The sequence below is a fragment of the Medicago sativa genome, chromosome 2 (assembly GCF_051527215.1).
Source record: "Medicago sativa cultivar Bolivia chromosome 2, Bolivia_mono, whole genome shotgun sequence".
Lineage (NCBI taxonomy): Eukaryota > Viridiplantae > Streptophyta > Magnoliopsida > Fabales > Fabaceae > Medicago > Medicago sativa.
The window spans coordinates 48273271-48345359 of record NC_140750.1 but is presented as its reverse complement, the minus strand read 5'-3'; the positions used below and the strand labels follow the sequence as shown (position 1 = coordinate 48345359).

At 34.0% G+C, this 72089-nt stretch overlaps 2 protein-coding genes and 3 long non-coding RNA genes across 5 annotated transcripts in view; 1 reads left to right on the top strand and 4 right to left on the bottom strand.

Annotated features, from left to right (window-relative positions):
• Window positions 1-3037, bottom strand: part of LOC146947064 (uncharacterized) — a 4775-nt gene extending 1738 nt beyond the window's left edge. The window contains exons 1-4 of the long non-coding RNA XR_015026895.1: window positions 2672-3037; window positions 2370-2577; window positions 1185-1286; window positions 1-623 (exon numbers count right to left, since the gene is read on the bottom strand). The exon at window positions 1-623 is cut by the window's left edge and continues 1738 nt beyond it. This is a non-coding gene — a long non-coding RNA (uncharacterized LOC146947064). The remainder of the gene's footprint in view (window positions 624-1184; window positions 1287-2369; window positions 2578-2671) is intronic.
• An 18571-nt stretch (window positions 3038-21608) lies between these two features.
• LOC146947063 (uncharacterized) lies at window positions 21609-22815 on the bottom strand. Its single transcript, XR_015028306.1, has 2 exons — window positions 22454-22815; window positions 21609-22174 (listed from the first exon to the last, which is right to left on the bottom strand). It is a non-coding gene; the product is annotated as an uncharacterized LOC146947063 (long non-coding RNA).
• A 14058-nt stretch (window positions 22816-36873) lies between these two features.
• Window positions 36874-40706, top strand: LOC146947062 (Adenine nucleotide alpha hydrolases-like superfamily protein). The gene is made up of 4 exons (XM_085744771.1): window positions 36874-37184; window positions 37294-37415; window positions 38860-39033; window positions 40407-40706. The coding sequence occupies exons 1-4, from the start codon at window positions 36951-36953 to the stop codon at window positions 40498-40500; spliced, it is 624 nt and encodes a 207-aa protein (XP_085600897.1). The 5' UTR covers window positions 36874-36950; the 3' UTR covers window positions 40501-40706.
• A 1205-nt stretch (window positions 40707-41911) lies between these two features.
• LOC146947061 (uncharacterized) lies at window positions 41912-49969 on the bottom strand. The gene is made up of 7 exons (XM_085744770.1): window positions 49393-49969; window positions 45901-46035; window positions 44683-45038; window positions 43233-43977; window positions 43020-43116; window positions 42881-42935; window positions 41912-42450 (listed from the first exon to the last, which is right to left on the bottom strand). The coding sequence occupies exons 1-7, from the start codon at window positions 49850-49852 to the stop codon at window positions 42388-42390; spliced, it is 1911 nt and encodes a 636-aa protein (XP_085600896.1). The 5' UTR covers window positions 49853-49969; the 3' UTR covers window positions 41912-42387.
• A 13891-nt stretch (window positions 49970-63860) lies between these two features.
• Window positions 63861-64685, bottom strand: LOC146947060 (uncharacterized). The gene is made up of 2 exons (XR_015026894.1): window positions 64274-64685; window positions 63861-64177 (listed from the first exon to the last, which is right to left on the bottom strand). It is a non-coding gene; the product is annotated as an uncharacterized LOC146947060 (long non-coding RNA).
• Between the last annotated feature and the right edge of the window lie 7404 nt (window positions 64686-72089).

Below are 72089 nucleotides of genomic sequence, written 5' to 3'. Positions count from 1 at the left end.
TGCAGATGCAATCTTTGGGTCCCATGATGTATATGTCTTAACCAATGTTCCAGATGAATTCTTCTTCCAAAATGGAAAATCAACCGTGGATATTGTAACTTGTCTTTTTTACGAGTGGAGTTGAAACCCGAAAAACAGTATGAAGAAGAGATGATGTTGATGTTGGGAAAGAGAATGTGGTGGTTTGGGTGGGGGGAATTGAGCTTAATTTCTAATATCCTTCTGTGTACAGGGCTCTCTGTGTATGGTGGCCTTACAACCTTTTTATCAGTGTCTTTGTACATCTCAAAACCATAAGATTAACAAAACGCCTCTCTTTCCATCTTAAACTTCAGCATCCTTCTCTCCATTTCACCACGTTCAAAAACCAAAACCTCCGCCGCAGACACCGGCCGGGAACCACCGTCACGGCATTGAAGCATTTTTTCTCCAACAAGTTCTTATTCTTCTTCACCAAAGCCTTCTTATAACTCCCACACCGCTTCACATAACAAGCATACGCGCCATCGTCACACGCCACTGCGGGGATATGTTGGCCTTGGCGGTGAAAGGAATTTTCCAGTCACTGTTTTCGTCGGCGATGAAAATGGAAAACTGATGCGGCGAGATTCCAATCTTGTGATCTGAAAATAGAAAGAAACATAAAATAAAAAATTTCGGTTGTCGCAAATAACTTATAACTCAAAACCATAACAGTAGAAACTTTCAGGAGGGTAGCATGTGTAGGAACAAATCTTCATAAAGCGGACTTATAAACCTATATGGCAATCAACTACGCATGTTGAAAAACGATAAATTAGTATCTAATCTAATAAACTGATATAAAGTAAGGTATTACGAACTCGAACTGAAAAAATTAAACTTGAGGTAGAAAACATAGTTGTCATATACGACATATTAATCATAGTCACTAGTGAGAGAGAGAGAGACATAGAGACACGCAGCAATAAGAGGATTAACATATCTAAATTATGCAATGAGAGAGACGATCCAAAGTCCCAAGAATTTGTCGCACTCTTCATCTCTAACAGTACAATGTCAGTAACCACATTGAAAGTTAATAACGCAGTCAACAAAACCGTTTGATACTTACATGAAACACATTTAAAATATTACATGTCCAAAATGCAAGAAAGTTTCACAAAATTGATGTGATGATTTAGGAAAAATAAAATTCAACTCACCGGTTCATAGGGTCCAACTCGGTTTTTCCTGGCATAGTTTAGATACCGTATGAGCCTGCGATATGTGTTGAAGTACTGCTCGGTATCTGCACAATAGTAAGACTGCAACAGAAAATACAACACAGTCAAGTGATAGACATTCATGGAAAAAGGATACTGCAATGAATACAACACAGTCAACAAAAAATGCATTTCCTTTCTTTCTGCATGAATACTAATAGTAATTTGCTCAAAACGTTGGAGATATAAAGTAGAATCGATACTGCAATGTTTCCACTACGATAATTCAACAAGAGGATAATTTATTTATTTTGATAAATAATTAAAAATACTATTTGAAAGAATGATAAGAGATTAAACTCAATGTAGAAAACATAGTTGTTAAATACAACACATTAGCCATTAGTAAGAGAGACAAAAAAAAGAGGATTTAACTAAATTATGAGAGGTGGAGATCCAAAGTCCCAAGAATTTGTCACATTCTTGACTCCAATAATACAATATCCATATTGAAACTTCATGAAGCATTCAACAAAAACATTTGATACTTCCATGAAATATATTTAAAATATCACACATCCTGAATGCAAGAAACTTAATAAAGCATTCAACAAAACCATTTAATACTTCCATGAAACATATTTATAATTCTCAAATTTGATTCTATTGTCTATATCATTCTCAGAATTGTAAATAAATCTGTAATTATTCCTATATTAATTTACTCACTTCAAAACCCACATCGCATATCTATAAATTAAATGCAATCTCTTGGAAAATCTTTAAAACAGTGGAAATTCGCACAAGCTTTTATCTTGTGGCATGATTGACAAATGCATCAATTTCTAGACATCTCATTCTTTAAAAGACAATTTAACATAGAAAAAGATTGCAATATCTTAGGAATAAATCAAGTTGTTTATATTACAATATATTGAATCATCCAATTGGAAACAAAATTAAATTGTACAAAGATCGCGTACTTATTCGCCTACTCGAAATGAGTAGGCTTCAAGACAATGTGTATCTAGGTTTTCTCTTACATTGCAATAAAAAGACTTGTATAGCAGATGCATTGAGTGTCTACACACACACGATCAATATCAATAAATATAAAAATGAACGTAGAATTCGATTATTTAACCCTAAACATAAACAGAAAATCGAAAGTATATTTTCAAATACCATGTTTATGCCGCCAACCTTTTGAAAGGCCCATTATGTTGGAATTTCTCACTTTTTTAATCAAAGAAATCACACTCGAGTTGAAGTTGACATAAAAAAATAAAATGATGTCGTCATCATTAAACAACCAATGAAAGGAGATTGTAGATGACAACAAGAAATTAAAATCATCATGATCAAGGAATAGCATCAGATCTCTCCAATGAAGCTGCAAATAGGAAATTATAGTTTAGTATAAATTAGAACCAGAGAGAAGAGGAAAATGAAATCAGATCTAATGAAGAAGTAAAAATATTGCATACCTATATGTAGTTAAACTCCAAGCTCACAAATTGCAGTATTTGGTTCGTTTGATTTGAGATGATAGTGAATGTAACAAGTAATCTTCTTTCTACTCACAAGCCTTAAGTTGTGAAAATGATTAGATGCAGCTGGTGGAAGGAGGGGAACAAAGTGTTGGTGGGTAGCTGCGGCTGCAGCTGGCAAAAAGGGTTCCTTTTCAAAACCTATACATCAATCTTTTATGTATAGTTGTGAAGATGGGTTACCCTACCCAACCTGTTTAGCGCCGGCCCTAACAGACATTAGACTTTATCGGGCTGGGCTAAAAAGCTCCATTTAAATATGGACTTTAAAAAAACTATATGACCCTCATCAAAAAAAAAAAAACTAAATGACCCTATACATGCCACAGGCTAAATAGACCTACCTTAATTATTTTCATATCTTTTAAAACATTGTAGAATGTTCAAAAAAATTCTTATGCACATCATTTTCTACTAGCGTTCAGACAAGCACTTCGTGCCAGTCCTCACTTTTTTTTTTCTATTGCGGTAATGCATGTAAAAAAAATTATGAAGTTTTTGTTTTGATTAAAGTTATATCTATTATTTTTTGTGCCTTTCAAATTGTAAAAACTATGTTTATCTTTTTCAATTACCAAACAATATAGCAAATATAAGATTAATACTTATGTTGTTTACAGTTCCTATTATTCCACTCTTTTTACCCTCCTTGCCAAATGGTGTTTGAGCTCCTCCTTTTTTACTTATAAGTACTAACCAATTCAAAAAGCAAAACAAGATCAACAACATAATCTGAATTCATAAAATGAAATAAATTGAACCAAAAACTGTTTAAATTTATTTTTTTTAAGATGTTAAATCATCCCAAATAGGTTTGTTAGTTTGGGAGGGAGGGTGATTCTTTTAAAAAAGTTAATTTGAGACATGATCAAAATCAATAAATATCAAATCTAGAATGTCATTACTAGAATTCAATAATTTCATACTAAACATGAAATCTAAATTAAACTCTTGAACTTCTGACTTAACATCCCAAATATCAAAGTCTAAAATGACATTCTTAGAATTCAATATTTTCACACTACATATAAACATAAAATCTAAAATAACTTTTTGAGCAATTCTTTTGAACTTCTGAATTAAGATCTCATCACATGGACTTTCTTCTTCTCCCTTAGGTGGACTTTCCTCTCCCTCAGAAAATGAAATTCTAAGCCCTATCAACATTTGATTGGTTCGATTTGAGTTGATATATGAATGACGGTGGAATCAGTGTAGTAATTGTGTAGTGAAGAGCAGCGGCTAGGGTTCCATTCCAAGCCTATCTATCTATCTATCTAATGAATATATAGCATTGTGCAAATTTTCAATTTGGACCAAAAGCCCCATATTTTCTTTTAAAGTGATGGGCAATTATGTAATTTAAAAATTTAATTTCTTTTTATTAGATTTTTTTTGACAAATGATATTTTATTTTATTGTATTCACGTGTGTGTGTGTGTGTTTTTTTTAGCCTTTTATAAATTTGGTTTTTCTTTTCCAATCTCTTTTCAAATCTTATGCAACTCTCAGTAAACTCGTTTTTCTTTCCAATTCCCCAACTGTAGATACATTTATAAGGGTTCAAGTTTTCTTTGATATGATAAATATTTAGATTCTCGTTCGAATAGTTATTTTTTTAAAGTGTGTGAAATCGTGAAATTAATTAAACTAAAATGGTAAGATGTATCAAACTCGAGGATCGTATTATACTATCGAATAAAATCTTTAACTTAACTAAACAAAAAGTTAGTAGATTGTTGGATATCAATTATGAAAACTAAGCAAAATAATATTGGTTTGAACTAATTGTTGGAGGATGAGTTTCACTAGATGACTATCTTAAGTTATCAAATTTATTATGACTATTAAATCCCTTTATATAATTACTACCGAATACTCTAAAATACTATTGCCATAATTCCTTTGTGATAGTGTAGTTAATTCTAAAATAACCTATCCTTCGATAATGAATTTAAGATTAAAATTTTCAATTGATTTCAAGGTTTTAATTTTCATCTATTTTATATATACCATTTTTTATTCTTCAAAAAAAAAAGTTTTTAATCTATTCCTACTCTGCAGAGGCATGTGAAGGTGAGAAAAACACAAGAAGGGGGGGTTGAATTGTGTTTTGAAAAATTCTTCGATTCCCTAAAAACTGAACACACTGATCAGAAGCTAAGTGAGACAGCTTCTGAAGTGATAATCAGAATCTAGGTGCAGCGGAATAAAACAGAGAGAGAGAAGAAGAACAACACAAAGCAATTATACTGGTTCCTTCCACAATCCGGAAGTAGTCCAGTCCCCCTTGCACTTCCAAGGAGATTTCACTATGAGTAATATCTGATTACAAATGCTCAAGCACACAAGCAAGAGACTTCCTTTGCTCAAGCACACAAGCTAGAGACTTCCTTTGCTCAAGAACACAATCAAGAGACTTCCTGCTCAAGCACAACTGCAAGAGACTTCCTAACTAAACAAAATTACACAGAAAATTGTTTAAGGTTGAACACTTGATATACAATCAGAGGTGCTCACAATACAAATCAGATACAGACTCAATGGACTTAAAAATTTCTAAGATATGACTTTGAGACACAGAAATTCTAAGTGAATGCAGAACAATTTCAGCAGAGATTTGGCACTTGTAAAAATGTTATGAGTCTTTCGTTCAGCGTTCATGCATTACCAAATCTCTAGGTCTTCACTCCTTTATATAGAGGTGTGAAAGAGACGTTGTGAAATTGCCAGCACACCAAAGAGTCGTTGTTGAAGCTTGATCTTTCACCAATGATCTTTTGCCTGATTTGGTTGTTGTCCTACGAAGAACCAATTTGAAATCCATTCCTTATCCAAAGGAACATATATGCAGGCGAGACCGTATTCTGGAGCTGTTTTCTTGTCTTGTAGCGTGGACACAAAACAGAGTGGTGGAGAACGTGGTTGTACAATTCGTACAAAGTACAATGTCAACGCTTTCGTCCAAATTGCAAGCACAGGCCTTCAAACACCTTTGAAATGACCGTTGCAATGTTCCACTAATTTTCTGCTATGTTTTCGAATCCAATAGACAGCTTTTGCAATGTAGATCCTTCAATCTTTGAATGTTTTGCAAATCCAGTTGATCTTCAGCTTCTGGTGAAATGACTTCTGATGAGGCAGCTTCTGATGATGCAGCTTCTGATGATGCAGCTTCTGATGAAGTGGCTTCTGGACCTCTTGTCTTCAGAAGCACTATTCTTCAGGAGCAGCTTTACTTCAGGAGCGGTATTTCTTCAGGAGCAGCTTGACTTCAGGAGCGCTTTGCCTTCAGAATCATCTAAGCTTCATTTCCTTTGCTCTTTATATGCTCATTCAGAACCAATGATGATGTAACTTTATAATTATGGTCCTGTACACTTGAACAAATATTAGCTAGTCCAATTTACAATTTTTAATACCTTGTTATCATCAAAACTCTTTAAGGTTCATTGTTAAGCACATTTTGTTCCAACAATCTCCCCCTTTTTGATGATGACAAACAAAAGTATTTAAAATTGATCAATTGTTGTTAATCTAATTAACAAGTTGACTTTGGGGTTCAGAGGTTTGTAAGCTCAAAGTCTGAGGTTTGTAAGCTCAAACTCCCCCTGAGTCTGATAGTCTTTAAGGTGAGGTTTGTAAGCTCCCCCTAAGTTCTATCCAGGTTAATTAAATTCATTTTTCGCACAATAAAAATATCAGAGCTTTAAAAAATTGAATCATTGAAAGAATTAACTTATAGATAAGAAGAATGGTTCAATTAATTTTACTTGAATTTTGATACTCCTTCGTTCTTTCATAGCTTATACCAATAGGGTAAAAAAAATGATAGAAGTTTTTCAAAAATTTCAAATGCCATTAATGGGGCTCAGAGCCTTTAAATACTTGTCACATATACTCCCCCTTTTGTCATTATCAAAAAAATAAAAAAAAAACATAAAAGACAAAAAGATTTGAGAAAAACTCAAACAGGAGAGAGTATACAAGAAATTAATTAATTCAATCAGATCAAAATATATGAGCATGAATATCCAATTATCAGAAGCAGCTAAGCAGTCAGAAGCAGTAAGCATTCAGAAGCATAAAAATAAAACAAGATGGTTTCAGAAGCAAGGACTAAGAATTTTAAAACAAACAACAAACAAAAATAACACAAAGGTGTGCAACTAAGGGTTGGTTTGTTGTTGTTTCTTCATCTCCTCCATTTCTTCAATTTTCTTTTGCAACAGTTCTTCAAGCTGTTGTTGCCTCTGGAGAAGAGCCTGTTCCCTTTCTCTAGCCTCTTGCTGCTGCTGTGCCATCTGTTTCTTTAGAAGCTTACACAACCTTGCTTCTCTGGTCAAGTAGTCCGTTTCTAAGAAGAAAGGCTGGTTTGCCAGGAGCAGTGTAGAACTTCTTACTCTGAGACTCTGATTCAAATGCTCCATTAGCCTTCTGACTGAAGCTTGCTTGACTCTGATGCATTTAGCCTTGATATCTTCAATAAGCTCAGCTGCCCGGTTCTGAAGAGATGCCCAGGAGTCTTCATATGCACTTGCGAGATCAATTGTCCTTCTTTGATCCACCAGATTATGCAATTGACTAAGGATTGTCAGAAGCTCAGAATTAATATATCCAGATTCCAGGATGTTTGTGGGTGGTTGTTCAAGGGTTTCAAGATCAGAATCACTGATTTCCAGGTCTTGAACAGGGTTAGGAACTGGAATGGTAAGGTGTGTTTGTGTGTTTGAAGATGAAGGCTGGTCAGAAGCAATGTGTGTGGTAGAGGTTGAGGCTTGAACATTGACTTGAGAGATGTCAACATCCATAGGAGTTGGTTCTGGGGAGTGTTCAATTTCAGTTGGTGGTTGTTGTGGTGAAGTTGATGTTTGAGTGTTAAGTTGGGGGTCAATGGTAGCTATTGGTGATTGTGGGGGTGATGTGGGTTTATGTGGTTCATGTGTGTGTTGATGGGGGTTTTCTGAAACAACATTTTCAGAAGCAGCTGCTTCTGCAGTTGTTTCAGAGGCCTTTTCTGAGGTAAATTTGTCTATAGGTAACTCACCTGAGTAGTGGAGAGCAAGATTGTCTAAGACAGAAGTGTCTTCTATTGGTTCAGGTACTGATGGTGAAGAAGGTGAAATGGGGATAGAGGTGACTGGAATCTGGATTACCTCAGCTGCAGGGCCAGCTTCAGAAGTGATCTTCTGTGGACCAGCAGCTTGAAGAACTACTTCTGAAGTTCCCTCTTCTGGAGCATCTTCCATAGTAATCATCATTTCATCTCCCTCGCTGTCTTCAGTAGTCTTACCAGCAATGGCTCTTACTTCAGCCAATTTCTCTTTGAAGAACCTATCACAGTCATCCAAACCCAAAGCCTTGAGCTTTTCATCTCTTTGATGAGTGTATTGTGCTTTTAGATTCTTTTTGTCTGAAATAAGATCAGAAGCACGTTCATCTGCCATCCTTTTCCTTATTGGAGTCATCTCAATCATAGGACTCACAAGTTGAAGGGGAGCCTTCTTCTTCTTTAGCTTGGGATCAGCCTCTTCTTTCTCTATTTCTTCAAGAGCTTCCTGCAGCTGCTCTTCAGTGATTACTAAATCTGCCTTACCTTTTCTTCTTTTCTGAGGAATAGAAGCAGCACCAACTTTCTGCATCTTTCCTTTATCCTTGATAGAGACAGGTTTAGCTACAGACTTGGCAACTTTTTGCTTTTCAGATTTAGCAATAGCAGCTTCTGACTCAGCACTAGTTCTGGCCTTCTTTCCTTTAGTAGGAGCAGCATCAGATTCTGAACTAGTTCTGGCCCTCTTCCCTTTAGGTGCATCAGAAACAGCAGCTTCTGACACAGCAACTGCCTTGGCCTTCTTGCCTTTCCCTTTAGCAAGAACAGCTTCCTCCTGAGAACTTGCATCATCCTCCAAGACGTACTCAGCTACTAATCTAGCTAAGTGTTCAGGATTACTTTCCTTAACTAAGGAAGGAAAGTCCCTGATAATCTCAGATTCTTCTGTGGTCATCTCCAACCACTTCTCATCTTTAGGAGCTGTCTTGAAAAAGTGCATTGAATGCAAAGTCTTGCTACTGATAGTCTTCTCTGCAGTAGAAACTTCGAAGCATTTATCAGAAGCATCCCTTGTTCTTCTCAATAAATCCAGCACTCTCCCTTGATAAAAGATCTCAGAGAGCAATCTTCCATAGGGCACTTGTTTCCATCCTTTGACTGTGCCTTCATTAATTGCCCAGCAGAGATGATCCAATACATATCTTGGGAAGTTTATCTTTTCCAGATTGGTCATGAAATAGATTGCTAGCTTCTGTTGGTTGTTGGGTTGATCAGACCCACCTGCTCTTTGAAAGAAGCAATCGTTACTGAATTTCACCAACATTCTGTTGTGAATCTCCATTTCAAAAGGCTTAGCATCTTTGTTACCACCCAGAAGAGTGTTGTAGTAGTTTTGCAGCAGGACATCATCCTTTTTAACTATTTCTTGAAATCTTCCTTCTGCATCCATTCTACAAGCTTTAGCAATAATCTCCTCTGTGATGATTACGGGAATACCCATCACTTCAGACCTTATCTCAAGGCTACTGAAGGAAGTGGGATTCAACTCAATCTCCTTCTTTCCTTTCTTCGACCCAGCTGGTTTATCTGCTGTCTTCACAGGCTTTCCATTGACGATTTCAGCCCTTAACCAGAAATCTTTGACCAAGTTCATATAAGTTGGCCCGTTTAGCATGTTGAAGTATCCAGAGAGTTTCTGAGTTTCTACATAGCCTTCCATGTCCACTTCGTACTTCTTGAGTGAAGTGAAGTCCACTGGTGATTCTACTTGGACGATTAAGGATTTCCATGGAATATCCATAGTCTTCTCTTTGTAGATGGACCCAGATTCTGATACGCTTTGCTTGTTTGATGTAGATTCTGAAACTTTTGAGCTTGATGATGCCATTTGATGATGATTGACGAAGATTTGAAGAAGATGAAGATTTTAGGGTTCTAAGGTTGAGAAAATGCGCTTACTTCGCAAGAGGTTTGAGAGCAAATGTGTTTGTTGTGAGTGAGTAGTGTGTGAATTGTCAAAGTGTTAAAAGTAAAACGATTGCAATTCAAAAGAGACAAACAAACATAACATTAATGACAAAATTGGGGGCGCGTGAAAAGTACTTTCAAAGCTATTAAATCATCATTGCCCTTTTTAGTTATACACCAACACATACAGGCCACGTAAGAAGTTCACAGAGTAACTACCAAATTAGTGGGCCAGAAGTTACTTTTAAAAAGTAACTCCCAACGTTTCCACTAATTCAACTATTCAGAAGCAATAAATCCAGCTTCTGGACTTCAGATGCTGACGTCATCAGAAGCGAGTTTTCCTCAAAATCTCAATAAAGAGCTTCTGATGGACTACTGCTTCTGAACTAACTTAAGAACCTAAAATCCTATTCAGGAGCAAGCAAACATCTAATCAGACACGTAATGCATGTTCAAATTTTTCTTTATAAAATCAAATCTTTCAACAGTTAAAGGCTTAGTAAATATATCAGCCCATTGATTTTCAGTATCAATGAATTGTATATCTAAAATTCCTTTTTGAACATAATCTCTGATAAAATGGTGTTTGATTTCAATGTGCTTAGCTCTTGAATGCAAAATTGGATTTTTAGACAAACAAATAACAGCAGTATTATCACAATAAATGGGAATACTGTTAGCAGTTATCTGATAATCTTCCAACTGATGTTTCATCCAAAGTAGTTGTGTACAACAACTTGCAGCTGAAATGTATTCTGCTTCTGCTGTAGACATAGCAATAGTTGTTTGTCTTTTGCTAGCCCAGGATATAAGATTATCACCCAGAAATTGACAATTGCCACTGGTTGACTTTCTTTCAATCCTATCACCAGCATAATCAGCATCACAGAATCCAATTAGCTTATAATCTAAGGATTTCCTATAAAAGGAGTCCAAGATTAGTTGTTCCTTTCAAATACCTGAAGATTCTCTTGACAGCAGTCATATGAGATTCTCTAGGATCTGATTGGAATCTTGCACACAAGCATACACTGAATAAAATATCTGGCCTAGATGCAGTGAGGTATAACAAAGAACCAATCATACCTCTATACAACTTCTGATCCACTTTAGCTCCTTCATCTTCTTGGCTTAAGGTGCACGTAGGGTGCATTGGAGTGTTCATCACTTTACAATCTTCAAGTTTGAACTTCTTCAGAAGCTCCTTTGTGTACTTTGATTGATGAACATAGACTCCATCTTTGCATTGATTGATTTGAATGCCAAGGAAGAACTTCAGCTCTCCCATCATGCTCATTTCAAATTCATCCTGCATTAACTCAGAAAATTCCTTGCAAAGAGATGCATTAGTAGAACCAAATATTATATCATCAACATATATTTGCACAGCAAGAATATCTTTCTCAAGGGTCCTTCTGAAGAGTGTAGTATCAACCTGTCCTCTTTTAAAATCATTTTTGATTAAGAAATTACTTAGTCTATCATACCAAGCTCTGGGAGCTTGTTTCAAGCCATATAGTGATTTCTTCAGTTTAAAAACATGGTCAGGATATTTAATATCCTCAAATCCAGGAGGTTGCTTGACATACACTTCTTCTTCTATGACACCATTTAGAAATGCACTCTTGACATCCATTTGAGATAATATTATGCCATGATTAACTGCATAGGAAAGAAGTAACCTGATTGCTTCCAATCTTGCAACTGGAGCAAACGTTTCAGTGTAATCAATGCCTTCTTGTTGACTATACCCTTGTGCAACAAGCCTGGCTTTGTTTCTTGTTACTTCACCTTGCTCATTCAGCTTGTTTCTGAATACCCATTTTGTTCCAATAATGTTCTTGTGCTGAGGTTTGGGTACCAGATCCCACACATCATTTCGTTGAAATTGATTCAACTCTTCTTGCATAGCTAGGATCCATCCATCATCTGAAAGTGCTTCATCAACTGTTGTAGGTTCAATCATTGAGATTAGTCCAATCATTGACTCTTCTTGTCTAAAATGTGATCTTGTTCTTCTTGGACTATCTTTGTTTCCAATGATTAGCTCCTCAGGATGTGAAGACTTGTGTTTGAATGTGTTTCTGGGAGGATCTGCTTGATGTGAGCCATCTTGTGCTTCATCAGAAGCAGTTTCATCTTGCGCTTCTGATGTGGGTTCAGCTTCTGGACTATCTTCAGACTCAGCTATCTGATCAGGTTCTGGAGTAGCTTCAGGAACCTGTATCTCTGCAAAACTTTCACCTTGCTTTGAAGTTTTATCTTCAAGCTCCTTGTCATCAAATTTAACGTGCATAGATTCTTCAACACAGAGTGTTTCTGAATTATACACTCTGTATGCCTTTGACCTTTCAGAGTAACCTAAAAAGATTCCTCTTTGGGCCTTGGCATCAAATTTCTTTAGGTAGAGCTTGTTGTTCAGAATGTAACATGTACATCCAAATTGATGAAAGTAAGAGATATTGGGTTTTCTTCCTTTAAAGAGTTCATATGCTGTTTTCTCCAAAATAGGTCTGATATAGATCCTGTTTTGAACATAGCATGCTGTATTCACTGCTTCTGCCCAAAAATGTTTTGGTAAATTGTTTTCATGAATCATGGTTCTGGCCATTTCCTGTAAAGTTCTATTCTTTCTCTCTACAACCCCATTTTGTTGTGGTGTTCTAGGAGAAGAGAATTCATGGAAAATTTCATGTTTTTCACAAAAAGCTTCAAATGGCTCATTTTCAAATTCTCCACCATGATCACTTCTGACTTTCAAAATTTTTGATTCTTTTTCAGATTGAATTTGAGTGCAGAAGCTACTGAATACATCACACGCAACATCTTTACTCTTTATGAATTTCACCCAAGTCCATCTGCTGTAATCATCAACAATGACTAATCCATATCTACTTCCATATAAGGATGCAGTACTTACTGGTCCAAATAAATCAATATGGAGTAATTCTAAAGGTCTTGAGGTTGAAACAATGTCTTTGGTTTTAAAAGATGATTTCATAATTTTCCCTCTCTGACATGCACCACAGAGTGCATCTGAATGATAGTCAATGTCTGGTAGCCCTTTCACAAGTTGTAACTTACTAAGCTTAGAGATTAACCTCCAGTTAGCATGTCCCAACCTTCTGTGCCACATCCATTTCTTATCATTCACTGATAGTAGGCACATCACCTTCTGATCAGCCAGTTCAGAAAAATTGATTTTATAGACATTGTCAACTCTCTTTCCTTTGAACACAATGGATTTGTCTTCCTTGTTGATTACTGTACAGTTGGGTTTTTCAAAAAGCACATCATAACCATTATCACAAAATTGACTAATGCTCAAAAGGCTATGTTCAAGACCATCTACCAACCATACATTATTAATTGAGGTAGAGGAATTACCAATAGTTCCTGTACCTATGATCTTGCCTGACTGGTTGCCTCCAAATTTCACATTTCCTCCCTCTTTCATTGTTAGGCTGAGGAACATGGACTTGTCTCCTGTCATGTGTCTTGAGCAACCACTATCTAGGTACCATGATCTTTGCTTTGGCACTGCTCTTAGACATACCTGTATCATTGACATTTTTAGATTTAGGTACCCATTGTTCTATGGGTCCTGGAAGGTTAGTACTTAAGGCTTTACTCTTCACTTCTTGTACCTTGTGCTGTGAGTTGGGTTGCTTCTGATTAACCATCACCTTAGGTTTTGGTACTTCAGAAGCAGTAACTATCTTCTTCTGAAACTTAGACTTCAGAACCCCCGATTTTGGTTTCACCAGACTCTGAGGAATAGGTTCTGATCTTTTCAGGATCCTGACCTTTGAAGTCTTGGAATCAGATTTGATCATAGCCTTTGACTTAGAGTTCTTTGGCTTTGAAGTAATCTTAGCCTTAGGACTAGAAGCTTCAGGTTCTGATTGAACAACAGTTTCCAACTCAGCCCCTTCTGGTACAAAGAATGTTTTCAGACCTTCCTTGATGCATTCACAACAAGATTTTAGATTGGTTTTCTCAAGTTTCACCTCTGGAAAACCAATTCCTCTGCCATTGTTCTTGTAAATGCTATAAATCATAGAAGCCACTCTGCTTCTGTCAATGCCAGATATAATGAAATCTTCAAGAGCAATTTCATGGTTACTTAAAGGTTTTTCATTACACTTTTCTTGTAGCTTCTGACATAAGAACCTGAGCTGATCTTCATATGTTTTACACATGAAGTCAAAGCCCCTAAGTCCTTGTTCAGAAGCTTTCAGATCCAATAGAGTTGATTTTTGCTGTTGTACCAAATCAGCATATTTTTCTTTTAAATCCTTCAACTCATTGGTTCTTACTTCAAAATGTGTAAGAAGTTCTTTAAGTGACTCAACAAGTTCATCTCTGGGAATTTTGGAATATACCTCGTTTTCATCTTCTGAGTCTGAATCTGATCCAGCTTCTGAAGTTGCTGTTGCTACCAACCCAACAGCTACCTTTGCATCTTCATCAGCTTCCTCTTTATCAGATCCAGATTCACTACCCAAATCATCCCAGGTAGCCATTAAACTCTGCTTAATCTGCTTCTTGAGTTTGCTTGGTTTGAATGTAGACCTCTTTGACTTGTCCTTTGACTTTTCTCTTTGAAGATCAGGGCATTCAGCAATGAAGTGTCCAGGCTTCTTACAGTTGAAGCATCCCTTCTGATCTTCTTTCTTTGAGCTTCTGGAGTTACCCCTTCTGGAGAGAAACTTTCTGTTCTTCTTGGCCAGATATTGAAGTCTGTTTGAGAGCATGGCCATTTCAGCAGCATCTGGTTCAGAATCTGAACTTGACTGTTCTTCCTCTTCAGATTCAACTACTTTGAGAGCTTTTGATGACTTGCCTTTGGATGGAAGAGCTATTGATTTACTCTTCTTAGTAGACTCATGTTCATTAAGACTTAACTCATGAACTTTGAGAGAACTAACAAGATCTTCGACACTTAAAGTGTTTAAATCTTTAGCTTCCTCAATGGCAGTCACCTTTGGTCTCCATCTGGCAGGTAAGCTTCTGAGTATCTTGCTAACATGATCAGAAGCAACATAGCTCTTCTTTAGAATCTGTAGCCCAGAAACTAAGGTTTGAAACCTTGAGTACATCTCCTCAATAGTTTCATCATCCTTCATCTTGAATAACTCATACTGATGTACAAGCAGAAGAGCCTTTGCTTCTTTGACCTTCTTGCTCCCTTCATAATTTGAACAGAGAGAAGCAAACATAGCTTTAGCAGTGGATTTGTCACTCATTTTCATGTACTCTGCTTTGGGTATGGCAGTGACAAGAGCTCCTCTGATAATATGATGCTTCTTGTAGAGTTTCCTCAGTTCTGGAGTATGTTTCTTTCTATCCACATCAGCTCCTTCTTCATCAAGGACTAAATCACCAACACCATCTTCCAGAATATCCCATAATTCTTCATCTAGGCTCATGATGTAACTGTAAAAGTTGGTCTTCCACCAAGAGAACTCTTCAGCATCTCCATTGAACTTTGGAACTTTTCCAACGCTGGTTTTCTTACTATCACTATAATCATGTGAGACATTCTTATAGCTAGTATCACTAGGACCAGTAGGAGGAGGAGTAGACATGTTTTTCTCAGATCTTTGACTGTTGCACGGTTAAGTATTACACAACAAACCAGGCTCTAGATACCAATTGAAGGTGAGAAAAACACAAGAAGGGGGGGTTGAATTATGTTTTGAAAAATTCTTCGATTCCCTAAAAACTGAACACACTGATCAGAAGCTAAGTGAGACAGCTTCTGAAGTGATAATCAGAATCTAGGTGCAGCGGAATAAAACAGAGAGAGAGAGAGAAGAAGAACAACACAAAGCAATTATACTGGTTCCTTCCACAATCCGGAAGTAGTCCAGTCCCCCTTGCACTTCCAAGGAGATTTCACTATGAGTAATATCTGATTACAAATGCTCAAGCACACAAGCAAGAGACTTCCTTTGCTCAAGCACACAAGCTAGAGACTTCCATTGCTCAAGAACACAATCAAGAGACTTCTTGCTCAAGCACAACTGCAAGAGACTTCCTAACTAAACAAAATTACACAGAAAATTGTTTAAGGTTGAACACTTGATATACAATCAGAGGTGCTCACAATACAAATCAGATACAGACTCAATGGACTTAAGAATTTCTAAGATATGACTTTGAGACACAGAAATTCTAAGTGAATGCAGAACAATTTCAGCAGAGATTTGGCACTTGTAAAAATGTTATGAGTCTTTCGTTCAGCGTTCATGCATTACCAAATCTCTAGGTCTTCACTCCTTTATATAGAGGTGTGAAAGAGACGTTGTGAAATTGCCAGCACACCAAAGAGTCGTTGTTGAAGCTTGATCTTTCACCAATGATCTTTTGCCTGATTTGGTTGTTGTCCTACGAAGAACCAATTTGAAATCCATTCCTTATCCAAAGGAACATATATGCAGGCGAGACCGTATTCTGGAGCTGTTTTCTTGTCTTGTAGCGTGGACACAAAACAGAGTGGTGGAGAACGTGGTTGTACAATTCGTACAAAGTACAATGTCAACGCTTTCGTCCAAATTGCAAGCACATGCCTTCAAACACCTTTGAAATGACCGTTGCAATGTTCCACTAATTTTCTGCTATGTTTTCGAATCCAATAGACAGCTTTTGCAATGTAGATCCTTCAATCTTTGAATGTTTTGCAAATCCAGTTGATCTTCAGCTTCTGGTGAAATGACTTCTGATGAGGCAGCTTCTGATGATGCAGCTTCTGATGATGCAGCTTCTGATGAAGTGGCTTCTGGACCTCTTGTCTTCTGAAGCACTATTCTTCAGGAGCAGCTTTACTTCAGGAGCGGTATTTCTTCAGGAGCAGCTTGACTTCAGGAGCGCTTTGCCTTCAGAATCATCTAAGCTTCATTTCCTTTGCTCTTTATTTGCTCATTCAGAACCAATGATGATGTAACTTTATAATTATGGTCTTGTACACTTGAACAAATATTAGCTAGTCCAATTTACAATTTTTAATACCTTGTTATCATCAAAACTCTTTAAGGTTCATTGTTAAGCACATTTTGTTCCAACAGCATGAATTGTTTATCTCAATGTGTTCATGAATTCAACTTCCATTTTACAATATGAATCATAAATTAGTTTATGGCGTCCAGGCAATAAAAGCATCAAGCATGGAGATAATAAAAATAATTTTGTTAACTTTCATTAATAATCAAATATCAAAATCACATAACAAAAGTTTACATCTACTTGTACTCATCCCCAACAACGGAGGATATACTCAAGATAAATATACAAGAGATAAAGATTAAATAAGAATTACAAGAAAAATCCATGAATGATTCTTGAGAAAAGTCCTTCAATGATGTTAGGAATACCTCCTCTCTGTTTATATGCTACGAAACAAGTTTCTAAACTCAAATATGATTAAAAGATGCCTCCAATACGATAAAAAAAACTATTTATATTGAAACATGCCCAACATGGTCTGTTGCGCTACTGTTGGGGTACCTAGCACACAATTACATGGAGCTAGAGCTACAGGGTAGTAGTCCTGGCGCCTAGCTCCCAAAAATGTGTTTTATCACCCATTCATGGTATGAATTTGGTTTAAATGTTTTTATGAAAGTTATAGATATGGATTTTAGATTTCATTTGACGTTGATTTGACTCCATTTGGATATCCAAAACTTGACATATATGATGAGATCATGCATTTTTTTCCGACTCTCAAAACCTAAACGACATGGGGACTCTGAGGATTTTTGGCAGGTTTATGTGATGTTGGAAACTATGTTCCTGAAGATGAATTAAGATTAGACGGTTATAGGGGAAAAATGACAGGAAAATGAGTGTAAAATTCTGCGATGAATTTTAGCGGAATAGTCTTCTTTGAGCAGACTTATAAGCTTTCGGTACTGTTTACATTGTTTACATTGTTTTTTCAATTTTGGTATTGGAAAACTAATATATCGATAAATGCTTTAATTTCAATTTCAATTTGGATTACTTGAAAGTATGCTATATTTAATGTGGTTACGATGGAACCAGACTTGTTAATTGCTATCTATTTTACCTTTGTTGTAATCTGAGCTATGAGATGATTTGGTAGGTTTGATCATATTTTTAGTTGAGATACATCTTATTTTTAGTCTGCTTCGTCTATATATATTATGATTCATTAATCGGAAATTCTGTGCGCTAATGGAATTATTAACCTTCAATGTTATTCATTAATCAAGGATTCAAGATTATGTATGTTTCAATTCCATTTCTTGGCCACCACAGTTTCTCTCCTATATATTTTGATGACCATTTCAGCAGTTTTAACCAAGCAAATGATATCTCGCGCCAGGGACGGAAAAAAGGGGATGAGTATGGTCTTTTTAGCCTTTTAGGCATTGTGAATGATTTTAATCTCCATTGTATGCTGAAATTTAGGTTCTGTTTGGGAGTTTTGAGGGAAGGGGAAGGGATAGCTTGTATTAAAAGGAAGGAAGAAGCGGAAAGGATAGAGAGCTATGAGAGCGGAGGGTTTAGTTTTCTTCGCAATACAAAATCCCCTAATTTGGGAAAACTAATAGAGAGCTGCTATACAGCACGAGGGAGATAGCGCACGATAGCACATGACTTATTCAACAACATGGAGTTTACTTTAGTAATGGATTTCTTCCTACTTTATTGATGCTTTTGTGTAAAATATATATTAAAAAACCATCTTACCAAAGAAAGAGCATGCATAATCCACCCTTCTACATGTCATTGGTGAGGTAAGTCACAGACAATAATTAATTTGGGGAAACACCACCCAATCACGTATTCATGTGATTTCTCATAAGATATGTCTAGCAGAGGCAACATTTGTCATTTTGTGTCAAATAAAAATTAAAATAAAGAACTAACTGACAAGTATAACATTGTTCGTGCAAATTTCACGACAAATATATTCGGGCATTTTAGCATTTCTTGAACTAAAAAATTGTATTGGAGGAGATTTGAGAGGTTTGGGTAAGATTTTCAAATCTAATCTATGTTTCTATCATACTTTCAAAGTTAAAAATACATTAATCATAATTATTTATTTATCATTCTCTACAAAACCACTCTTTCAAAAAATTTGAAAGATTTTTCTATTTTTTCATCTAATTTGATCCCTCAAAAACACTCCTTTCCCTTAGGGTTATCTTACTTGTGCATCATAATTTTCTTGGTCATATAAGAGTTATCTTATTTATCCATTCATAATTTTTATAATTAAACAAAAAGCCGAGAGAATTTGTTATATTACATAAAAAAAAGAGTCTATCGTAACAATTTATTTATTTTTTAGCAAACAAATATAATAAATTTGAGTCCATGGTAACAGTTAGAAGATAATAACATTGATGGGTACATAATTTTTTCTTATGACATGCTTGTGAGCGAACGAAAGGTTTTCTACTAAAAACCTAGCCGCTACCGCTTCGATGAGTAGTTTTGTTTAATCTATGTATGTATTTTCCATTTTTCGATATTAGATCCGATTCCATTTAATTTCATTTCTTTGTGTTTGTTCTAATATCTGCTAAATCTATCTCCAGTTTGGACATCCTATCACCAAACTCCTAGCAGAAAGGGTTAAAAGGGACAAGCCATGCCTAGAAATACTACCCTGGAACGCCACAGTAATTCAGCTCTGATCATAGTCCCCTTTTTTTTGCCTCTTGCGTAGATGGGAAAGATCGTCTTGGCAAGGGTAACGTTGTTATTTTTTTCGTTTTCGGCTGTGATTTCCTTGATTAATCATGTTAAACAATACATATACTTCTATCACAATCACAAGACACATTTATGGGGTGTTGGAACTGTCTAGTTCTACCATCTAACGTTGAGAAATCTGGACTGGCTACTTAGTGATATTGATCAATCTTAAATGGGAGTTTGTTGGAAGGAACGCGTCGATGAAGTTTCTCTCTATCAATCCCAAACGGGATTATGGGAGTGTTTGTTAGAAGGAAAGTGATGTGCTTATCAATTTATACTTCCATTGGATTACTGTTATTTTATCCTTATTGAATGACCTCCGTTTTATTTACTAATGCTGCAGCATGTGTTGTGCTTATCAATTTATGTAATGTATCCTATTTTATGTTTATGTAATGTATCCTATTTTATGTTTTGGGTTTTTTTTTTTCGAAATCGTGTGACTTGATGCCAAATAAATGAAGGGAGGTTGCTGCTATTAATGTATTAAGTGTGTGTGTGTGTGTTGGTGTCATTACGTTGTTGTGAATGGGTTAAAAAGGAGAAGACAGACCTAGAAATACCAAAGTCGAATATCACTAAATTATGACAACAAGATTTCAATTATGAATTTCTACCCTGCACTAAGTTTATAAGTATAGAAAAACATAAGCGTCTGAAAAAATCTTAACTTAGTCTTCTCATTTGATGCACGTAACCCAGGAAATCACAATTAGCACATAATGATGGCTTAGAGTGATACTTGAAATTTTATTTTCCTGATGTGGTGTTACCTAGTTTTCTTCTCATTCTCATACCAGGAAGATGAGGTTTACCATCCTATTTTTTTTTTTATAGAACAACAGTACTAGCCAATTCGCATAGCAAAACAAAATCAACAGCTAGCATAATCTAAATTCATAAATTGAAGTTTTTTTAATGGAATAAATTGAACCAAAAACTATTTAAAAGATTTTTTTTTTTAAGATGTTAAATCAGCCCACCACAATCGGCAGAATCAAAATGAGACCTTCCGATGAGCATATTGTCAACCATCAAACTAATCCTAGTGGGTACAAAACCACATAAAAGATAATTTGAGACATGATCAAAATCAATAAGGCTTAAATATGTTATTGGTCCTTGCAGTTTCACCATTTTTTGGCTTTGGTCCCTGTAGTTTTTTTTGTTTGGCTTTAGTCCCTGCACTTTGTAAAAAATTTGCCATTGGTCCTTCTGTTAACCTCAAGTTAAAAAAAATGTTAAAACTAACGGTGTGCCACGTGGCCCAGTTATTTCACGCCACGTGGCACAGTAAAAGACAAAAATTTTAGAATTAAAATAAATAATTAAAATAATTGATTTTTTAATAGTTTTTATGTTACTATTATTATTTAATTAGAAATAAAAAATTAAAAAGAAAAGATATAGAAAGGAAGAAATGAACGCAGAAGTTTTGAGAAAGGGGAAAAATGGCTTTTACTGTTTCAACTTGAACCAGCTCAAAATGAAGACAGTGACTTCCAATCAAAAACGCAGCTCATAGGGAACAAAAATTCAATGAAAACACGAATAGAAACTAAAACGAGAATGTAAAATCGAACTGTTAAATGACATGGCCGAAATCTAATTGATGTATGGAGGTCGAAATTGAAATTGAAACGTAAGGCAAGGCAACAAAACGAATTGGTTCAAGTTTGTCTTCATTTTGTATGGAGCAGGTTCAACTTGCTTTTTCTGTTGTAACACTACCAGTTGGAAACATTACAAGCCATTTTCCACCCAAAGCTTCTGCGCTTCATTTCTTCTTTCTTTCTCATATATTTTCTTTTTAATTTTTTATTTCTAATTAAATAATAATAGTAATATAAAAACTATTAAAAAATCAATTATTTTATTTTATTTATTTTAATTCTGAAAATTTTGTCTTTTACTGGGCCACGTGGCGTGAAATAACTGGGCCACGTGGCACACCGTTAGTTTTAACATTTTTTTTAACTTGAAGTTAACAGAAGGACCAATGGCAAATTTTTTACAAAGTGCAGGGACTAAAGCCAAACAAAAAAAACTACAGGGACCAAAGCCAAAAAATGGTGAAACTGCAAGGACCAATGACATATTTAAACCAATCAATAAATATGAAATCTAGATTTTCATTACTAGAAATCAATAATTTCATACTAAACATTAAATCTAAATTAAACTTGAACTTCTGGCTTAACATCCCAAATATCAAAATCTAGAATGTCAACTCCTAGAATTCATTTCTGGGAGTAGTATCCATTTCTGTAACACTTATTTAACAAACTCTCATGTCGAGTTTATTAGGAGGCAAGCGAATGAGGTTGCTCACACTTTAGCTAAGGCAGCCACATCTAGTACTAGCTTCCAGGTCTTTGATGAGATTCCAACATGTATTACTGATCTGATTTTTAATGAAATGATATAATTTACCTTCTCTCAAAACAAAAAAAACTCCTAGAATTCAATATTTTCACACTACAATCTAAAAAAATTTATGGAGCCATCCTTATGAACTTGATCTGAATTAAGATCTCATCAAATGGACTTTCTTCTTCTCCCTTAGGTGGACTTTCTTCTCCCTCAGAAAATAAAATTCAACTCACCCGTACATAGGCGTCAAGCCTGTTTTTCTTAGAATACTCTAAATAGCGTATGAGGCTCGGACAATTATAAGTCTGCAACAGAAAAATCAAAAACGGTAAAGTGATAGACATTCATAGAAAAATAAAATACATTGGTAGAGAACATTCAAAAGTTTATTTCCTTTCGTTCTTCTACATGAATCATATTAATATGATCTCTATTTGAGAGATATAAAGTAGAATTGTTGTTGCGAACATTTACGCTATGATATTTCGGCAATAGGATAATTTTTTATTTCGATAAATAAAATGCTATTAGTATTACAAAGATAAAATACACGATAAAATGGGAATATGGTGTTTGAATCTTACATGGGCTTGAATCATGCAGCTGTTCCATTATCGTTGCACAAGATGTTGGGCATATATGACTTCAATCTTATGTTTCTCCATTACATAAAAAATTGTGGTCAACAACAGGCCTGGTTTCTTGGTTGAGTATATGCAAAATTGTGCTTCATCTCCGCAAACGTTGAAAACAACATTTGATCAAAAGCAACTGGGAATGGAGGTGTTGAAAGTGCATTTGAAGTTACCATCTGAGAGTTATTACTCCAACATCCGTGACCAGCTATGACTGCTTCATTACATGATTTGAGCTTTTCTTGTTTCTGTTTGTCTAGATTTTATGTAGTTTGTTGTTGATATGCATTAAAGCTTCATCAACAATGGATGAAGACCTGCCAAAGAAATCAAAATCAAAGAATCTTAGTACTCCAAAAAAAAAAAAAAAATTCAATGTGACACCAATGTGATTGAATCAGTAAGTGATAATTTTAAGAAAATTTAATGTGATTGTATTAGTATCTAGTGTTATGGATTACATATTTTCAATTGAAACGAGGTGATCAGATTTTCAACATTTAATTAGCAGCCATGACATGTACTAGCCAGTTTGAAAAGGAAAACAAGTTCAGCAGCATAATCTATACGTGATAATTCTATCCATGATCAATTTCAATATAATTAAATATCAATATCAATAAATATCAATATCAATAAAGATAATTATATGGATGAATCAGTAACCATGTAAAAGATAGTTGTATAGATAAATCCATAAATATCGAAGTCGTGGATGTCATTACTAGAATTTGACGAATTAGCCCTAAACATAAAATCTAAAGTGGAATTCTGAGTACCATTTTTGTGGAGCCATCCTTCTCAACTTCTGACTTCGGAGTTGATGCTGGTTCAATACCTCGCTCTTTAATCAAAGAAATCACACTCGATATAAAAATAGAAAAATAGAAAGATATCACGGATGATCCGCCAAAGATAGGACATCGTAGATGATGATAATAAATAAAAATCATGATCAAGGAATAGCAATAGGTCAAAATGAACCTGCAACAAACTGTTACAGATAATAAATTATAATTAGAATACGGAAGTAATATGATGATTTGACAGAAATTATAATGAACAGAAGCAAAAAATTGGAATCAGATCCAATTCATACCTGTGCATAGTTAAACCAAAGCAGAGTTTTGTCTACATTTGATTGGTTCGATTTGAGTTGATATATGAATGACGGTGGAATCAATATAATAAGTTGAGCAGCAGAGGCAGATAATTGTGTAGTGAAGAGCAGCGGCTAGGGTTCCATTCCAAGCATCTAATGTATATATAGCATTGTGCAAATTTTCTATTTGGACCAAAAGCCATAGATAGGCAATTATGTAATTTAAAATTTAATTTCTTTTTATTAGATTTTTTTTTGACAAATGATATTTTATTTTATTGTATTCACATGTGTGTGTGTGTGTGTTTTTTTTTAGCCTTTTGTAAATTTGGTTTTTCCTTTCCAATCTCTTTTCAAATCTTATGCAACTCTCATTAAACTTGTTTTTCTTTCCAATTCCCCAACTTTAGATACATTTATAAGGGTTCAAGTTTTCTTTGATACGATAAATATTTAGATTCTCGTTCGAATAGTTATTTTTTAAAGTGTGTGAAATCGTGAAATTAATTAAACTAAAATGGTAAGACGTATCAAACTCGAGGCTCGTGTTATACTATCGAATAAAATCTTTAACTTAACTAAACAAAAAGTTAGTAGATTGTTGGATATCAATTATGAAAAAAGTTAGTAATGTTGGAATCCACGGGAATGCCTTTACCGGAGGGGCTAGGAGTGCTTTTTGGGTGGTTGTGGGCGCGGCAGTTTGGTTTTGGAGTTGTGCTGGGCCGCTGTTTTGCTGCTGTTTTCTTGCTGTAGGTTTTGGTCCTGGTTTTTAGGCAGTTTGTGTTTTGCTGTTGCGCCTCATAGTTTTTGGTTTTTTTGGCTTTTGGCTGTGCTGTTATATCCCACGGTTGTGTGGTGATGTTCTGCCATGCCTTTTTTCCATTGTACTGCTCTTAGCTTTTTGTAGTTCTTGTGGAAGGCAAGTTATGAATATATGCTGTTTCAAAAAAAAAATTATGAAAATTAAGCAAAATAAGATTGGTTTGAACTAATTGTTGGAGGATGAGTTTCACTAGAAGACTATCTTAAGTTATCAAATTTATTATGACTATTAAATCCCTTTATATAATTACTACCGAATTCTGTAAAATACTATTGCCCTAATTCCTTTGTGATAGAGTCGTTAATTCTAAAATAACCTATGCTTTGATAATGAATTTAAGATTAAAATTCTCAATTGATTTCAAGGTTTTTCATCTATTTTATATATACCATTTTTTATTCTTAAAAAAAAAAAAAAAAAAAAAACGGTTTTTCATCAATTCCTACTCTGCAGAGGCAAGAATTGTTTATCAGTGTTCATGAATTCAACTTCCATTTTACAATATGAATCATAAATTAGTTTATGGCGTCCAATCAATAAAAGCATCAAGCATGGAGATAATAAAAATAATTTTGATAACTTTCATTAATAATCAAATATCAAAATCACATAACAAAAGTTTACATCTACTTGTACTCATCCCCAACAATGGATGATATACTCAAGATAAATATACAAGAGATAAAGATTAAATAAGAATTACGAGAAAAATCCACGAATGATTCTTGAAAAAACTCCTTCAATGATGTTAGGAATACCTCCTCTCTGTTTGTATGCTACTAAACAAGTTTCTAAACTCAAATATGATCAAAAGATGCCTCCACTACGATAAAAAAAACTATTTATAGTGAAACGTGCCCAACATGGTTCGTTGCGCTGCTGCTGGGGTACCTAGAACCCAATTACATGGAGCTAGCGCTAAAGGGTAGTAGTCATGGCGCCTAGCTCCCAAAATCTGTTTTATCACCCATTCATGTTATGAATTTGGTTTAAATGTTTTTATGAAAGTTATAGATATGGATTTTAGATTTTACTTGACGTTGACTGACTCCATTTGGATATCCAAAACTTGACATATATGATGAGATCATGCATATTTTTTTTTCCGACTCTCAAAACCTAAACGACATGGAGACTTTGAGGATTTTTGGCTGGTTTATGTGATGTTGGAAACTATGTTCCTGAAGATGAATTAAGATTAGATTGTTGTAGGGGAAAAATGACAAGAAAATGAGTGTAAAATTCTACGATAGTCTTCTTTGAGCAGACTTATAAGCTTTCGGTACTGTTTACATTGTTTACCTTGTTTTTTCAATTTTGGTATTGGAAAACTAATATATCGTTAAATGACAGGAAAGTGAGTGTAAAATTCTGCAATGTATTTTAGCGGAATAGTCTTCTTAGAGAAGACTTATAAGCTTAGAGGAATAACGACTTATAAGCTTTCGGTATTGTTTACATTATTTCAGATAATGACTTATAAGCTTAGACATTAATCAAGGATTCAAGATTCTGTATGTTTTCATTCCATTTCTTGGCCACCACAGTTTCTTTCCTATATATTTGATGACCATTTCTGCAGTTTTAACCAAGCAAATGATAGCTCGCGTCAGGGACATAAAAAAGGGGGACGAGTATGATCTTTTAGCCTTTTAGGCATTTAGGCATTGTATTCTGAACTTTAGGCTCTGTTTGGGAATTTTGTGGGAAGGGGAAGGGATAGCTTGTATTAAAAGGAAGGAAGAAGCGGAAAGGATGGAGAGCTATAAGAGTGGAGGGTTTAGTTTTCTTCGCAATACAAAATCCCCTAATTTGGGAGAACTAAAAGAGAGCTGCTATACGGAACGAGGGAGTTAGCGCACGATATCACATGACTTATTCAACAACATGAAATTTACATTAGTAATGGATTTCTTGCTGGTTTATTAATGCTTTTGTATAAAATATATATTAAAAAACCATGTTACCAAAGAAAGAGCATGCATAATCCACCCTTCTACATGTCATTGGTGAGGTAAGATACAAACAACAACTGATTTGAAGAAACACCATCCAATCATGTATTCTTGTGATTTCTCATAAGATATGTCTATCAGAGGCAACATTTGTCATTTTGTGTCAAATAAATATTAAGATAAAGAACTAACTGACAAGTATAACATTGTTCGTGCAAATTTCACGACAAATATATTCGTGCATTTTAGCATTTCTGGAGCTAAAAAATTGTATTGGAGGAGAGTTTTGAGAGGTTTGGGTAAGATTTTCAAATCTAATATATGCTGCTATCATACTTTCAAAGTTAAAAATACATTAATCATAATTATTTATTTATCATTCTCTACAAAACCACTCTTTCCAAAAACTTGAAAGATTTTTCTATTTTTTCATCTAATTTGATCCCTCAAAAACATTCCTTTCCCTTAGGCTTATCTTACTTGTGCATCATAATTTTCTTGGCCATATAAGACTTATCTTATTTGTCCTTCATAATTTTTATAATTAAACAAAAAGCTGAGAGAATTTGTTATATTACATAAAAAAGAGAGTCTATCGTAACAATTTATTTATTTTTTAGCAAACAAATATAATAAATTTCAGTCGATGGTAACAATTAGAAGATAATAAAATTGATGGGTACATAATTTTTTCTTATGAAATGCTTGTGAGCGAACTAAAGGTTTTCTACTAAAACCCTAGCCGCTACCGCTTCCATGAGTAGTTTTGTTTAATCTATGCATGTATGTTCCATTTTTTGATATTATATCTGATTCCATTTAATTTCATTTCTTTGTGTTTGTTCTAATGTCTGCTAAATTTATCTCCAGTTTGGACATCCTGTCACCAAACTCCTAGCAGAAAGGGTTAAATGGGACAAGCCATACCTAGAAATACTATCCTGAAATGCCACAGGAATTCAACTCTGATCATAGTCACTTTTTTTTTTTGCCTTTTGCGTAGATGGGAAAGATCGTCTTGGCAAGGGTAATGTTGTTATTTTTTCGTTTTCGGCTGTGATTTCCTTGATTAATCATGTTAAACAATACATATACTTCTATCACAATCACAAGACACATTTATGGGGTGTTGGAACTGTCTACCATCTAACATGTGAAATCTGGACTGGCTACTTAGTGATTTTGATCAATCTTAAATGGGAGTTTGTTGGAAGGAACACGTGGATGAAGTTTCTCTCTATTAATCCTAAACGGGATTATGGGAGTTTGTTAGAAGGAAGGTAATGTGCTTATAAATTTATATACTTCCATTGGATTACTGTTATTTTATCTTTATTGAATGACCTCCATTTTATTTACTAACGTTGCAGCATGTGTTGTGCTTATTATCAATTTATGTAATGTATCCTGTTTTCTGTTTTGGGTTTTTTCGAAATCGTGTGACTTGATGCCAAATAAATGAAGGGAGGTTGCTGCTATTAATGTGTTAAGTGTGTGTGTGTGTGTGTGTGTGTGTGTGTGTGTGTGTGTGTGTGTGTGTGGGTGTCATTACGTTGTTGTGAATGGGTTAAAAAGGAGAAGACAGACCTAGAAATACCAAAGTCGAATATCACTAAATTATGACAAGATTTCAATGATTCTCAATTTCTACCCTGCACTAAGTTTGTAAGTATAGAAAAACATAAGCGTCTGAAAAAATCTTCACTTAGACTGCTCATTTGATGCTTGCATTGTCATTCTAATATTGATATTTTATCTTCCAAGGAACAACATGTACTATTTTGTGATGTGATGGCTATTTTCAACGTTGGAAAAGGACAATAGTACAATTGTACAACCACTACTCCACTACTAAACTCTACATGTCTGCTATAGTACAACATAGCAGCTATATCAACGCTGGTTTCTCTCTATTCTTGGAAGGGATTTGAAATTGTTCCTTCACAGGACAATAACCAAATGAAGCAACACATCATTGGTGATTTCATTAAGCTTCAGCAACGACTCTTTTGTAATGTGATGGCTATTTTCAACGTATCTTTCATACCTCTATATAAAGGAGTGAAGGCATGCTGTTTGGACACTCAAGACTCTTACAACAATTTTACTTATGTCAAACCTCTGCTGAAATTGTTTCACATCATAGTTCACATAGAATTTCTTAACAACTTTCATATCTTAGAAATTCTAGAGTCTTAAGAGTTTGTATCTGATTTGTATTGTGAACACCACTGATTGTATATCAAGTGTTCAACCTCAAACAATTTTCTTTGTAATTATGTTTGAATAGAAGTCTCTTGTTTTTGTGCTTGAGCATAGGAAGTATCTTGTGTTTGTGCTTGAGCATAGGAAACCTCTTGCAGTTGTGCTTGACTAGTTTGAAGTCTCTTGCTTTGGTGCTTGAGCAATTGTAATCAGATATTGATTTTAGTGAACTCTCCTTGGAAGTGCAAGAAGGAGTGGACTACTTCCGGATTGTGGAAGAAACCATTATAAATTACTTTGTGTCTTTCTTCTTCTCTCTCTCTCTCTCTCTCTCTCTCTCTCTCTCTCTCTCTCTCTCTCTCTCTCTCTCTCTCTACTTAACCGCTGCATTTTGACTTTGAACATTACATCAGAACCTGAAATCTATCAGCTTCTGATCAGTAACGTCAGTTTTAGGAGAAGAAAAAGAAAACACAATTCAACCCCCCCCCCCCCCCCCCCTCTTGTGTTTTTCTCATCGTCATTGTGGAGAGAAAATATTTGGTGTTTATAGGGGTGGCTATGGAATCTCTCTCTCTCTCTCTCTCTCTTTCTCAAATTGTTGTGAGCCATGTTTATTAAATTGTATAAAAATGAGTAAACTTTGTTGAAATACAATGAAATTGAGTTATTAATATGACCCATTTAATAATCTTTTTAATGTGTTGGGTGGGAGAGATTTGGTGCTTATTAAGTAATACCATTAAAGATTATAAAATAGATAATGTGTACGTATATTGCCTACATAAACACCTAAAATAGAATAATATGTTGTAGATGGTCTTAGATCTACATGAAATAAATTAGTCATATGTTTTTTATTTACTCATATCTTTTTAAAAATAGATATACTGGTACTTTTTTTCTTCTGGAGAATTGCAAATGAAATTTGGTAAGAAAAACAAAATGAAAATTTGGAGGTGGAGGGAAGCGAGGGTTAATGTAACTTAGTTATGTTTGCATTATGAGCAGATCCTTTTTACAACCCTAAAACGCATAGTAACCTCAGTCATCGAATTTCTACGCATATAAAAGAGATTCCATTGCAACATCAAATCGTCCAAGTGAATAGAGGCTAAACGAACCATGCATTTTGTCGACGTATTGGCTAGAAGGAAAATAAAATTAATCACATTTATAAAGCCAAATGCGATTTTGATTTTTCAATCAAATATGGAAACTTAATCTTGAAACCCCATGTACCTTTATTTTTATTATTTGGTTTATTGTAGTGTTGGATTCTAATGAAAGCGCAACATGACCCTTGTGGATCCAAATGGAGTCAAATCAACGCCAAATGAAATGTAATATCCATATCTACAAGTTTCTTAAATACATTTAAACCAATTTCAGAACATAAATCGGTGATAAAAAAAACATGTTTGGGAGCTAGGCGCCATAACTACAACTCTGTAGCGCTAGCTCCATGTAATTGGTTGCTAGGCACCCAGAAACACGGCAATGAACCATGTTGGGCATGTTGCACTATAAATAGTTTTTTTTTTATAATATTGGAGGCATCTTTTGATCATATTCGAGTTTAGAAACTTTGTGTCATAGCATTAAAACAGATAGGAGGTTTTACTAACATCATTGAAGAAGTTTTCTCAAGAATATTTCGTCGATTTTCCTTGTAATTGTTATTTAATATTTATTTCTTGTATATTTATTTTGAGTATATCCTCCGTTGTTGGGAATGAATAGAACCTGATATAAACTTTTTTTATGTGATTTGATCTCTGATTATTGATGAAACTTGTCAAAACTATTTTTCTTATCTCCATGCTTGATGCTTTTATTGCTTGTATGCCATAAACCGATTTATGATTCATATTGTAAAATGGAAGTTGAATTCATGAACTCTTTGCGATAAACAAATATTGCCTCTGCAATCTAGGAATATATTCAAAACTTTGAAATCAATTGAGAACTCTTGTACTTTCATGCGTAATTTTAATCTTCAATTCATTATGGAAGCATAGGTTATTTTAGAATTAACGACTACGTCACTAAGGTTATTTTAGAATTAACGACTCCGTCATTATGGAAGCATAGTAAATTTGATAACTTAAGATAGTCATCTAGTTAAACTCATCGCCCAACAATTAGTTCAAATCAATCTTATTTTGCTTAATTTTCATAATTGCTGTCCAACAAATCTACTAACTTTTTGAATAGTTAAGTTAAAAATATTATTCCAGAGTATAACAAGATCCTCGAGTTTGATACTCGGTCTTACCATTTTTATTTTACTAATTGCACAATTTCACACACTTTTAAATAATAACTATTAGAAAGAGAATCTAACTATTTATCGTATCAAGAAATCTCGAACCTTTATAAATGTGTTTACAATAGGGGAATTCGAAAGAAAAACCCGTTTAATGACAGTTGCACATTATTTGAAAATAGATTGGAAGAAGAAAAACCAAAATTACAAAGGGCCAAAAAAGAAAAAAAACCACACATGTGAATACAATAAAATATCTATACAAATAAAATAAATCTTAAATTACATAATTGCCCACCACCTTAAAAGAAAATAAGGGGCTTTTGGTCCAAATTGAAAATGTGCACAATGATATATATACATTAGATAGATAGGGCTTGGAAAGGAGCCCTAGCCGCTGCTACTCACTTTCTTCCTTCCACTGGCCGCTCTTCACTATCCATCAATTCACACTATTACCTCTACAACATAATTGAGATTTAGTAACACTTGAAAACTATTACTAAATCAAGAAAAATGTTACTAATTAAGTTTAGTAACATTTGGACAATTGTTAGGTAAAACCCTTGTTACTAAAGAGCTTTAGTTACATTTTAGAGTTTTATCTATAACATTCAAAAAGTGTCGCAAATGGTACATTATTGTAACACTTTTTGCATCACCGGTAACAAGAAAAAAATGTTACATTCATCATTTTTGAGAAGTTGTAAAAAGTGTCGCAAAATTATCTAAACTAAAAAATTGTGAATCTACCAAATTTGTTTTTGCTTAGATTTCATTCATATTTGAATTAACGAATATGAGAAGATCGAAATTCATTCAAATTTGCAACTCCAAATATGTTCACATACAAACGTTTGAAATTAGAATTCATAATGAAAACGGACTATGCAACACAACTTCAAAGCATGTAAAGGTAAAAAGAAAAATGGTAATAAGCCTCAAGCATCAGCAATGGCAATATCCTCAAGCATGCCATCGTTTAGCCTCTTAAGCTTTTATCACCACAACTTGACCACGAGGTTTTACTTTTGAAGAATCTGCAGCAACAAATTAAAAAAAAAAAAACTAAAGAATTCAGCTCCCTGGATATATCATATCGTGTGCTCATAATCTTTAATTTCACCTCCATGCATAAACCATAGAATTCATCTTTTTACGCCAAAACCCAATAATATTAGTAAAGAGACAAGATAAAAACCAGAAATCCTCCTAAGAAGCCTATAACCAGAAAATGCAACTTCTAATATTAGCCCAAATCTTAGTAAGGAGTCCCCAAAACTGCATAATTACCTTCCAAGTGCAGCAGCATTACTGAATGAAATCAGCCCTGGACGAATGTACAAAAGTGTTTCCTCCTCTCAGACAACCACTTGCCGACTCCGGTTAAACACTAAAGAAATTCTCCTCAACATAAATGAAGATAGCTACCTAATCTGAATTAAAAAACCAACAAACCGTTAGGTGAGGTCTTTTGTGCCTTTCTTCAATTCAAGATACATATTATAAACCTTTCGCATAAATTCTCCAAAACCATCATCTCAGGATAGTTACAACAATTTTCCCTCAATAACATCATTCTCTTCTCAAAAACCATCACCTCAAGGTAGTTACCTCAATTTATTTCCACCACAACAAAAATCTTCTCTCAATTTTCCACCCACATCTCATGATTACTGATTTGAGTTTTCACAATCAAAGATTTGAGGACTTGACTCAATTTGAGATCGATTGAAAATTGTCGATTAATCATCAAATGTTGCCCCAAGTATACAATCATCAAATACTTAACAAAGTAAATCAAATATAGTACAATAACATTCTAGTGCATCTTTTGAGAATTTTTGTCATCTATGTCAGTGACAAAACATAACAAATAAACCATAACACAAACTACCTCTCCAGAGGCAGAGGAACAGTAGCTGGGACGACCGCAACTAATCCAATCAGGCACCATAATCAGTCCATACACTTTCTAGTGGTTATATTGAATTAGGTTATACATTTGAAGTACATGTTTATTAGGGAATATACCGTCAAATGCTTTTTGTTAATCAGTCCTAAGATTAAGGTTATTATCGACAAGATGATGCATAACCATCACATGAAATAGCCATGAGACTGAGAAATCAATAATGAAATATTTATCCAATCATACATTATATTTTAGAAATCACCAATAACAAACAGCCAAATCACACAAACTTTCTATGAAATTGAAATTCAGCACAATATAATCAAAAACCCTGTATATTACCTCCTCCAATACCATGTCAATACACCAGAAGCAAAATATTGACACCATTTCAATACACCAATAACATAACCAAAAACGTTATATATTGAAGCTTCACTGTGGCGTGATGGTTGATGTTATTCCTTGATCATGATTTTAATTTCTTGTTGTCATTTACAATGTCCTTTCTTTGGTGGTTTATTGGTGACATCATTATGTTGTTCTATTTCAACATCGAGTGTGATTTCTTTGATTAAAAATTCTACATATTCCAAATGGATGAGATTCAAGTCAGAAGTTCAAAAGGATGACCCTACACAAATGGTACTCAGAAATCTACTTTAGATTTTATGTTTAGGGTTAATTCATCGATTCCGAGTAATGACAATCAATTATATATGGTCATTGCTAGAATTCGATGAATTAACCCTAAACATAAAATCTAAAGTAGATTTATTAGTACCATTTGTATAGGGTCATCCATTTCAGCTTCTGACTTGAGACTCATCCAATCGGAATTTGTAGCCTTCTTAATTAAAGAAATCACACTTAATGTAGAAATAGAACAACAGAATATTAATGATGTCAATAATAAACCACCAAAGAAAAGACATGTAGCTGATGACAAGAAATTAAAATCACGATCAATGAATAGCATCAAGTCACAATGAAGCTCAATCAAGTCACAATGAAGCAGCATCAAGCTGTTACAGATAAGAAATCAAAATAAGAACGCAAAACTAATAAAATATTTGGCAAAAATTATAATGAATAGATGCAAAAATGTGGAATCAGATCCAATGTACTCCTGTGTGTCGTTAAAAACACATGTGTGAAGGAACGAAGTGTGAATTGATGATTTGACGGTGGAATCAGTAATGGTTTGAATTAGGGATAGTGGCAGATAAGAGCGGCCAAGAGAAGGAACAAAGTCGGTAGCAGGGGCCAACGGCTAGGGTTCCTGTCCAAACCCCATCTACTAATATATATAGCAATGTAAAACTTTTCACTTTGGACCAAAAACACCCCACCTTTTCTTTTAAAGTGGTGGTCAAATATGTAACTTAAAAACTAATATTTGTAATTTAAAATTTAATTTTTTTTATTATATATAATAAAGATATAGTTTCTCTTCCAGATAGTGACTTTCAAAAGTATTCGAAATCTGTAAAGTAGTAAATTAAAACATTTAGACGAGTGTTAACTTAAGGATCACATTATTTTGCGAATAATATTTATATTTAGGACATTTAAGAAATTGGTGGCCGATTTTGACAATTCGATGGCCGATTTTGGGCTTCTCAGCAGTTCAAAAATCAGTTTAACAATGCGTTTTTCACTTAAGAATCACTTTTAAATCCCAATTTTTATCAATCCAAATTCCAAAATTGATAGAAAACTCTACCTATGATTATTCTAACTGCACACCAACTGGACATGAATTTGATAGACTCATATTCAACTAACAACCTATAACGACTTCAAACCCTAATTCTCAAATTCTCACAAACTCAACCTACAACATGTTAAATCTAATTATCAGAATTACAGACTTAATAGTACTGAATATTAGTCTCACCCTTACCTTAGAAAGATGAAATCGCATCTCTCCCTTGTCTTCTCCTCTTCTCTAGTCTTTTCTCCCTTTTTCACCAAAAACTGATCGTACGTTTTCCAACTTCTAAACCTAACTTCTCCTATTTATATCACCTCATCTATTTTATCTTATTTCTTCTTTCTACCACCAAACTTTCTAAATTCACAAAATAATCCCTCAACTTAATATTTATTTTATTTTCAAATCTTATTTTATTAAATAATAAAATAAGTCACAACATCTCATAAAAATTCTTTAAAATCACATAAATCACATAAATATATCCTAAAACTCATTAAAATAATCAATTAATTAAAACGGGCGTTTCATAAATCCTTTAAAAAATAAAAATATTCTGATCATATTAGAATTAAATACCTAATTATTATGTAATCCTTAAAAAATAATCAGATGTGTGTCGAATTTGTGATTGCATTAGTGAACACTTTTTGTATTGCATTTTCTATGTTGTCGCGCCTTGGAGGTTTGGCATCGGTGCTTGCCTCATTTCCTAGCACCCTATGCAGATGTAAAACTTAAAGATTGGTTGAAAGATGCAGTTGATAAATATGACATTATTGTTGCAATTATTATTTGGAAGATTTGATGTTCAAGAAATATTTATCTGTTTGAGGGAACGAAGCATTCTGGGTTGGATATCTCAGCTCAAGTTGTAGCCATATTACGATATCTTACGATAGCATTTGGGAACTCTGATTTAAATCACATCCAAGATTTAGTCAGGAGTGTGCCATGGAAGTCCCCCCTCCTGTATCGGTTTCTCTTAATGTGGATTGTAGCGCGTTTACGGATTCAAGATTAACGGGATTCGGTGGTCTTATTTGAGATAATAAAGCTCTTTTCTAGGCAGTTTCTATGGTAATATTGATCCCTCTTGTATCTTATTTGCTGAGATTCTTGCACTTTACCATGGTTGATTTGTGTTGGTCGACTGGTTTTCAAAGGGTTATTTGTTATTCATATTCCTTACATGTGATTAAGTTTGTTTAGGATCCACTTAATGTGTTTTGCAGATTTAGTAACTTGATTAACTTGTTTTTATTTGAAGAAGTTAAACTAACCCACCTAAATTTGCATCGAGGATAATCAAACTTGAGACCTTAAGGAGGAACACACGCCAAAGGTCCCAAGCCAACACCACCATATCAACCCTAGTGGGTTGGTAACTTGATTATCTTAATTAAGAAGCTCTTAAGTCAAGATTGGATTGTTGATTTGTATCATACTCTTCGGGAATGTAAATTTGATGATGATTGTTTGGTTAAGTTCGATGCTAAAAGTTACTCCCTCCGTCCCATATTAGATGACCTAGTTACTCCGACACACGTACCAATGCATATGTTTTATCTTTGATATCTTCAATTCTCTACTAAAAAAAATTATAAAAATTTAATATTTTAAAAATATTCATTGAGACGAATCCAACAACATCTTACATGATATTATTTGTCTTTGTGAATTAGTAGAAAAATATGGTCAAAGTATGTTAAGTCAATAATGTATATTGTCAAATAGGTCATTTATTGATGGACGGAGGGAGTATGTGTGATTAGTGATTTTATTTATATACAACTCCTTCAAATTTATCTTCCATGTTGCTTGATGATGCCTTGGGCATCTCTTTTGTCAGCGTTAGCCTATTATAGTTTTTTCTTTTCTTTTCTCTCTCTTCTGTTTGTAACAAAAAGAAAATCAATAATTATATTTTCTTTTTGTAAAAAAGGTAATTATATTTTTCTCTACGCTTTAAAAATTCACTTCTGTTTGTAACAAAAAGAAAATCAATAATTATATTTTCCTTTTGTAAAAAGGATAATTATATTTTTCTTTATGCTTTAAAAAATCACTTCTCTTTCATTTTATTTCTCACCAATAAAAAACATATAATATTTTTTTTTTGGTCAGTTCACTCTTCACATTGTTCTTATCATTTTAATTTTATTCTATCTACTCTTTCAATTTCTATCATTTCATTCATTTTGTAGACAAATAATTTACATAAGAGCCAGCAATTCCACATGAGGTAACAAACAATACAGGGACACTTCCCTGTCATATATTTCATATGATTCTGTTATGGACTAAATATTATACTCATTTTTAATCAATCAATACTAAAATATATATATAAAGTCTAAAAATCAGAAAGAGACAAGTTTGGTTGAGTCAATGATAATATAAATAAAGAACAAAGTAGAGTAGATAGAAAAGAGATAGAGAGAAAGAAGAAACAAAATGGATGTGAAGAAAATAGTTGTGGTGGTAGAAGATGTAGATGCAGCTAGAACAGCCCTAAAATGGGCTCTAATAAACATCATTAGATATGGTGATATAATCACACTTCTTCATGTTTACAATTCTTCTAACACAAGAACAAGAAGTAGAAGCAGAAGCAAAGCTCGTCTTCTTCGCCTTGACGGTTTTCGATTAGCACTATCATTCCAAGACATTTGTAACGATTATCCCAATGTATGTATAATTTGTTTGAGTATTGGTTTATTTGTTTTTGTTGTTGTTTTTGTTTTATGTTCAAATTAATTGATATGTGTCATATAAAAATCTTAGGATTGTGTTGCAGACAAAGGTTGAGATTATTGTGACAGAAGGGGAGAATGAAGGAACAAAGATTGCAGCTACTGTGAGAGAAATTGGTGCTTCTATGCTTGTTGTTGGACTCCATGATCATAGTTTTCTTTACAAGTAAGTGCTAATATGAAAATAATTCATTTTAATTTTCAGGTCAATTAATGAAAGGTTATTATAGTAGCATGTTGGAATTGTTATTTATTGTTAGTATTGACACCTTGGTTTCCATAAATGTTTGATCAATAAGGTTTAAAATTTTAGTCCTATAATTTCATTGCTATTCAATTACAAATATCAATGATATGGTTGTAATTGTAGTGATAACATATCTCAAACACCTTAACTTAACACAACATTAGACCTTTCTTTTAAAATTTTGTTAATAACTCTAATAAAATTTGGGTTCTCATCCTTCTTAAGAATTCATTTCTTTTTGATAAAAAAATTCATTTTGATGCGGGCGTTAGCGTGTTACATTGAATGATATAAGGTCTAAGGTTTGAACATGTATTTATAAGTGGAAACGGTCTTCATCATATAAATTGATATAAAAATCGTGGTCGATCAATGAAAACCTAAAATTCAAGTTTCTTCTTTCGGGATATGTATTTATGTACAAGAAAATGGTTAGGTTGTGGTTAGTGGTCAACTTCAACCTTCTGTGTTCCGTGAATTTCAATTTAATGATATCTTCCTTGCCAATCTGGCTGATCCCAACCTTCATGTGTTAGAAAAAGTTGAAATAACAACAAATATTAGTCACTGAATTTGATGTATCTAAGTTTTAACAATAAAATTAGTAACAGTCACATTTTTTTTCTTCACAAAATTTCACACGAATTTGTGTTCCTTTGGCTGCATTAACTAAATAGTTTTCTGCCAGAGGGCTTCAAAATTTGGTCACAAAAAGTTTGGCAAATGCACGTGCCTTCAATAAAGGTGCCAGAACATGTCAAAAGATTTTTGGACCCACATTTTTATCTGTTTTTCTAATAAAAGAAGGGACCTGTGTTGCGTTTAGAAATGACTATGTTCTAACTATGTAATATACCAATCTATCCTTTAAGTTTATGCAACATAAGGAATTCTTCTAAAGCAGGACTCCTTGCTACCTTATCTATCTGTAACTATATACAGAAAATTGATTTCACTAGGTGTGAGGTATGCTTAAAATGTGCTAAAATAACAAACACACTTCTTCTATTTTTCAAAGGAATATTTACCATTTTATTTGTTGAAACAACTTTAACAACCTCTCCTCAATTATGTGTAAATGCCTAGGAAGTGCCCTAAGATTTCCCTTAAGAAAAACAAAGATGAATCCTAATATGAAGCACGGACACTCCTCGGGTTATTAAACGTGTTCCGGTGTCCGACATGTGTCCGACATGTGTCATAACTCATAATCAGACACCAAATGCAATGATTTCAGTATGTTCCTTTTATTTAATTAATTTTACCATTTTTTGATATATGCATGCAATTTTGTAGCACTACTACAGAAATTAAGAAACTTAAAGCAATGATTTTATTCATTTGTTATTTATTTTTATTACAGATTAGCAATGGCCCATTCCCAGAATAGTATATCAAGCAATTTCAACTGCAGAGTACTTGCCATTAAACAACCTACTCATCATGGTGACCCACTAAGTCCCATGATATCCTCAGCAGCTGTATTAGATAGTTCAACCAACTTGGACTTTTCTCAGATTGACATTTCTACATTACTGTAAGTTTCATTACAATCATTCTCACATTAAAATATTCCTCATCATGAGACTTTTATTTACTTGATACTATAGGAATTTAGATGTTTAAATATCATTAGAAATAAACATTGTTTCCACATACTATAAAGTAAAATCCTTATTTATTATTGCATCTTTGTTTGTTTTTTTAAGAAAAGGGACAATTCTTTATAAATTTCTTGTAATGATTAAGGGCCATTTGTTTGGGATTTTTTTTTAAAATATCTATTTTTTAAACCAAAAAAACATTTCTTTTAGTCTGTTCAAAAATTTTAAAAAAAAATCTCTTTTGTTTAGGTCCCATTTGTTTCAGATTTTTTTTTTAAAAAAAAAATACTGTTGTCATTTTTAAGTGTTTGTTTAGGATTTTATTTTAAAAAAAAAATCTCTTTTGACTCTAAAATGGAAAGCTACTAGAGTTAGCTTTTCTAAAAATCTACTCTTTTTCTATTTTAAAAAGTTCCCTCAAAAAAAAAAATTAAAAGTGATTTTTATGGGTAGTAAACAAACAAAAATGTTTTTGTTTTTTTTTAAAATCTCTACAGTTTTTAACACACAATATATTTTTTAAAAGTTGAAACAAACGCACCCTTAGTCACAAAATGAAAAGTTATTCCTAGTAACTTTTCCAAAAAAAAAAAATTCTAAAAACAAAAAACTCAAATGTAAGAGTTTCAAATCTTAAAGAATTATTTGTATATTAGTAGTAAATAAACGAAAATAGCTTCAGATTTTTTAAAAAATATCTATTCTGTAAAAAAATTGAAACAAACGCGCCCTGGATCATGTAAAATTTGGAATTTACGCAGTTAGAGAGTTCACAATAAAGAAAAAAGAAGTCAAATCTCTAACTATATTGAACCTTTTTTTTCAAAAAAGAATCTACACTTTCTATAGCTCAATACTCAATAGATCAATTTTTTTTTTTTGAAGAAACTCAATAGATCAATGTTAGATAGTGTTTCAATTTTGGTTTTGCTATTAAAGCTGATTTATGAAGCTTAAAGTTGGAATGATTTAATTTTCATCCAAAGAATTCAAGGTGCAAAGATAACATTGTTGACATAAAGTTAACATGTTCGCGATCGTTGAATCGACATGAGCCAGTACTTGAGATCCCCCAATTTAATGTACATTTTTTATTTTTTTTTTTATTAAATTTAAAATCTGGATCGTCTAATCACAATTCGACTGTCATCGACATAGCGACTCTATAAACGGGCAATTGCTGAATGCAATCCAAATTTAAATATTTGTGGAACTTGTGACACTGGAACTAGAAATAGACACCAAGAACATTTAGGTTTATTAATACTGCTATTAGAAATAACTGAGTTTTATAATTGCATTGCAGAGTCCCTCATAGTCCATCACCAAAAATTCCATACAGAATCTGTCCAAATCCATCTGCAATTATTTGGAGATCAAGAAGAACAAGGAGAAGCTGATCAAAGGACACAATATCTCACTTCAGCATTTTCTTTTTCTTCTCAATAACCTATAATTTATCTTCACCTACCTATCACACATACAATGTATACAAAAGAAAAATGCAATAACATAGTAGTATAATTTTAAATTCTTCATTTTCTGATTGTGTAAAGGATTTGTTACAACATTTTACAATCTATTCATTGTTGTCATTTGTCAAAAATTATTATACGAATCTTGCACAGCGTAGATAACGCCGAAGATGCTATGACATGTTTCACTGACGTAGCACAATTTTTCTTACTTGTTCACGTTACTCCTGCTCCAATTATCACTACACAACAACCATATATAGAACATGTGTACCTTCCACAATAATTTCTTAGTGGAACTAGTATTATTAGTAAAAAATTGTTTGTGATTAAATTGTACAGACTTTTGAAATTTTCAGTGCTTTCCGACATCAATTAAAAAATTATTTCTCTCTTGTAAGTAGTACTGTATTCAATATTTGTTGCATTGTTGTTTTATATATTATGATATAATTTGGTAATTATTTTTTTTTTGGAAGGACACAGAATGAGACATATACTAAGACAAGTAATTTGACTTCTTTTTATGTCACTATTTTTGTCTTGAAGTTAAATATGGTGACATATTAGATTTATAAGCATATTTCTATGGAATATGCTAAATATGACAATATTAAACCCAGACCTATTAGATAGACTTAAAAAATCAAAATAAAAACTCACGATAGGCAAGTGTAAAATTTGTTAAGGTAACATAGTTATTATTTATTAGTAAGGGTATTTTAGAATTTTCAATTATATGGTAGATATTCTTATTGTAAGACTACACATTCAAACTTTGCTCGTTATGTTTATGAAACCTAGCCTCTATGGGTTCTTCTCTTCTTCCTCTGCAAAAGTTCATGTCAAATTAACTATGTTAACAAAACTGTATTATAGATGTGGGCACAGGTACATATAGTTACCAATGAAAATGAGTTGCTGGAAATACCTTGTTACCCACTCCGCCTAGTACATATGAATGAATCCAGAAATCCATCGGACGATGGCTAGAACTTTTGTTAAATTACAATAACTTTTTTACAAGAGCATAAAAGATACACATGTGAGTGTAAGTTTACATTATTGAATGTTCAAACTCACATGTAAGTTGTATCACTGTCTCCATCGCAACCTTTTAAAAGCTCCAAGTCTTGCTTCTGCATTAAGGTGGCCTTTCATCGTGATTTGGCTCAACGTGTTGCAGTGCCAACCCAAACAGTCACATAGACGGAAGAACTCAACATTCATAGAGCTTAAAATGCAAAAAGATTTGATAAAGTTGTTGTTTTCCTGGGTGGACATTTTCCCAGTTACGAACTCTTAGTTATAACGTAATTGAGTGAACATATAAGAATGAATATAATTTTAGACTTTGATATTGAATAAGAGTACATGTGTACATAACAAGGGAGTAGAATGGAAAAGGACTCAATGAATGGATAACCTAGGACAAGGTGATAAAGTTTCTTTAGCAAGAAAAGGGAAGTGCCCAAATAAGCAAGACAAAGCGCAAAAATAGAGATCAAAAACCTAGGACCAAAGTGTTTTCGTGTTATTAGTGTATAGGCCGAAACTTGTGGCTAAGGTCCATACACAGGTGACTAACACTAATCTGCCTATCCACTACTATGGTGGAAAGGTCCCTGGAGAATGCAGAGGAGTTACATTGATCAAAACTGGTATATCTCCATAGTCATTTGGAGAGGTAAAGCAAAATAAAAGAATAAAAAAAAAAAAAAAAAATTGTAACTAGACATCAAGTATGCAGTAAAGTTCTATTCAAAATTGGTTGTGGGTTGTCACTAAAGTCACTTTCTAACTCATCTCTATCTATATCAAGTAATGCTCTTGTCCATACTCACGCACGATCACAGGCACACTTGTAGGAGGGATCTGCAACAACAAAAACAGATGAAAACTGAAACTGGAAATTTAAGCAAAACAATAATTAAAAAGAATGAGGATGCAAAAATATCCAAATGTTAACATTATTCATCAGTGCTAAAAAAATAACCTAGTGCATCTAGAAACTAATTGCATTTAAGTTATAGACCGGTAGGATCAATTGTTCTTGAGCATAGGACAGATATGTAATTTTCTTTTTTTTTTTTTTGAAATTAATAATGATGTAATTTTCAAATTATATCATAAATAGCTAAAATACAGATCCATGAGCAAAATAATAATGGAAGAGGTTAGAATTCCAAAAATTCCACATAGAATGCAGGAAACGAGCTAAATAGAAGTTGCCTAATTTCAATAGATTAGGTGGTGACACACTGGATGACCAAAAACTTTGTACTTTAGGCACTGATCAACTTACCATTCCATGGTCGGTAACAATAACTGAGACGTAATCTGAAGGAGTAACATCATACCTAGCAAACAAAATAAAAATAAGTCAATCCAATTTTTAGGGGCTGTTGGTTCAACTTTAATTAAATGGAATATCGAAATCTTACATTAAATTCAAAAGCTGCAAATTCTCTTCATTTGTCCAATTTTCCAGATAATTTATGTCCATTCTTCCAGGAACCGTAGCAAGAGCCCCTGGGTCACCTGTATGTAATTTTAAGTCGGTTAATTTTATCACCAACGGTATTTCAAAATAGGGCTGCATTCATGCCCGACAGAGCTGGAAAGTTCAACATTTACAAACTGATGGTCAAACTTACCTATTTCATTGCAACATATTGAATCAAGTAGCACCCTTTCATGAAACTTAAAAGCTTCACAGCAGATTAATACAGGAACACTAAATGCATGAGCCACCATTGCAATGCATGCCGTCCCAACCCTTGAAAGTACAGTTCCATTAGACAGAATGGCAGAAGCCCCCAGAAAAACTTTTGTAACCTCGTGCATGATATAAGAAACAGCATTTATATGAGTATACGTACAACTCAGGCCCTTGGCGATAAGCCTACTAAGTAAGGCCTGGCTTTCAAGCTTCGGCCGTGAGTCTACCACGACAACTCGGAATTTTTTCCCAACATCATGAGCAGATAAGAGAATCATCTCAACAACACAAGATAATCCATATGTAAGAAGAACATCACCATCCCTAACTTTGGTAGAAGCATGCCCAACAATCACCTTATCCGCAATAATTATTTTTTCATTAATGAATCGGTCAATATCAGAACAAAGAGCTGTTTTAGCCTCAACATCAGTATGACTTAAGGGCAACTTGGCAATTCGACGCTTCACAAACCTAATTGCATTTCCCATACTAATAGAAAGTGGTCTGCATTCATTAATAAATGAAATATAACTACTGATTTTTGCAGTTAACTCCCGAATAAGTACTTTTTCAGGAGGAGTCGAGTAGTCTATAATGGCTTCCTGAAGCGCTCTAAGCATTTCAGTACAACGAGCATTAACCCCTGATATATCTCCGGCCATATAACGTAATCCAACCTGACAAATAAATAAGCTGATGAGCACCATGCCTAAATTGCCCTTTTATTTAGTTGCAATTCAAACCAAAAAAGAGGGGTCTAAGAATGTATGATGAAAAATAAAAAAGCACAACTAAATTGAATTGAGAAGCAGCGGAAGTCACCACCCATCTATATGGACAGAAGAAATATTATTGATGCAAGTTCTAATTCAAGAGAAAAAAGCACGAATACTCAGGCTAATATTATTGATAACACAATATTCATAGAAAATATAAGGGAAAATGGGAGACTCGATAGAAAAGAATAATTTTGAGAAAATAAACACTGGAATTGGTTGTAGAGCCTGAAAAATATAAAATGCCATCACATTAATCTTCAAAAGGTTGTCAAAATTTAAAACCTCGTTGGGAGACGAGAAGTGGGGGGAAAGAGCATGAAATTTGTTATTGTGACACAAATTGTAAAATCTTAACTAAAATTATAAATATTTTTTTAAAATGAAAATATGATAACATAGTAAACTATAAGAGAAACTATTAAGAAAAATCTAGAGATTAATGAGGTGGATCGAAATATGGTTTATGATAGAACACTATGGCGTAATTTGATCCATGCAGCCGACCCTACTTAATGGGATAAGGCTCGGTTGTTGTTGGTGGTGGTGTTCATCTCAAGATTTACATTATACGGAACCAACCTTACAAAATTTCGAAAAGAGTACCTTGAACACAGCAGGATGCACGGAGTCCAATTGGAAAAGCTTTGATTCAAGATTAGGGAGCTGAGACCCATGTTCATATTGAGGCAAATGCCGAAATAATTCAACTCTGTTTTTTGCTTCAGTTTGATTTACTAACGCACGCCTTTTAGCTTTTCCCACTCTGTTTTGATCATCAAACTGCATTCGTTGAGGAGGGGCATCTTTTTTCCTCTCTTTCTCCAGAGGACGATTCCCAGATTTCTTATCAATAGTGACTGCCAATGTAACTGGAGGACCATCTTTCTTTAGTGAAGACTGATTTTTACTTTTAGCTAAAGCTGCTTTGCCAGATTCAGCAACTGCTGAATTTCCATTAGCTGGATACAGAACAACAATCAAACCAACCACAGACTGCAAAAATAATATAGAAGACATAGAATTCCTGAATATCAGCAACTAGATAACAAACTAAGATGTTAAAAGCATCTACTAAAACAGTGAACTCCATATTCTATCTTTCCGGGCCAAATATTGTGAACTTGATGAAATTTTTCTAAGAAACTTGATCAATGTTTGGTCCATTAAGGAAACAGCAATGTCCAGTGTAACAAACAGTTGTCAATATTGAGTGAGGATAAAGGCTTAGGATTAAAACTTTATAGGGACTCGCGTTTGTTTCTCTGCTTTTTTTTACTGTGCTATCGCGTGTTAATTATAAACAATATTTTTTATGAAATTTTGATTAAAATTATTTGTATAGATGTTTGTGACTTTCAAATTATAACAAACTATGTTTATCTTTTACCAACAAGATAACAAATATAATATAAATTCTTATATTTTTCAATATTACCAACAATATAACATTCTTATAGGCAAATTTGTTTAAGAGTATAATTTGAATAATGAAAAATCCAGTCCAAAATCCCATATTCCCTTTATACACTGTTATAGAATAGATGTTTGTTAAATTCAAATTATAACAAAATATGTTTATCTTTAAACAACAATATAACAAATATAGTACAAAATCTTATCTTTTTCAATAACACCAACAATATAACATTCTTATAGCCAAATTTGTTTAAGGGTATAATTTGCATAATGAAAACACCAGCCCAAAATCCCCTATTCTCTTTATATATTATTATAAACTTTATATATTGTTATAAAATAGATACACATGGTGTCAATCCAAAAATTATAGGAATTCAAGTCAGAATGAATCTTAACTACAACCTTTAGAAGCAGCCTTTGCAGCTCTTTGTGCCTCCTGCAATGCTCGCCTCTCAGCCTTTGTAGTTTTTGATTTCAATGGCTGTGAAACTGATGGCATATCGCGGCATACTTCTTTGACAGCCTCGTGTTTCTTTTCTGCAAGAGTTTTGCTCGGCATTATTAATATCCAAGAGAATAAGATAATACAAAAAAAGAGAATAAAATCCCTTTCACACAAGGTGGAGTTGATTTAATATATAAAATAACAACATAATCTACTATAACAAATGAAAAATGATATATAGATAAATAGATTGAAAAACAAAATTTATTACTGCACTACTACCCTTAGGAAATCAATAATTAGGTTTATACTGCCTTCATTTTTATTTATAATTTTTCAACATCCAATACCACAAGATATTCCAATAAATGCTGATCGATTAACAGGAAGAATAGGCTCAAAGCATCTCCAAGAACATTTGTACATTTATACATCACAAACTAAGGCACAAGATTAGCCACTTCGTACATTATTTTATTGATTGAGAAATTGTATAGATTTTTCCATATACAATATCCTCTGGTGCAAAAACACACTAAAAAATTAAGTGTTAAAATACAGATCCTACATTCTGGCAAAGGAAGGGCTTTTTTTGAACAAATGCATTTATAAAGAACTTAGCAAAGTGAAACGATCATTTCAAGATTCTTAACCTTTTCTAAATTCAAGACTCGAGTTCACTTATTCCATTTAGAAAGCATTACATAGAACGCATATAGGCTTTGATTAGGCAACAAACTAATAATCATAAAAGACAATTTTATGTAAGTTAGTGCTTAGTACATAAATGACACAGCAGAAACCGTAACAGAAAATCTTATAAATCAAATTAAAGATATATTATATATGCCAAATCCTGATCCTCCATCTAACTGGTTAAGCTTTACTTTGAGTTGGATGGCCTGAGGACATGATCTCCCTCATAAATGCATTTTTCATTTGTTACAAGCATACCCACAGGCCAGTGCCTTAATTTGTAGTTTTTGTAGATGACATAGTTGTACTGGAAATGTTGAAAGAGGAAGTAAATGGTAAACTTGAGTAGTGGAGATAACACGGTTTCCAGTTACATAAAAGTGAAACAGAGTATATGGAATACATTTTAAGCAAGTAGAGCACTGGCTTTGTTTGAGATCATACTTTATCACAAATTATATAATTGAAGCATCTTGAGTTTATCATAAATAAAAGAAATGAAGAGAATGAGGGAGATGCAAATCATAGGATCCGATTCCAAGCCAAGTGGGTGAAATGAAAAAATGCTTCAAGCATTTTCTGTAATCAAAAGATGCCTCTCTAGCTAAAAGGAATATTTTAATTGAATTAGTCATATTGTGTACATTTGAGTGATAGAGGAAGATCAAGGAAACTTATCACGAAACCCATTCAAAAAGACCTAAACCTGTAAGGCCTTTCTAAAAATTGATTTTTGGCATAATACAATGAGATTGTTTGGTTCATATACATCTACCTTGTGGAGAAAGAGTGTTATTATTATTCAAGAAGTTAGACATATAAAACCACTCAAGTCCTTCATCGAACAACTTAGCTTTAAAATGGTGAGTGTTAGGATCTATGAAGCCCCGATACGGATACGGATACGGGCACGATACGATACGGGTACGCGAATACGTCAAAAATTTCAAATTTAGGATACGATACGGCTTGGATACGTTTACAATTTTTTTTAATATATATATATATATATATATATATATATATATATATATATATATATATATATATATATATATTAGACATAAACACACAAAAAATAAATAGCGTGAAATCTTAAAACTAATTACACCAAGTCAAAATACAATGGACCATTCACCAACTAAGATATCCTTTAAACCAAAACATACCATATAAACAACCTGCACTATGATGATATCAAGGTAGTATGAAGATAGTCACCCTTTTCAAGTAATGGCCAATATAATGATCCCAATTTACAAAAATTAATACTTGTGATCAAAATACAAATAAAAATTTTAAATAAAAATTAAATTAAATCATTCGGATACTTCTGGGATACGTATCCGGGAGTATCCTTAACGTATCCTTAAGGTATCCAATATATTTTTAAATAAAAATTAAATTAAATCATTCGGATACTTCTGGGATACGTATCCGGGAGTATCCGCGGAGTATCGGTATCCGATACGTATCCGACACGGGTACGGCACCATTTTGGAGTATCCGGGCTTCATAGGTTAGGATCAATCATATCAAGATTAGGATTCCAATGGCAATTAAAGGGTAGAAAACATGTGGATTGAAGGTTCGTAGGGTATATGTGAGGTTCATGGGAATTTTCAAGCAATAGGCAAAAACTTTATTATGAATATATTGGTGATTGACTTGGATGCTGCAAACAATATCGATTGGTAATATATTTAAGTTTGGTAGATTTTAGAGTTTTTAAAAAATAACGATAGATAATCAAGTAGGGTTTTCATGGACTGAATATTCAATGTTGTCTTCCAAATGGATTTGATCTGTGCATGAGTAGAAAACCTGGATGGAAAAATGAACCAAGAAAAAGATAATGCTTCAATTGCATTGTGCCACACCAACTAAACAATGATAATTTGCTAATATTGAGTTTCAAAGAAAGTTTTACATTTGTCAATAAATACTACCACTTAGTCTGCACTTCACAACCAATGTCATTAGGATTATTAGGGAATCCTTGCGAATTAAAAACCAGAAAACCATATGGAGAATGTAATTCAAAACTCTATATGCCTAGTCCACCCAACAGAAAATAAAATCCTGCTAAAATCAACGAAAATAAAATAACCCTATGGCATACAATAACAAACTCAATAATGTGACAAATTGTTGAATCTAGGAAACCTAATATAGCGCAGACACTTCACACTGAAGTCATGTCTCAAGGGTCCGAACACCGCGTTAGGACTTAAGCCCATGAGGCGAGCCAAATCCAAAAGATTGGGCCATTAGGTGGAAGAGCTGCATAACTTACGTACCACATTAAGCACTTTCATCTACTAAATATGTGGCTCCTAACATACGTGGTAAAATTATTATGTGTGCTTATCCATGTCCTATATGGTGTCCGTTTTCGTGCTTCATATACCTAAACAATAGACTTATAAAAGTTATAGAAAAACTACAATCATAACTTTTGAGCCTATGTATTATTGAATTTTTTGTTGAAAACTCTGCATCAGTACAATGACCGACTAATCTCAAGGGACCAATCCCACGAGATGCCATTTAAAGCGGGAGAGGCCTCACCATTTAAAGCCAGAGTAATGCTATAGAATTTCAATTTCATCGGTATCACTTCACTTTATCTATACAGTTTCAATCCAAAATCACTACCCAAGAAATAACTAGAACACAAGGAATATTCCAAAATTGAATTCAATAACAAAAACAACGATCACACATGAATGAAAATCACAACATACAAATACCTCGAGGAAGATTATCCAAATTCACAGCAACAGCAGAAAACACATTCTCCTCAAGAATTTCACGATTCTTCAAATCCAACCTTCCACTACGAAAACTCAATTCACTCCCACGAAACCATCCCACACGAGAACAATCCTCAGAGAATTCTCCATCAATGATCCCAACACCGCTAGACGCAATTGACACCGTCGGCGAGGTTCCGAGTACCGACTCAGAAGGATTGTAGCTTCCAATCGGCACCTGATCGTCGAGTTCCTGACGTCGGAACCTTGACTCAGGGACGGGAACGGCGGCGGTTCGTTCGGAGAGAAGACGTGGCGGCGGGATGATGACGGGGTTGGTTGGGTCGGAGGGTGGAGAGTCTGGAATCGGTGGGGTTTCGGGTTCGGGTTGGTCGAAGAAACCGACGCGTCGTAGTTTGGGGTCGATAACGGCGCGTGGAGCGCGTCGAATATCCATGGCGCGTGGATTTTGTAATGAGAAAGATGAATGATTTTTTTGGATCGAAAGAGGAAGAATAATTTCGGTGATAATATAAAAGACAAAAGTTTTGTTCTGACAAATGAATCAGGGATCAGTTTACGAGCAGCAGTAAAGAGAGAGTAAATACCCGCCTGATATTCAATTAAAAAAAAATTAATTAAGTTTTTAGTTCCTATAAATATTCACAGTTTTGTTTTTAGTTTTTAGTCATTACATCACATTTTTTAGTTCTTGTGACATTAAAGGTTAGTTACATCTTGGCCACAAAAAATAGTCATTACATTATATATCTAAAAAATACTTCGGTGCATATCGACCAAAAAAAGGATGAACATCGACCAAAAAGTGTCATATTTCATCTAACGAAATTAAATCATCTAAATGTTCCACAATATCTTCAAATTATTCATTTGCTTTAACCGAAGTGTCACACAAAATAGGATTGTGTGTTGATTTGAATCTTTTTTAGATGAAACCGGTCTCTCTCCTTTCTCAATCTCTATGAGTGTTCGGAAACGATCGTGTTGATCAAAAAATTCATCCTCCCATGTGTTAGCCTATATTTTTAAGGTTATATAAAATGCAGTCAAAGTAAGTTTGACCTTGTGATCGAAGGAGTAAAGGATGCTTTTCTATTCTTATGTATTTAAATCGAAGATGGGATTTGTTGGAAATGCTAGAGACACGTGTTTCAGTTCGACAAGGCGAAAAGCATCGAAAGGCAGTTGGTTTCGGATAAGGTCAAGCAATAGATATATGTATTCGAAATTCAAATCGAATAGATGGGTACTGTTCGTTTGTAGCAGTTGTAGTTTTAAATTCGAATATAGGTAGTTATTTTTATCTAGTATAAATAGTAGTTTCTCGTAAGGAAAAGAGGTCACAATCCAATCATACACAAAACTTACACTCAAATTATCCGCATGGAAGAGTGAAACGAGTCACGAGTTGCAATGTATGATTATGTGTACCAATTTACATTCAACCAATGCAATTTAAGTTTATTTTCTTAAGTATCTTTGCAATTTACTTGTTTCATTCAAGCATTTCTTTTTTATTTCATTTGAAAGTAACTTCGACGGATTTAACTGGGTTAGATTCGATAAGTTATCTTCATAAGTTTTCTATGTTCTTGAAGAACAATTACAAATTCTGGAAAATAACAAAAAACACAATATGTCCTTAAGATTTACCGGTTGATCTCGCAAGTAATTAATTTTAAACCAGCGGTTGTTTACCAAAAATCAGTGTAAACAAATTGGCACGCCCAGTGGGACCTTTTGTGCTTTTTGTTTGAAATTTTCTTTCTGAAATTTATTTCGATTAACATTGTTGGTTTGTGTTGTGTATGCAATTGAGGAATAAAAAACAACTTCCTGAAATGACGCGTCTTGCAAGTCAATTTGTTGCGGCAACAAATGTCGTCAGTGCGTCAGATACAATAACCAACCCACCAGTTTCGCAGGGTGGCACACAGTCAATTCTGTCTAGTAGCACGAAACCTGCAATAACGTTAACGGGATCGACAATTCCCGCGCAAGTGTCATCCCCTGCACACACAATGGCCTCGACGGGTGCCCCAATGTCACATGCCATTCCTGTCATAGCGGCCTCGACGACCGCTCCAGTTTCACAGGCCATCCCAACTTTGGGAGAAATGTCGAGTCAGGGAATTTGGAACTATGGCCCATTAAGCCATCGAACCATGCCATATGGCATGCCGTCGTCTTTGATGCAAGGCCTGCATACGAACCCATCAGCTTTTTCAGAAAGTTTGAATGTGTCACTACCACAGATGTTTAACCCTGGGGTGAGTGTTCCCCTTCGAACGCCCCAACAATCACTGACTAACGCTTCCTTAGTTGCCTTAAGGCAACAAATGGAAGACAGTAATCATGAAATGGTTAACCAAGTGACTCAACAAATTGGTACAATTATTAACCCTTTAATTAGAGATACCAATAATAGTTATCAAGCGTTGTTCGCTCAGATGGAGCGAATAGCCAACTTCCTTGGCGCCCCTCCAGCGCGAAACGCAGCGGTACCCCAAGACCCAAATATGATGCCAATAGAAAATCTCGTAGAGGGGCAAATTAACCAAGTGCCTAAGAACAGGGCACAACAAAGGGTTCAACGACATGCCCAAGAGGAGCCTGAGAGGATCCTGATATTGGTAAATAGACACTAAGATGCAGACCAAATGGTCATGCAAGCCCGTCGAGATAATTATGAGGGCCAAAACAATATAGCAAATGTGGTAGAAGCCTTACTAGCCCAAAATGGTTTCAACATGGGTCTACATAGGCCCAATTTCATGTCTGCTTTGTCTAAATATGTATTAATGACTGATCATGTTTAACTGACTAACTTGATGTGGTTTTTGTGTTTTGTTTGAAGAAGTAATGACTAAATTTATTTTCTATTGTGCTTGAATTTCGAGGACGAAATTCTTTTAAGTTGGGGAGAGTTGTAACGCCCTCCTTTTTATTTAATTATTTTACTTAGTTTTAGAATATATTTATATATTTATATGATTTATATGAGGGTTATATGATTTATTGAGATTAGATGTCTTTTTATAATTTAGTTAATATATTTTGTTGAGTGATATTTTGTTATGTTATATGTTGGTATTTACTAGCATAATATATTTGTTATTTGGTGTATTATTATATATTTAGTGGAAGACTATATTTAGTAGAGAAATATTATTCATTAGAATATGAGGATTATTAGTGTGAGTGGAATTGGGGGTTAAAATAGAAAGAAGAATAAGTAGTTGGGCCTAAATAGATTTGGGAAGAATATTTTAGTATTATAAATAGAGAAGCTTAGGTTAGAAAGAGTTTACCTTAAACCGTTTTTTGGAAAAGAGGAGAACAAGAAAGAAGAGAAGAGAAGAAAAAAGTCAAGAGAAGAGGAGAAGACCTTAGGAAAGAAGAACGCTACTGCTGATTCAGGAATTAATCTAAGGTGAGGGTGAGACTATCTTGCATTAATAGTAAGTTGTTAAATCATTAGATTACATCTAACAAGTTGGGGAGAGTTTGTTAGAATTAGGGTTTTGAGAGAGATTTGATGATTAGATGATGACAACTTGTTGAATTGATGTAGAAATTGTGTACAAACCTTAGATAATCATTAGGATGATAATTAGAATCAGTTTTGAGGTTAGCACCATAAGATTAGGTGAAACTTGAAAAAAATCTGCATTCTGCCCGAATTTTGATATTAAAACTGGTATTGATCGGTGCGGAATTGGTCTTAGGTGCAAACACGAAAGTTGTAGGTATGGATGTTAGCTTTCTAATGTCGTTGGTCTCACGTCAAAATGATTTATAGAACTTGAGTTATGGTCAAATTACTGCACGTAGGTCACAGTGAATTTTTATGGACTTTCAGCACAACTTTTCCGAATTTAAAATGAAAACTGGTATTGATCGGTACAGAATTGGTCTGAGGAGTAAACATGAAAGTTTTAGATAATTTTGTTAGCTTTCTAGTGGCTTTGGTTTGACGTGAAAATGATGTTTTCTCTTTGAGTTATGATGAAAATACTACAGGGAGGTCTTAGCGAAATTGTACGGTGACAACATTCTCTGTTTCATGTTTTTGCGTTTTGTTCATATGTTTCTGTTGTGAATTGATCCTTGTTGTAAACATGAAAGTTGTTGATATTTATGATATCTTTCCAGTAGCTTTTGTTTGACATGAAAATATGTTGTGGATAATTTATTATGTTTTTACAAAGATACATAGTGAATTATTGTTGATGTTTAAATACGATGTTATATGAAGTTGTTTATGATTGATGAATATGATGTTTTAAGATGTTGTTTATTATCATTTGATATTGTTATATTATGATATGACATGAATTATTTATGTGATTCATATGTTGTCAAGATGCTAAGATGTTAAGACGTTAAGATGATAAGAGTTGTTAAGTCGTCGAGTCGTTATGAAGTCATCAAGTTGTTAAGATGTTATGTTGTCAAGATGTCAAGATGTTAGGATGTCATAGATGTTCACGAAGTTGTCTAAGTTTTACGAAAGTTATGTCGTTGCATTAGAGTTGTGTCGTTGCATAGTCAGAGATGGAGGCTTAATGCCCGACAGGTCCTTTATGACCTTAGAGATAGGGCTAAATGCCCGACAGGTCCTTTATGACCTTAGAGATGGGGGCTTAATGCCCGGCAGGTCCTTTATGACCTTAGAGAAGAGGGCTTAATGCCCTGGTGGTACCACATGCATAATGAAGATGTCTAAGATGATTTAAGATGATTTGAGAAGTAGAAGTTGCATAGTCGAGTCGAAGTTGTTAAGATGTTGAGATGTCAAGTTGTCAAGTTGTTAAGATATCAAGTTTATAAGTTATTAATGAAGTGCTATGATGAATGAAGACGAATGATTTATGATAAGATGTTACGTGAATTATAATTATGTTGATATATGAAGTTGATTAAGAATTTAAATATGAAGTTATTATGATATGATGATATGTGATTTATGATAAGATGTTATACGTTTACTAATGATAATATATGATGATTCCTGGTGATTATATTTAAGATGATTGTTTGTGATTATGTTTATGATGGATATATATAACGTTATGAGATGGTTATGATTAGTACTTGATGTTATATGATGATGTTTATGTCTATGATTAGGATGATGTATGATGTTATGATGAAAAGGATATATGATAATGCTTATGACTAATATTTGTAGATATGTGATGATATTTATATGATGATATAATACGAAGTATATGACTAATGTAAGAAGAATAATGACACTAGTTAAGGAAGTTTAAGTTGTTAGATATGATTAATGAATTATAAGATGTTTAAGTTGTTGAATGTACTTTATATGAATTATATGCTTAATATTATTGTTTGAGAAATATCACCCCTCTGCTTGAAAATGTTGCTCTTCGTATGGGTAACTTGCAGGTAATCAAGATTAGTTGCAGTCGTGGGTGGCTATCTCTCACAGTGTCTTTAGGTGCTCTGATACGTAACGGGATGGGGTTTCTGAACTGTTTTTTATTCCTTTGCGTATTATTTTATGAAGCTTTGATGAACACTAATGACTATGATTTATGAGACTTTTATAATAAGGCCTGCGTGCCAAGACTTTTTATGGTATTGAACTTATTCCACTGCAACGTTTTTGAATTGTTACGATGACTATTTAAAGAAGAATAAATTGTTATTTGAGATTTTTGAGAAATGTGATATCCCGTTTATGTTGGATTACTCTGATTATTTGATTTTAAATAAGAAATTTTTATGTTGGGAAAACGGGGTGTTACAGAACACATCGCTCGATATTTGATGGAGGCTGGTGATATAGCAAATAACGAGAATTTAAAAATGAAATATTTTCCAAGTTCTTTGACAAAAAATGCCTTTACATGGTTTATAACATTGCCTCCTCATTCCATTTTTAGTTGGTACCAATTGGAGAAGGCTTTCCATGAGCAATTCTACATGGGTCAATATAAAATTAATCTGAAAGAACTAGCCAGCGTTCGACGCAGAACGCACGAGTCGATTGACGATTATTTGAATAGATTTCGACTCCTTAAGGCTAGATGCTTCACTATAGTGCCTGAACATGAATTGGTCGAAATGGCCGCTGGCGGCCTCGATTATTCCGTCCGAAAGAAACTGGATACCCAGTATCTCAGAGATATGGCACAATTAGCATATAGAGTCCGACAGGTCGAGAGGCTTAAGGCTGAGAAAGTCGGGACAAATAGGTTTCCTAAGAAAAAAAAGTAGCCTATGTAGATACCTACGACAGTGACCCAGAGTTCGATTGTGGATCAGATATTATCGAAGATAGTGAGATTAATATAGCCGAGTTAAAAGATGGGCCGCCTTATGCAACTTAATTGATGAATTATGCTCAATTGATAATTTATGTTATCTTGTTGTTGATTTGTGGTTGGATTCGTGATTATGAGTTGTGGTTGTTGATGATTGTTGTTGTTAATGTCATATTATGAATTGGGTATGAATTATGTTGAGTTGTTGTTGTTAATTGTGATGATTTTAAATGAATGTGAAGTTTGAATAATATAAGTTGATTTTTCTGATTCTTTTCATCTCTGCCCCGAATGTTGATATGAAAACTGGTATTGATTGGTGCGGAATTGGTTTTAGGTGTAAACACGAAAGTTGTAGGTATGGATGTTAGCTTTCTAATGCCGTTGGTTTCACTTCAAAATGATTTATGGAACTTGAGTTATGGTCAAATTACTTCACGTAGGTCACAACGAAATTGCACAGTGACAACATTCTATGTTTCATGTTTTTGCGTTTTGTTCATATGTTTCTGTTTTGAATTGGTCTTTGGTAGAAACATGAAAGTTGTTGATAATTGCGATATCTTTCAGTAGTCTTGGTTTGACATGAAAATATGTTATGTATAATTTATTATGTTTTTACAAAGATGCATGATGAATTGTTGATGTTTGAATACGATGTTATATGATGAATTGTTGATGTTTGAATACGATGTTATATGATGTCTTAGTTGTTGAATTGTTAAGATGTTAAGATGTTAAGATGCCAAGTTGTTGAGTTGTTAAGATGTTAAGATGCCAAGTTGTTGAGTTGTTAAGATGTTAGGATGTTAAGATGTCAAGTTGTTGAGTCTATTCATACAAACGATGAGGGCTGAAGCCCTGGAGCATTTTGCTCAATAGCGACGAGGGCTCAAGCCCTGGAGCCTTGTGCTCAAAAGTGACGAGGGCTCAAGCCCTGGGAGCCTTTTATGCTCAATAGAGACGAGGGTTTATGTAACAGCCCGATTTTTCGTTAGATTTATTTTATTATTTATTTTTGTGTGTTATATATGCTCTTATGTGATTATTTGCCTCTGTGTGTATTTTTGGTCGGGGATTGTAGAATTCGGTGTTAAAAGGGTATTTTAGACATTTCTGGACTTAGGGGTATTTTGGTCATTTTGAGAGTAAGGGTAATTTTGTAATTTTGTCGAAGATTAATTTTAGTGCTTAGTGAGATTAGTGTTATTTTACTAAGTGCTAGGGAGTGTAGTAATTAATTATTTACCGGTAAGTGACCGTTAGTATTACATTTTACCGTTAAGTGAGTAATAACATTTTGGTTAGAATAGAAATGGGTTAGGCCCATTATGGTGTTGTGAGTTGAGCCCAATTAGGTTGGACATATATAAGCTCTTGTTAGTAGAGAAATAGGGTTTTTTCACCAACATTTACAATTGAGAAGAGATAGAGATAGAGAGAAGGAAAGGGTTTGAAGAGAAGAACAAGAGAAAGGGGTTGGAGGCTAGAGCTAGAAGATGATTTCATCACTAGGAGCCAAATTGAAGCTTGGGTTAGAGATTCTTGGTGTTAGAGGTAAGAGGGTTAGGCTTCACTCATAATTTCATAATTTTTCCTTTTTACCCATTTTGTGAAATTGATGAATTGAATCTAATTGTTGTAAATTCATGCATGATTGTTGTTGTTATGTTTGAGAACATGATCTATATGATAATTGTATGTTAGTATGTGAATTAACATGTTGAAATGCATAATTGTGGGTACTTTGTATTCTTGAGCAAATTTGATGAGAAATGAAGTTGTAGTGATGAATTGTACATGAATTTGTGTTCATTAGTTGTTGTTGATGATTGTTGGACTGTTGGAACCGAATTGGTGTAATTGGAATCGTTGTTTATGGATTTGTGATGAGATTTGGGGTGGTGTTGTGTTTTTGAGAAAATTTCTATGATTTTGATGAAATGAGCTATTTTGTTGTTTCTAATGCTTGAATCATGTTTGTTCAAGTGTATTGAACCTATATTGACCTATAAACACTTTCTAGAACTCGTTTTAGTGAATTGGGGATTTGAAAATTGGATTTTGGGGTGAAAGGGTTGGAACCCGTAACAATTTTTGACAGAAACTGAGACAACATGCTTAAGCGTGCTGCAGCGTGCTCTAAGCGAGCAGTTTCTGGAGTTAGGACGCTTAAGCGTGCTCTAAGCGTGCTCCAAGCGTGCTAAGTCCAGAAGCTACTGGAACTTGGACGCTGAAGCGTGCAGAGGACGCTTGAGCATGCAGCTCCCAGTTCAGCCATTTTTATTTCTTCGCTTCGTGCACTTGGGGACCAATCCGGGCTTTCTAAAATGTTTCTTTTAACTTGTTAAACCTCTGTTTATGCACTTAATCCTACTGGAACATGGTTTGAATCGAATTAGACTTGATTTTGTGAATTTTCATTTAACTTTGGAAAAACGGTCCAAACGTCGATTTTTCCGAAAACTCGTTTTTCTCCGGAAATTGAAGTGGGATTAAAGTTGTATAATGTTTATAAGATTTCTAAAAATGGTTGTGATTGGTTTCATCAAGTTTGAACTTGTTTTGCTTTGGAAATGGGAATTTTGTGAAAAGTGATAAAGTGAGACGAACTTTGAGTTTTTCATGATTTCGTCACACTTGGCCGGTGAAACGCCAAGGTATCCTCTACTGCACTCATATGTAGCCTAGAGGTATACTTAGTTGAGGCATTGGAACTTGTTTACTTGGTTTTGACTTAAATGCTCAATTATTTTTAATGTTGTGACTTTGAGAGACGAACTTGATTGAAAATGATTTTTGAGAGCCAATTGCCTATGAATCCTTTATGGATAGTTGTTATACCTTATGTGAAGATGATTGGTGGTGTATATATGTGACAACCATATGATGCTTGAATTATGGATGTTGTTGGTGATTGTATATATGTTAAGTGGTGGTGAATTGTTGTTGATTGCATATATACAAGGATTGGTGATGTTGAGGTGATTTGTTTGTGTGAACATATGCATTGTAGTCGAGTCATATGTTCATGCATTCATGACTGATGGTGGGGGACTTTATATCCAATTGAGGTGATTACGATGTTTTTGTTGCATCGAAGGTGACGACCTTGAGGTGATCTGGTACCACATGCATCTAGATGAGTCTAGAGACATTGCATACATTGTCGGTGAATTGAATTGCTTTTGAGTTGTGCATGATGACTGAATTCGTTAATTGTTAATTGACATGGTTGAGATTGTGATATATGTATGATACACTTGTTGATTTGAATTTGGAATGATGATATTGAATGATCTTGGATGATATGAGTGTTGTGAATGCTTGTGAGTACATGTATGATTTGCTCTTCATCGTTCTTGAATATATCTTTCATTCCCAATGTTCTTGTTAATTTTACTATGGATTATGATGATGTAATGCTAACCCTCAGTGGTTTACCACCTACCTTTCCGTATGGACGGGTAGATGGAGTGCAGTATGCTTAGACTGTATGCTTGATGTTGCCGAGGAGCGGAGTTCCTCTTTTTTTTTTATGTGCAAGTGTCTAGTTTAGGGCTCTGATTAGGTCGAGTCAGTGTCTTTTAGTTGTGTTGGACTTATTTTATTATTTGAGATGTACTGCCTGTTGAGATTTGGAGAATTTTATGTTGATGATGTATTTGACCATGGTATATGTATTGATTTGATATGGAAATGTATGATTATATGTCTGCTGCGACTGTTGAAGTTTATATCCATGCATGTATGTTTTGTTGTTTAGTTTTGATGACGTAGCATCTATTTCTAGAATATATTCGTATATTCGCGTGTTTTACCGCTTATTAGAAGTAGGGTGTTACAGTTTATGCCCTGAATGGTACCATATGCATGATGTCTTAGTTGTTGTTGCATTGTCAAAGTTAAAGAGTTGTTGTTGCATCGTCTTTGATGTCTAGTCGAAGTTGTGGATGTCGTAGTTGATCTATTGTCGTTGTTGTCAAGTTATCAATAAATTAAGGAGTTGAATTAAGAAGTATTATGAAGAAGTAACATAGTTAAATAAGTGTTATTTATGTTGTTAAATTCTGCTGATGAATTATATGCTTATTATTATTGAATGTGAAATCTCACCCCTTCTGCTTGGAAATTGTTGCCTTACATGAGTAACTTGCAGGTGACCAAGAATAGTTACAGTCTTGAGTAGTCTCTGCCGTGTCGTCTTAGGTTGCTCTGATACGTAACGGGATGGGGATATTGCTTGTTTTCCATGTGTTACGTATTTGCCATGAACAATGTTATTTTATCATGAACTATGTTTTGATTATGAATTATATTGAAGAACCTTTGATTTAGATTTTAATAAGTTGAATGATGTTGAGGCCATAGTGCCATTATGATGAATTAATTAAGATGTTTTATTTTCCGCTGCAAAGTAATTGAAATATTGACAGGTGCTGTTTGAATAAATAGTGACCTTATCCTATTTGAAATTTATGTAAGAAGTGTGACATCCTGTTTTAAGTTGAATACTCTGATCTTTATGTATTATTTTATATGTTGGGAAAACGGGGTGTTACATTTGGTATCCCTAAGTAAAGGGTTCTTCGAGTTCACTTTTGGTTCAATAGAGGACCTTAGGTTGGTTTGGTCACAAGGTACGGTTAATATGAAGCCAGTGTTGATTCGACTTTTGAAAAGTACAAAGGATTTTAATACACACTCTCAAAGACAAACTCATGCTCAAGTTTGGACTAGACTGATGGAATTACCCCAGGAGTATTGAAACAATCAAACTCTTCTTGAAATTGATGGTGTAATAGGTACACCTCTTCCTATTGAGTATGCAGCATATGATGTGGGTTTCCGTCATTCTGACTCACCTTGATGCCTCACCTATCTCTTGGCCAATCGAAGAAAAAAATGCATGTGTTATTGTTATACTTAATGATAGTATGACTTAGGTAGTTGGGATTTTATGTTGTTTATAACAGGCTAGTGTCACAGTTTTTCTTTTGGTCCTTGTATTATATATTTTTAATTGTACATGAAATTGACTTTACTTCATTATTGGCATTAGTTAATATCTTTTTATAATTGTTGTAGTAGTACTAAAAGATTATGATAGTCCTTAGGACACAAGTCTTAATCTTGATGCCTTTATAAATTGGTGATGTAGTATTTTGGATTTTAGCGCAATGCTCTTGATAGATGTGATATATATGGTGCATATAGTTTTATCTTTTCAATTGTTTATTAATTATTATTCTTAAATTTTTTTGAAAATGTTTCTAATCGTCTAGCAAATGATTTTGTTTTAAAGAATGATATACTCTTATTTTATTTTTAAAACGAGGATTGTGATTATTTCGGCAAGTTAGCGTTATTCTTTAAAAAAAAAAACTCTAGGTGTTAATAATGTATTACACACATATTGTCTTAAGTTTTATGTATTATAATTGTTAGTAAACATGGCATCCATGGAAGGAATGAGAGAATAGCTATGAAATTGTTGTATTGATAGTAAAATGTGATATTACAAATGAGGAAGTTATCCCACTAATGAGGTTATTACAAGTATATATACTACTACAAACTAGTATCTCTAATAGCCCCCCTCAAGTTGGAAGGTGTTCAAAACACTTCCAACTTGAAATGAGAAAATACAAGGAAAGATGCCGGGAATACATTGGCTAAACAAAAATTATCAAACAAGTGCTTATCCAACAAGAAGCAACCACAACTCAAGGTTGAACCAATTGAAGGAAGGAGCATCAAAGCAACGCTTAACCACCATCCGGTAGAAGCCAATATCGACAAAGCCAATTAAGGCACAACGCTTAACCACCAAGAGTTCTCAATAACTCAAGACAGAAGCACAAGAAGAAGAAGAAAACGACGCTTAACCATCCTTGGACAGAAGCACAACGACGCTTAACCATCCATGACAAAAGCACAACAAAGCTTAACCATCATGGATAGAAGCACAACAACAATGCTTAACCATCCATGACAGAAGCACACCAAGGCTTAACCATCATGGACAAAAGCCCAAAAACAAGAATCAAAGCCATCATAGGCTAACAACAGAGAGAAAGAAGAAAATTACTGACTGGATGCTGGCTTGCAATACATCCCTGCAAAGAGAATAGGCTCCAAACAGAACAGCAAGCAAAGAAAAAAAAACTTTCAGTAACCACTTAGTGTCAAACACAACGCTAGCAACCATTGACATAAGCCAAGATGCACATCAGCAAGTCCTCATAAACAGGAGAATGCAACACTAGAAAATCAAACAGCAAGACACCATGAGCTCCAAGTCTTCAACCTAGATGCTCCAAGCAACAAACAACAAAACCAGATGCAACAAACAACAAAACCAGATGCTTCATCAGCAGAGAAAAAGCACCACGGTGATAATGAAGGCTACTCAACAACAAAAACCAACAACAAAACTGATCTGTACCGTAAGCCAAGACAACTCACATATAGTCAATATTGGTCGGAACAATTTTGCAGCCCAAAGTACAAACCATGCAGCAGATGCATAACCTCCAATACCAACAAAATTGAAGAAAAATTTATCAACGATCTAGGACCAAAGTATGAGGCAATATATAAAAAACTTTCAGCAAAGAATCCAACCACTTCTTTTGATCCTCCATTCCATAGATAAGAGGAGTCCAATACATGGCTGAAAGTGACAAATAGTTGTTGCAATACACACCACTAACAGAGAGGAATTAGGAACTCCAGTCACCATAGAAGTCCATTCAAAAGTCAGAAATGAAGTTAGGAATCACAAGATATGAATATGTTTCCAATCCCTCACTTTTCAATCTCAAAGCTATCTTCAAGTAAAACTTTTACAAACAATATTAAATGAACATCACAACTGCTATAATAGAACAAGTTACAAGTAAGCTAGCAAACAAAGTAGCATCAATCTTGACATAGCCATAACATGTCGTTGAACAAATTGATGACAACCACTTGTGCCGAGAGAATCAAAAAACTGAATCCATAAACAAATCAATATCTAAATCCATCCATAACTTGCTAAATGTCGGTAGAAAGAAAACCAATATATGAACAAATCATACTCATCACCATCTTTGCCACATTTACTTGTAGATAATGATTGAATAAAACTGAAATTGAAATGGAATATGGAGTAAGAGTGAAACCTCTTAAGCAACATGATGTAGCAGTCAATAATGTTGGAACTCAGAAATGGCAGCGACAATTGCGAGATTATGACGACTAGAGAGAAAATCAAACATGAACTAGAAGACTTCTCTGATGCAGAACGCGTACTCACCACGTCACATAACTGAAACCAAGTCGGAATACTAATCATCATTCACAACTTCAACGAATCTGATAAACCTCATACACATATCTCAAATTTGACGCTATCACCAAAGGTGAACGAGGAAGCTGAATGCAAAATGAAATAGAAATAATGATTCAATCCAAAATCAATGAATTGAAATTGAATAGTAAGAACCAAGAATGAGTAACTAACTCAAACAAGAAATCAAAAACAGAATTGGAACCCTGGGAATTGGGGAAAATGACACAAATAAGAAAATGTGTTAAAATGGAATCACAAGATGAAACGGTAACAAGAATCGATGTAGCAGAACGAAACGAAGAAATCGTTCAAACAACATACAGAAGCAAGCGACACCAAATCGAAATCAAAACAAAGACAAACGGATCGGAAATCAAAAGTAGAAGTACGATCCGAAGCAAAAATTAGGAACTGTGATGAAATGTCATGGAAACAGAATCGCGATCGCAAGAACAAGAAGAGACTGAATCACAAAATCGTGGAACCCTATTATTTTGGGGAAAAGTTATGAAAACAAAATCAAAGTGATTTGTGAACAGAATCATGAACGATGAGACTCGCAAAACAAAAATTGAAGCAAAGAAATCAAATGAAGCTGAGATTGCTGTAAGAAAGCACATCCAGAAGAAAGGAAAAAAACGAGAATGGGAAGAAAAGGGAAAATCTCAAGAAAACGAAAGAAAACAGATGGAGAAAGACAAGATTGAGAAAAATTGATTTTCTCGAGAAAATGCAGCGGAAAAATTAAGGTGGATACCAGGTTAGCTCTGATACCATGTTAGTAAACATGGCATCCATGGAAGGAATGAGAGAATAGCTATGAAATTGTTGTATTGATAGTAAAAATGTGATATTACAAATGAGGAAGTTATCCCACTAATGAGGTTATTACAAGTATATATACTACTACAAACTAGTATCTCTAATAATAATATATTTAAGATCAAATAACATACATCATACGTGTATCATTAAGAGCTTAGCCTTGTAACATTAAGGTACTGAGTTTAATAAACATGTGTATTGTTATGCTATTTAACGAGTACACAAATATTATTAATGCACCTAAAAAGTAAATTAAAAACTTTCCCTGGACAATCATCGAGAGTAATGCAAGGGATTGCTGCATTGTCAAATAAGAAGAAAATGAGTGTTATCAAAAGGTGATATAATATTGTGTCTTAGATAAAATTGAAAATGACGCGAAAAATGATATTACCATTGGTTACAACAAAAAATAAAGAAAGAAAGACGATGAAGGCATGAAGAAATATGTGTATTTGAGCCATATTATTCATCTTATGCATTTAATAAATATAATTTTTATGATTGCTTTATAAGCAAAAATATAATCCCATGTTAGTTTTAATTAAATCATTTTTAGCACTTAGGAGTTACAAGAAGTCATCATAAAATTTGAAAAAGGAGTTACAAGAAGTCATCATAAAATTTGAAAAAAAATGTCAGTGTATCTAATAAATAAGTAGTACTTATCCCGTTATCTCATTAAAATTATAGCTTAGCCTTATTAAATATCTCAAATAAAAATCTTGATGATCATCGAAGTTCATTATCTTTTCTTATTAATTTTAATATATTATAATTTATTTATATTTTAGCCTTTCATAATAGATGAGGGTAAGTGCCAAAAGAGACACAAACAATAATGAATGTTAAAAGAATTGGTTGTACAAATAATGCATCGAAGATGTGACAACGAATTTTATTTAAGAATTAAAAGTACCATAGGATAAATTTTATTACAAAATTTATATTAGAATGTTGTTGTAATTTGATATTACTAGTGAGAGGAAGCGTATACCAATAACCACCAACAAATAGAGTGTTAAATAATAAGGTTATGGCGTGTTCAGACAAGGAACAAGTTGATATATGTGTTGTACCGTTGTTCACATACATCATGGAAATTAAGACCATTGATAATTTTTTACAATACCCAAAGCACACACTTTTGTGTGGGAGTTTTAGTGCAAATTAGTAAAATACTCATGCATTCTTATTGACCCGTTCATTTAAAGTTGATATATAAAGTCGATATTAAAAAATGAAGAAAATATTTTAGTATTGTTGAAATGCCAACAATAATGTCACTTTTTGATAAAAAAAGATCGAACGGTTAAAATTAAAAGATTTAATAACGTCTATGGTGGACAAACATTGTTTGTGTTCCACTTTAGACATTTAAAGTTATGGTCATGTTAACTTGTGCCCTAAGGGCACATGTTAAGGAACCCAAAAAAAGCAACTTTGCATTGAAAAACATGATATTTTAACTTTTTAGAAGTTGACTACACGACTTTTGAGACGTATATTTCTATAAAGAGCTTCTTAACATGTGCCCTAGAGGGCACAAGTTAACATTTGCCTTAAAGTTAAAGTTAACAGTTAAGGACCTTTTTTACCGACGGAGCAAAACCAAGGGGACCCAAATGTTGGGTTTACGATTTATGAGACCTTTGTTGCAATTAAGCCGATATTCCCATATTCTTATTTATTATGGACTACCACAACTCAAAAGTCCACTTTAACGGACTAAATTTTATGTATAAAACCTCCAAATTAAATTCAACTCTACAATTTAATATTTGAATAACATTTGATTTAAAAAAGTTTTACATAATAAAGAACCTCAAATCAACACCTTAAGGAAACATTCAAGACCTAAACTCAGATTCTGATCCGACTTCAAGAGACTTTCAACGCTATAGCGAATGCGGTGAGCCTCCAATTCATAGGAGGAGCCAAGTCTGTTGAAGCAAAAATCTTTTTGATGAATATTTTAATGATAACAAACCTCGTGGAATAAATGATAAGTTTTATGAATGGTGATCTACTGATGTTTGCACTTGAGTCTTTGTTAAAAGAACAGGAATCACATAAGTGGATAAGCTAGAAGCCACCCACATTGATAAGTGCATCATATCTACTCAACAATGAAAGAATGAGTATATCATCAGTTGAAACACCAATATCATATCTCCATGAAGATTCATAGCTCAAGAATCATGATGGAAGAACTTGAATCATGATGGAAGAACTTACATCACAAGCTACACAAGAATGTGCTTGAAGTTATGTGACAAAACTCACATTGAGTTTTATGCTATATGATTTGAAGATCCACCATGGGTAGAGAAGATAAAAGGAAATATGCATACAAGTTAGGAAGATTCTCAGAACCTCCTCAAAGTATAACACCTCCAAAGCTACTAAAGATAAAAAGTTCAGAGTTCAGAATGTTCATATGAATGGAGTTCGTAACAATCATGAACATTAACCCTGAATATATCCAAAAATATTAAAGGATTGCTTCATGGATAAACAAGAATATTTAAAGTCATCAGTTACATGCAATGATGAACTAGATGCAAAGAAATATTCTTTTGGACTTCAAAGAAAGAATCATCTTGTTTGTCAAAATAAATGATCTCTCATTTATATGCTTCAAGTAGTTCTTGAAGGAAATAAATAAACAACCTTCATAAGGTTCAAAGTGTTGAAGAACATCAGAATGTTCAGCACAAAGTACAACCGTCAAAAAGGAAGGAACCCAGAAGAAACATTCTGAAGTTCATATGTTTGAACTCAGAAGGAGTTCAGAAGGTTGTTCAGAAGGTTGCTCAGAAGGTTCATTAGAGCAAAACCATAAATCATTGTCCACACCAAGAACATGCAAGAACAGATGTGACATGAACATATCTTATGCAGATAATGATTTTGACTTTGGATTAAGAAATTATTAAAGGCATTTATGGTGATTAAAGGATTAATGGACTTTGATAGTTCTTGGTATTTGTGCGTTCTTGAGTGATTAACCAAGACAGGAACAAGGTTTAAATTATACCAAGATACAAGAAATCAAAGGACATTGAATTCATGAACTAACTCTGAAGTTCAGAAAGTTAGTTTAGAATGTTGATCAGTGAGTTGATCAGAACATTCTGATGGAAGTTCAGAAGAGTGTTCAAAAGGAAACCCAGATTCATCAAGAACGTGAAGAACATGCAAGTACACATGACATGAATAAAATGTCTAGAAAAGTACATCTGCATGGATCTATCAACAATAAAAGCATGGACAAGGAACTATGTCAAAAAGATCTTTAATATTCGTCTAAGACTATGAACATTAAAGTACTAGGATTATTCCAATGAGAATATTATCCTAGATGTTGCATTTACTGCACTTCAGTTATGTCTCTACTATTAAGATTGATTACATCAAAAGTAGTCTTACAAATCATCCTAAAGTAAGAGCAAATGAAACATTCTGATGGTCAGAATGTTCACTCCTGCACATGCTTCCAGCTATGAACATTGTAGTTGGGGGAAAGATGAAAAAGGTAGCAAAAGGAGATCTTGCATCAGAGATAACTTGTCCTCTGAACAAAATCAAGCAAATCTCCTAGAAGCATGGGCCTGAAGCTGCAGACCCACTATCCTCTCTCTCCTGCACTATATCCAAGGCAGATTTGAATCAACTTTATCCTACTTTATCCAGCAACTTTTGATGCATATGGAGAAGTTACTTTTTGGTGGATAAAGCCTAACAAATCTCATGTCACGCCTTGAACAAACCTAGAAACTCATCAGAGATTCATCATTGATGAACCTAGATGAAGAACATCATGAATATCAACATTCTGATGAAGAACACAACAACATTCTGATGTTCATCCTGGTAACTCAACAACATTCTGATGGTCAGAATGTTCACCCTGATTTTCAAGTAAAAGCTTGTGGGGCCCAGGACACATGGCATAAAACCATTGGACACCCTACAACGGCTATTTGAGCCCAAAGACTCTATAAATACAGATCAAAGGCTCAACATTACTTGCACCATTGCAAAGCATACAAGAAAGCATCTGAAATATGTTTGAAGCTTTAGCATTCGAATTGGTCATCACTGAGATTTCAAATTGTCTCTTGTAGTGTAAACCAATTATTTCTTATCTTCTTAAAGATAAGTTCTCCTTCCATTCTTCTCTGAATTGATCATCACTGAAGGCTCTTTCTATCTTTTTTGTAGTGTAAATCAATTCTCTTTGTTATCTCTTTTAAAGATAACTTCTTCTTCCCCCTCTTCTGTTTGTTTCTCAAACATTCAAACTCCAAACATCTTGTAAAGTCTCATCTAGCTTTAGGGGTACTAAAGTGTTAGCTTGAGCAAGAGTTGTAAAAGTCTAAGTGGTTAACTTAGCAACAAGGTGCAAGCCTGCTGAGGCTTAGAGAATACAGGATTGTAAGTGTTCAGGTGAACACAAATTGTAAGGTGCAGGATTTGAGAGGTTATCTCAAACATCATAGTGGAAACTCTCACAAGATTGTGAGGAGTGGACTAACCCACATTGGGGGAACTGTAACAACCCGATTTTTCGATTACATTTATTTTTATTATTCTTAATTGTGTTATATGTGCTCTTGTATGATTATTTGTCTCCGTGTGTATTTTTGGTTGGGATTCGTAGAATTCGGTGTTAGAAGGGTATTTTAGTCATTATAGACTTAGGGGTAATTTTGTAATTTTTGCTGAAGGTTATTTTTAGTGCTTAGTGAGAGTTATTATTTTACCAAGTTACTAAAGGGTGTAGTAATTATTTATTTACCGGTAGGTGACCGTTAGTATTACTTTTTACCGTTAAGTGAGTAGTAACATTTTTGAGGTTAGAATAGAAATGGGTTAGGCCCATTAAGGTTTGTGAGATAAGCCCAATTAGGGGAGCCTATATAAACTAATGTTAGTAGAGAAATAGGGTTTTTCACCAACATTTTTCATTTGAGAAGAGATGGAGGCTAGAGGGAAGAACAAGAACAAGGGTTAGAGGCAAGATGGGATTCATCATCTAGGAGCTAAATTGAAGCTTGGGTTAGAGATTATTGGTGCTAGAGGTAAGAGGGTTAGAATTCAACCATAATTCATAACTTTTTCTTTTTACCCATTTTGTGAAATTGATGAATTGAATCTATTTGTTGTAAATTCGTGCATGATTGTTGTTGTTATGTTTGAGAACATGATTAGTATGATAATTGTATGTTAGTATGTGGATTAACATGTTAAAATGCATAAATATTGGTATTTTGTGTTCTTAAGCAAAATTGATGAGAAATGAAGTTGTGATGTTGAATTCATGTTCAAATGAAGTTGTGATATGGAATTCATGTTCAAATGAAGTTGTTATTGAATTGGATATGTTGTTGTTGTTGATTTGTACCATGGGTATTCCTTTTTGTGAAGTTGTTGTTTGAATTGGTGAAGTTTGTGTTCTGTTGTTCATGTGGAAGACTAAAATGAACTTTTGATATGTGCGGTTGTTGACAAAAATTTTGATGTTGTTGGATGAGTTAGATCTAGTAGAATTTCTGTTTTCATGTTTTGATTGTGTTAGACGAGTCGTTTGGGAGAAAACGGGTTTTTCATGTAAAATGTCGATGTTTAAGCGTTTTTCCAAATAAGCGTTTATGTGAGGTTTTGGGGAAATGATTTTGGGATGGTTGAAACTTGAATTTGGTATAGATTATGATAGAGTTAAGTGTCAGGAGCGCGTAGGCGAAAACGGCATTGAAAACGGGTTAACGGTTTGAATTTTACGCGCGAAATGGTGAAAAACGCACTTTTTGAAAAGCTGTTTTCTGGACCTGATGCAGTCGAAACGCGTCACGATTTTTCCAGGCGTGACACGATTTTGTTGGCAGAATGTTCAGTTGTTCTGGACATAAAAACGCGCCGCAATTCCTAAAATCGTGACACGATTTTTATGAACCAGATCCTTCATATTTCGCTATTTTTCACCCATTTCTGCTTTGAATTGGCCTTTGGTGTAAACATGAAAGTTGTAGATAATTTTGTTAGCTTTCCAAAGGCTTTGGTTTGACTTGAAAATGATTTTTGGTTTTTGAGTTATGATGAAAATACTCCAAGGTGGTCTTGATGAAGCTTTACGAAAAATCCGCATAACTATTTCTAAGTCGACCCAAACCTTATGGATCGTGTCCTAACTTCAAACTTGAGTTTTATGAGTTCAATTAAGGCGTTTTAGAGTATTAAACTTATGGTGTGAAGGTTCTATCTTGGTTTTGTTTTATAAATGTATGGTTTTGTAAAATGCTACCAAGAGACGAAATTGGTGAATCTCATGATTCCGTTATAATTGGCCGATGAAATGCTTATGTAACCTCTACTGCACACACAAGTGACTTGTGAGAATACATGGCATAGGCAATTGAACTTGTTTACCTTGTTTTGGCTTAAATGCTCAATTATTTTAATGTTGTGACTTTGAGAGACGAACTTGATTGAAATTGAGTTTTAAGAACCAATTGTATATGAATCCTTTATGGATAGTTGTTATACCTTATGTGAAGATGATTGGTGGTGTATATATGTGACAACTATATGTTGCTTGAATTATGGATGTTGTTGGTGATTGTATATATGTTAAGTGGTGGTGAATTGTTGTTGATTGGATATATACAAGTATTGGTGATGTTGAGGTGATTAGTTTGTGTGAACATATGCGTTGTAGTTGAGTCATATGTTCATGCATTCATGACTGATGGTGGTGGATTTTATATCCAATTGAGGTGATTACGATGTTTTTGTTGCATCGAAGGTGACGACCTTGAGGTGATATGGTACCGCATGCATCTAGATGAGTCTAGAGACATTGCATACATTGTTGGTGGATTGAAATACATTGAGTTATACATGATGATTGAACTTGTTGATTGTTAATTGACATGGTTGAAATTGTGATATGTGTATGATACACTTGTTGATACGAACTTGGAATGATAATATTGAATGGTATAAGTGTTGTGAATACTTGTGAACACATTTATGATTTGTTATTCTTCGTTCTTGAATATATCTTTCATTTCCATTGTTCTTGTTAAATCTTATATGGATTATGATGATGTAATGCTAACCCTCAGTGGTTTACCACCTACCTTTCCGTATGGACGGGTAGATGGAGTGCAGGGTGCTTAGATTGTGTGCTTGATGTTGCCGAGGAGCGGAGTTCCTCTTTTATGTGCAAGTGTCTAGATTAGGGCTCTGATCTAGGGTAGTACTTGCATGTTAGATCTTGTTTTGTTTATGTAGCTGGAGTTGAGACATTGATTGTATCTGAGAGATGTATTTTTGTCATGAGATTTGGAGATGTCACTTATATGGTTTTATATATGTTCCGCTGCTATGTTTATGAGACTTGACAATTTATACATAAATGTTGTTTATGTTTGATGACGTAGCATCTATTTCTAGAATATATTTGTATATTCGCGCGTTTTACCGCTTATTAGAAGTAGGGTGTTACAGGAACCACTATAAATATCTGTGTGTTCTTTCTCTTCCCTTTACTCTTTTAAATTCAGTATACACTAAACACACACAACACAGTTACTTTATTAAATCAGTTTCTGCATAATCTGCACAAGAACGTCAGAACGTTCTGAAGCAATTTCACTAACTTAACTTTTTCCAAGTAAACCACTTGAGAACTAATTTTAAGTTGCAGGTTAATTTTTATAGGGTCACAATTCAAACCCCCCCTTCCTTGTGACTATTTTATCCACTTTAATTGGCATCAGAGCCTGGTTCTATGGTTTGAGCAGTTAACAGTGTATGAGGAAAAGATCCAGAAAGAAGTGATGTCAAAGCCTGCAAATCAAAGTGCATGTCATATATGCAACAATGTGGGATACTTTAAAACTAAATGCCCTCTGAAGAAGAAGATGCAAAGATGGCAACCAGAGATGATTTTGAAGAAAAAGAAGAAGTCAACACATGAGTAAAGACAAACACAAGAAGTGAAGAGGTAAGAAATTCTAATCCTTATCTTTTATATAGTGTTTAACAATATCTCATATGACTCATGCATTTTATCTTAAAAGTATGAACTTTTAAAATAATAACTTTTCTTGTATAAAGAAAGAAAATGTGAAACTACTAATCCTGAATGATGTATATATCTTAAAACCATTTTAAAATATTTAAGAAACATAAGATCCTTA

What these genes read in the sequence shown, in the direction of transcription:
- LOC146947062 (XM_085744771.1), top strand. Translation starts at nt 36,951, where the DNA reads ATGGATGTGAAGAAAATAGTTGTGGTGGTAGAAGATGTAGATGCAGCT. An exon ending in TTTGTAACGATTATCCCAAT is followed by an intron (nt 37,185 to 37,293) that starts GTATGTATAATT and finishes ATTGTGTTGCAG; the next exon opens with ACAAAGGTTGAGATTATTGT. An exon ending in GATCATAGTTTTCTTTACAA is followed by an intron (nt 37,416 to 38,859) that starts GTAAGTGCTAAT and finishes TTTTTATTACAG; the next exon opens with ATTAGCAATGGCCCATTCCC.
- LOC146947061 (XM_085744770.1), bottom strand. Translation starts at nt 49,852, where the DNA reads ATGGATATTCGACGCGCTCCACGCGCCGTTATCGACCCCAAACTACGA. An exon ending in TTTGGATAATCTTCCTCGAG is followed by an intron (nt 46,036 to 49,392) that starts GTATTTGTATGT and finishes AAACTCTTGCAG; the next exon opens with AAAAGAAACACGAGGCTGTC. An exon ending in TTGCAGCTTTTGAATTTAAT is followed by an intron (nt 42,936 to 43,019) that starts GTAAGATTTCGA and finishes TTTGTTTGCTAG; the next exon opens with GTATGATGTTACTCCTTCAG.